Source organism: Phaseolus vulgaris, chromosome 11, assembly GCF_000499845.2.
Source record: "Phaseolus vulgaris cultivar G19833 chromosome 11, P. vulgaris v2.0, whole genome shotgun sequence".
Taxonomy (NCBI): domain Eukaryota; kingdom Viridiplantae; phylum Streptophyta; class Magnoliopsida; order Fabales; family Fabaceae; genus Phaseolus; species Phaseolus vulgaris.
In genome coordinates, this window is record NC_023749.2 from 52,361,342 (window position 1) to 52,432,769 (window position 71,428).

At 32.2% G+C, this 71,428-nt stretch overlaps 5 protein-coding genes across 11 annotated transcripts; 3 read left to right on the forward strand and 2 right to left on the reverse strand.

Annotated features, from left to right (window-relative positions):
- The first annotated feature begins 4,707 nt into the window (after positions 1-4,707).
- LOC137817395 (DNA-directed RNA polymerase V subunit 1) lies at positions 4,708-22,245 on the forward strand. 3 transcript variants are annotated; one of them, XM_068620751.1, is made up of 19 exons: positions 4,871-5,005; positions 5,140-5,205; positions 6,332-6,436; positions 6,932-7,058; positions 7,138-7,253; positions 9,622-9,675; positions 10,206-10,376; positions 10,879-11,037; positions 11,385-13,265; positions 13,368-13,543; positions 14,725-14,800; positions 15,396-15,520; positions 16,288-16,427; positions 17,142-17,416; positions 18,135-18,308; positions 18,391-18,531; positions 18,852-20,914; positions 21,278-21,392; positions 21,683-22,245. In XM_068620751.1, exons 3-19 carry the CDS (start codon positions 6,356-6,358, stop codon positions 21,965-21,967), a joined length of 6,159 nt encoding a protein of 2,052 aa, XP_068476852.1. In that variant the 5' UTR covers positions 4,871-5,005; positions 5,140-5,205; positions 6,332-6,355; the 3' UTR covers positions 21,968-22,245. The 3 variants fall into 3 exon arrangements, with proteins under 3 accessions (XP_068476808.1, XP_068476852.1, XP_068476906.1); XM_068620707.1 differs by lacking the exon at positions 5,140-5,205 and having other exon boundaries at positions 4,708-5,005; XM_068620805.1 differs by lacking the exon at positions 5,140-5,205 and having other exon boundaries at positions 4,901-5,030.
- A 2,823-nt stretch (positions 22,246-25,068) lies between these two features.
- LOC137818199 (uncharacterized) lies at positions 25,069-34,274 on the forward strand. The gene is made up of 17 exons (XM_068621477.1): positions 25,069-25,395; positions 26,001-26,240; positions 26,475-26,621; positions 26,892-26,970; positions 27,440-27,623; positions 28,258-28,323; positions 28,649-28,894; positions 29,336-29,542; positions 29,657-29,960; positions 30,091-30,250; positions 30,539-30,647; positions 30,740-30,875; positions 30,985-31,040; positions 31,121-31,420; positions 31,562-31,684; positions 31,887-32,576; positions 33,784-34,274. Exons 1-17 carry the CDS (start codon positions 25,254-25,256, stop codon positions 33,955-33,957), a joined length of 3,363 nt encoding a protein of 1,120 aa, XP_068477578.1. The 5' UTR covers positions 25,069-25,253; the 3' UTR covers positions 33,958-34,274.
- Positions 34,275-43,240: 8,966 nt separating this feature from the next.
- LOC137828734 (prefoldin subunit 1) lies at positions 43,241-45,830 on the reverse strand. Its single transcript, XM_068635424.1, has 6 exons — positions 45,658-45,830; positions 45,491-45,544; positions 44,117-44,222; positions 43,968-43,974; positions 43,766-43,850; positions 43,241-43,574 (listed from the first exon to the last, which is right to left on the reverse strand). The coding sequence occupies exons 1-6, from the start codon at positions 45,679-45,681 to the stop codon at positions 43,461-43,463; spliced, it is 390 nt and encodes a 129-aa protein (XP_068491525.1). The 5' UTR covers positions 45,682-45,830; the 3' UTR covers positions 43,241-43,460.
- Positions 45,831-47,091: 1,261 nt separating this feature from the next.
- Positions 47,092-49,611, reverse strand: LOC137830028 (uncharacterized). 2 transcript variants are annotated; one of them, XM_068637121.1, is made up of 4 exons: positions 49,486-49,611; positions 48,971-49,259; positions 48,773-48,815; positions 47,092-47,495 (listed from the first exon to the last, which is right to left on the reverse strand). In XM_068637121.1, exons 2-4 carry the CDS (start codon positions 49,238-49,240, stop codon positions 47,344-47,346), a joined length of 465 nt encoding a protein of 154 aa, XP_068493222.1. In that variant the 5' UTR covers positions 49,241-49,259; positions 49,486-49,611; the 3' UTR covers positions 47,092-47,343. The 2 variants fall into 2 exon arrangements, with proteins under 2 accessions (XP_068493222.1, XP_068493215.1); XM_068637114.1 differs by lacking the exon at positions 49,486-49,611 and adding an exon at positions 49,360-49,460.
- Positions 49,612-49,976: 365 nt separating this feature from the next.
- Positions 49,977-59,832, forward strand: LOC137838718 (protein LONG AFTER FAR-RED 3). Of its 4 annotated transcripts, none has more exons than XM_068647958.1 (15): positions 49,977-50,199; positions 50,676-50,833; positions 51,120-51,221; positions 51,742-51,814; positions 52,299-52,408; positions 52,490-52,613; positions 53,753-53,947; positions 54,600-54,685; positions 56,412-56,519; positions 56,719-56,814; positions 56,895-56,993; positions 57,127-57,201; positions 57,996-58,127; positions 58,235-58,350; positions 59,363-59,832. In XM_068647958.1, exons 1-15 carry the CDS (start codon positions 50,112-50,114, stop codon positions 59,535-59,537), a joined length of 1,737 nt encoding a protein of 578 aa, XP_068504059.1. In that variant the 5' UTR covers positions 49,977-50,111; the 3' UTR covers positions 59,538-59,832. The 4 variants fall into 4 exon arrangements, 2 of the variants coding, with proteins under 2 accessions (XP_068504059.1, XP_068504091.1); XM_068647990.1 differs by having other exon boundaries at positions 49,983-50,093; XR_011085559.1 differs by having other exon boundaries at positions 49,997-50,199; positions 57,939-58,127.
- The last annotated feature ends 11,596 nt before the right edge of the window (positions 59,833-71,428 follow it).

Genomic DNA, 71,428 nt, shown 5'->3' on the forward strand with positions numbered 1-71,428 from the left:
AAGAGATATTTTTCAACTTCTTTGAATCTACACAAAAATTATTCCTTCCAAAAAAAAATGATTAACACCTTTAAAAAATGTCATTATGTAATTCATTTTATCATTTTTGATGTTTAAAAGAGCTTTCAAGACTGAATTCTTTACTTATTTTTTTAAAATGATAAATGTTTTAAGTGATACTTTTATTAAGATATTAAATTCATTTCAAAATGGTATATTCAAAAGAGGTAAAATTATATTCATTATTATGGAATGAAATTTTGAAATTAAAATAAATTTGTTTTCAGAATGTTATTTTTAAAAAATGTTGAATTAATTTATAATGTATTTTGATAGAAAACTTTTAGAGAATAATTTACTTTTATAGAAAAGTTTTATAATGGTGTACACCATCTAAATTTTTTAGGTTAATTAGGATATTACTAGTTAAAGTTTGGAGAACTAATGTTGATGTTCATTAATTTTTTTATTAATGTTAATAGAAAGTATATTTTTTATTTATATTATTATAATTATTTATTGTTGCTGAAACCCTTGTTATTAGTGAGTGTTTTATTGACCACTATTCAGAGATTAATTTTTGAGAATACGAACTAGTTTTTTTTTTCCAATTAACATCTATTGCAGTAAATTTTTTTATAGATGTGTACAATTATTATTTATTTTATAAACAACACCAATGTTATTTTTTTTTCTAGTATTGATTTAGAAAACTTTTAGCCAATATTAACTATGATGGTTTGTTTGTCAATATTTATTGGGTTTTTGGCTATGATGAGATTATTTTTTTTCTTTTTACCGAAATGGGATCCGTTTAAGAAAAATTACAAATTTAGGTAAGTCGTGCCAATTCGGCACGACTTCATATGCACAAATCGTTCCAATTTGACACGACTCTGCCATGTCATACTGAAGTCATGTCAACTTGGCACGACTTCTGCCTTGTCATACTGAAGTCATGCCAACTTGGCACGACTTCTGCCACGTCATATATATATATATATATATATATATATATATATTAATTTTATTGTTTATATATTGGGTAGTAAATTATGTAATGTTAAAAATTAATTTGATAAATAACTTTCTAAGAGTGTTAGTTTTAAGGAACAAAAAATTGGATAATCGTGTATGGATCATGTCTGGCGCCATTAAATATCAAAATATCAAAAAATTTGCATACATGAGACATTAAATATCAAAATATACTTTTTGGCTAATGGAAAACCATGTCTGGCAACAATGTCCTCAGGAGTTAATGTGTAATTTTTTTTAACGGATCTCATTTTAGTAAAAAGCAAAAAAAAAAAACCCCATCATAGTCAAAATCCCATATTTGTTAGGTAAAATTTTTAATCAACATTAATCGAAGATTATTGTGGTGAAAAAAATCTCTAATAATAATGCTATAAATTGAGGTTAATCTTAATAATTATACTCAAACATTAAAAAAAAAATTTACTTGAAAAAATATTAAAATTATTTTGACAAAAAAATAACATAAATCAACATTAACTATAAAAATATAATCAATATTGATATTTTGAAAAACAATTTTAACTTGAAAAAAAATTAAAATAATTTCACAAAAATAGCATAAATCAACACTCACTACAAAAAAATTATCAATATTAATATTTTTAATTATTATTAATTTTTAATTATTTAAATAGTTATTTGCATGTTACTCAAATACTTTATTGGAGCAATCATTATTAATATTTATGTTGATGATATTATCTTTAGTGCTACTAGTGAATCTTTGTGCAAAGAATTCTTTAAGTTTAAAAAGGGAGAGTTCAAGATGAGTATGATGGGAAAACTCAAGTTCTTCCTTGGTCTTATTAGGCAAGGAGATAAAAATCTACAAGAAAATCATTAAATAGAAATCAATTTTAGAAGAAAAAAAATTAGTTGTTATATTTACTAAATTATCAACCATTTTAGAAACTAAGAAAAATGGTTTATAAATTAGTTGATATTATTGTTAAATAGTTTCTAAATTGGTATTAATTAGGGACCATCTAAATAATTGGTAGTTAAAACCTTTGTAGCTAATTAGATACCAATTTAGAAACTATTTAACAATAATAGAAACTAATTTAGAAACCAATTTTTTTTAGTCTCTAAAATTGTCTATGGATATGTTTGTCTCTCTTTATAAGAATGTGAATGATAATAAAGTATATCATATAATCTACATGGGTATGATAAATTCCTTTCTTTATCTTACTTTAATTAAGTCTGATATAATGCACATAGTTTATGTTTGTGTTATAAGAAAAATGTGAAAAATGTTAGTTTCAAGATGAAAGACATTTACGATGCATAAATCATGTTATAGAAAAAGAAAAAAACAAGTGAATGATGTTAGTTCATAGGACTATGTGTTTATCTCATGGTGAAACAAGAAACATAACTCTATTGTTTTATTTATAACAAATTAGGAATATATGTTAGCTACAAGTTGGTGATAAGAGGTTCTATATGTAACATATAAGGTAGAAGATTACTATAATTTTAAGAACAAATTTTGATAATACTAGTGCAATCAATTTATCTAAAAACCTTATTCAACATTTTAAGGTTAAACATATATGAATAAGATATTACTTCATTTCTTATTATATTTAGAAAAATATATTTGAATAAATCATTAATGAGTTGATATATCTATTAAGACTTTATCTGTAAAACCTTTTTATTTCATTAAATTAATTTGTTATTATATTTAGAAAAATATATTTGAATAAATCATTAATGAGTTGATATATCTATTAAGACTCTATCTGTAAAACGTTTTTATTTCATTAAATTAATTTTAAGTATTATTGATTATCCAAACACGCATTATTAATGAGACAATTATGAATAATTTGTGAAGTATTACCTTGTGTATTTGATTCACACATAATCAAGTTACGTTTTAAGTGTATTCATTAAAAAACAGTAAAACATTCAAATTATTTTATTTAAACAAGTGGATACAATAAACATTGATGATTTTTTTTTGTTTATATTTAAGTAATTGTTATATTATTAGTATAATTACCTTTTTGGTTCATACATAGGGGTCAATATTCAATTTAATACAGTGGTTTAAAAAAAATCAGTTTGGTCCTAAAGTTTTTAAAAAAAGTTCAATTTGGTCCCTTCAGTTAAGTTTTCACCAACGATGTCAACTATTAATGACGTGGTGCACACAATGACATTGGTTTGCACACGTGGACTAAATGAAAATTTAGGGTTTGGGCACAACGAAATTAGGAAAAGAAGATTGAGGAAGAGGGAGGCGGAGGCGGTGACAACGACGATGGTGGTGGTTGAGCCAAGGGAGAGGGCGATATCAAACCCTAATCCTTCTTCCTTCTTTGCCTCCGCCTCCGCTCCTTCTTCCTTCTTTGCCTCGCCTCCGCCTCCCTCTCCCTCAATTTTCTTTCTCCAATTTCGATTAACCCAAAACCTAAAATTTTGTTCAATCCACGTGTACGAATCAATGTCAGTGTGTGCACCACGTCATCAATAGTTAACACTTGGTGAAAACTTTGAGACCAAATTGATTTTTTAAAAACCATTGTATTAAATTGAATATTGATTCAAAATATAAAAATAAAAAAGTAATTATACCTACATTATTTTTACTTACTAATTTTATTTGGTATAAACATCATTATGTAATGTTATATATATATATATTATAATTCATAGAAAAAAAACCTATCAAATATTAAGAACAGTGTAATAATTAATTATCCTATAAAATTAAAATAAATAAAATTATGAATAAGATATCAATTATTCATTAAATTAATTTTAAATATAATTGATTATCAAAACACGCGTTATTAATGAGACAATTATGAATAACTATTGTCTTTGATTGCACATAATCAAATTACACTTTAAGTGTATTTATGGAAAGACAATAAAGCATTAAAAATTGTATATATTTTTTATATTTAGAAAATTAATTTTATTCACACAAGTTGATATAATAAATATTGATGAAATCTATTTTTTTATATATTTAAGTTACTATTACATTATTTTTCTTACTAATTTTATTTGGTATAAACATCAATTGTAATTTTATATATATATATATATTTTAAAAATCATAAAAATAACCTGTTAAATATCAAGAACAGTGTAGTAATTAATTATCCTATAAAATTGAAATAGATAAAGAATTAAGACCATAAAAGAATATATTACAATATACAAAATAAAATAAAACAAGATAGAAATGCTACGTGTTATTTTTATAATATATCTTATTAAAAATATTATTTTAATAATTATATATTAAAAAAATATCAATTAAAACTATAATGTAACACAGTATAATTATAAAATTACTCAGTTTTAATAAAAAAGTATTTCTCTATCAAATTTATCTAATTGTAATATAGTGTATGTTTATGAACATTTGGTCAAAATAGTGTTACTAACCATTTTAATTAACTCAGGTAAAATTTCTTTAACCACGGTTAATTTCATTCATTAAGGAAGTGACAGAGTTGCCGAAGCACAGCACGCGAATTTTGCGTGTGCCAGTTCACTTTAACCAACTGCAATGAAATCCCAATAATACCCCAATTCTACATTCAACTCAGAGCAGAAGGAACGAGTCAATATGGGTAAATTTGTCATTTTAAGTCAAAACCTCGCTCCTCAAAATCCAGTTTCCAACACTGTCTCTTCAGTAAAATAACACACTCCCTCTCTCTCTATGCACTTGCGCAAAACATAGTGAAATAAAATTAGTACTAAAATAAAATTAAACTATTTATTGAATACAAATGAAATTTAATAAACATAAAATAAATAAATTAAACTGAGAAAAATTAAAATTAGTTTCATGCTTATTTCATGTCACAGTCTCACTCTCACACTCACTCTCGCGGTTTTTCATTTCTCAGTTTTCTCTCTTCCTTTGTTCCTTATTTCTTTCTGCTTTGTGAAACCCTCTCTTCGTGAGAGATCGGTTTCACGAGACGAGGTACTTCGATTCCGTGTTTCCGCTGGTCTGCATTTTCGTTTCATGCAATGCGTTTCTTTCTCTTTGTTGTTTTCGGCTTCGATTGTGTTATTTGCTCGTGTTTTTAAGTTTGCAGTTTCCTGTGCATATTCTAGGGTTTAAGGTTTTGCGTTTAGCTGTGCGAAACGCTCGAATTGAACTGCTTTTGTTTTGTTTATGAGGTAAGAAACAGGTCGAAGAGGAAGGATCATGATTTTTGTTTATGTTTATGTTTTTTTGTTTGCTTTTATTTTGTATGTTTGTTTTTGTTGTGAGTGTGGTTGGGTTTTAGGTTGACATGCTCTGTTTCTTAGAAGGTCTTCATTTTTAGGGAGCATATTTTTTGTGTTTTATTTATTCATTGGTTTTTGGTTCTCTTGGAATTTGAATCTGTTATCAACCACTTTTTTTCTTTTGTTAAAATTTTTAGTCTATCTTACATGTTGAAATGGAAGCTAGTTAGAGTTTTTTTTGGTGAAACAAGTTTTGTGTAAGTATATAAGAATGAAGCGGTGGCCGGTGGGAGCTTTTTTAACCCGTTCAAGGAGTTGTGTTAGATATTTTAATTTTTTGAGTTGGAATGATTTTGGTTGGGTTAGATGATTTTAAGCTTGCATGGATTAGAGGGATTCTAGATGACTGTTTTCTTTAGTGAAGTGGAAGTGCATTAGTGAATTTATATGTATGAAAGCTATTTAATGATATCACACTAATACGTACTTTTTGGGCCATACTAATTATAATTACTGCTGTAGTTGTGGTTGTAAATTCTGATTGTAACTTATATCGTGTAAGTATTTAACACTTCCTAGTATAGGTGGTAGACAGTTAGACACACGATTCAGCGTGATCTCTCTGTTTTATTTACTAGTGCCTTGATGGGAATTGGTTGAGGATTGACTTTGACATAATTGGTTGTTTTTACATGGGAGTACTTCAAGGTCATAGAACTTCCAAGTAAGAATGGAAGCATCACTTATTTGATAGGTTGATTGACAAGTTGATATTTATAAATATCTAATTTTGCCAAGCAAATTGTGATATCTAGTAATCCCTTAGGACATTCATGGTGGTCAGTTGTTATTGACATGCCTGATATTTTTAATTCTGTGCGGACTACACAGACCTGTTTTACATGCTAGATTCAGGAGAGCGTGTGTAAAGGGAACACATGCTATAGTGTTTCTTTGAAGTTATGTTGTGTTATCTTTCTATTAATTTTCTATTTTGTTGATTGTTTAATTACTTTTCCTCTATAATTCTATGGTTTATAAGTAATGACTGCAACTTCAAGGTTTCTGTCATCAGGCACTGTAATTGACTGCAAAAGTAATGGAAGAGAATCCTCCCTCAAGTGTTTTAGATGGGATGGTTGTTGGAGTCAAATTTGGTATGGCTACACGCCAGGAAATTGTAAGCTCAAAACACATTCAATTTCTCAGTTGAGGTCTTTGTAACAGTCAGTCATCATCTCTTTATTAATTAATTCATATGAGATAATCCTGTATTAAGTTTGGACAATTTTGTTATGATCAATGGCAATACCAAGGATGAATGATGGCTAGCTTGGGATTTGGGAAATTCTTGCTAGATTTCTCTAGTGTTCTGTGATGGGTTCCTTTAAGGACCTTGTTTGGACAATTATTTTTGTTATTGATATTTCTTGAAATTTATTCATGTTGTTACAGATGTATGGTCTGCTTTTATTTAAGTATAAGACGTTAGCTGACCTACATACACACACACACACACACACATATATATATATATATATACTGTTTTAAATAAATAGTTCTATTCGGAAAATTTAATCATTTTTTTTCAATATAAAAGTGTGTTATGGCCTATTTAGTATTTGATTAGCTTTGATCTCTTTGTTGGTAAATTGTCTTCTTTTGCCTTCTTTAGTGTACGGCATCGATTAGTGACTCTTCAATTAGTCATGCTAGTCAGCTGTCAAATCCCTTCCTTGGGCTACCCCTTGAATTTGGCAGATGTGAATCCTGTGGTACTTCTGAAGCAGGAAAATGTGAAGGTTTGTTCTTTTCTTGTACTTCCTTTTTTATTGGTAAAAGGATGAATTTCAAATAAGGAAATTTGATATTACTTTTCAGGTCACTTTGGATATATTGAGCTACCAGTTCCAATATATCATCCTAGTCATATCAGTGAGTTGAAACGGTTGCTGAGCCTCGTCTGTTTAAACTGCTTGAAAATGCGGAAAACCAAGGTATTGCCAAAGAGAATAAGAGTCGCATTCTTCATCTTTTGTATGTTTGTCTAGCTTGTATGAATTAACTAGTAATACAAGGTCTAGTAGCGATTTTAATGATATGATTGGGTTTTAACATTTTTTACCCATATGTTTGATTTAAAATAACTATAAATAGGTCATTTGCCTTTCAGAGTTTATTTTTTTATTTTCCACCTCTCTTTATGACTTTAGAAAAATAGAAAGAGAGGAGAAAATATTTTGGAGAGCTTTTACTAGTCTCTCTTAGATTCTTATTTATATAGAAACTATAGATTAATATAAGATATAGTGAAAGAGAGAAAAAAGTAGAAAAAAGTAAATGCACCTCTAGGACCCTAGGTACAAATAAGTACAACTCAAAACAACTTTTTAATAAAACTTATTCTAAGTTTGTTTTTAGCCTATTCTAACACTCCTCTTCAAGTTGGAGCATACAAATTATATGTACCGAGCTTGGAATAAATAAATTAAATCTGAGGCGCCCTCAAGGATTTTGTTCACACATTTGCAAGTTGATATTTGGACCCAACAAACTTAGTACGCATTTCCTTGGGAAACTACTTTTCTTCAATAAAATGATAGTTAATTTCCATGCATTTGGTCCTCTCATTGAACACAAGATTAGAAACAATATGGAGAGTTGTTTGATTATCATAATACAACTTCATTTGCTGAATCTCATAGTTTTAGTTATTGGAGGAACTGTTTTACCCACACAAGTTCACAAGTGAGAGGTGCCATTGTCTTATGTTCAACTTTTGTAGTTGATTGGGCATTTTGTTTCTTGCTCTTAAGAAAGTGGTATTTAAGCTTAACTGAATCTAAGAAAACTAACTTAGGAAGGTGAGGTTTGCTCCAACGTATATAGATATTAATTTTTCCATATCTCATTGATGTGGGATCTCTAACAACCCTTCACGCTGATGACTAGACATGTTGAGCGTGACACTGGGGGGGAACCTGAAAGCCGATGGCATGATAAGCCCAACAAACTTGACTAGGATAGGTTTTGAAAGACTCAGATAACACTTGCTTTTCTAGGAAATAATATTTCCTCAAATGAAAACACAATATCATGTAGTTGAGTGTTGGTCCATATGAGATCCTACCTAATTAACAACATAATACTGAGATTTGTGTATTCTCTTTATCTTCATATGAAAGACTTTGTCCTTTGGAGTCTTTTTGAGGTATCTTAGAATACAAATGAATGACATAGATAGGACTTTGGACTAAATGAACATCCTGTGTAGAAATGGGAAGAAAGGAGTCTATTAAAAAAGGTGACAATGGCATACATGTAGGACCTCTAAGTATTAGGAGTGTATTATTCATATCCTTTTTGAAGGTGTGAATATCCCAAGAAGACGCATTTGATGGCTCTGGCTGAGAGCATAAACTTTGAGATATAATGAATGAAACAAACATGGGATGTACAAAAGTTAGGGAACCGTGGTATCGCGACGTCACTCTAGTGGCTAGAACACAGTGCAACATTCGGTGGTTGAAAGTTGACGCGTGGGTGACACATTTGAGATGCATGATAAAGGAGCAACAAACGCTTGAGACACGTGAGGTAGTTTCTACCTTTGGGACTGGTGGGGTTTGCTATCACTCGAAGAGACGCTCTAGATCTAGCTATCACCAGAGGAAACTGTGATGGGAAACTGTCGCTGACTTGGGCAGACAATGTTTTCTTCACAGAAAGTAAAACCAGTGCTAGTAGCACATTGCTTTCACCCATTGTTAGTAAGTCCTACAATGCCATTGCAATCTGTCTTCCTCTCCGATTGGAACTGGTGGGTTTTGTGCGTGGAAGCTTGATCTATATCTACTTTTCTGGTTGCAATGATCTATCTGTGCCTTTCTCTTAGTTGGAGTGATCGATTACTTCTCTCTCATCATCAACTAGCCGGAACTATTCTTGTTTGATGAGATTGAATCACTGTTCGTAGCTCAAGAAGTTCAGATCAAGAAATTTAAGCAATCCAGTTAAACTGTTTCAATCTGCTGCAACTCAGGCTGGCCCTAGTACTACTGCTTAATTTACTCAAATGCTGTCCAATTCTTCTCAGAACTAAACATGTAATAGGGGTAATTATTTTGCTTTTGGTATCCCAGATAAGTAAAGAGTTAAATTAGTTAAACATATTTGTTGTTTTTCTTATTCTTGTTCTTTTATTTTGAAGATAAGTGCTCCTGAGTGAGATTTGTTAATTTTATTGTCTTGATGTTTTTTGTAATCTAGACATCACACATTTTATTTGCTAGATTTAATACAAGGATACAAACTTTGTCTAATGCCATTTTGTGTGCTTGATCTTACTGGTTCACAATCTTTCAGCTTTCAGCGTCAGGCAGTGGTTTGGCACAGAGATTAGTATCTCCTTGTTGTGAGGTTAGTATGAACAAAGCACACAATTTCATTTCACAATAAGTATATGGATATACAGCTCTGAAATAGTTTCTAGTATTGTTTCTTATTGATTTTTTCATATATGTGTTTGTATATATATTATTCTAATTTTAACGTGTTTGTATATATTTTTTGTTGTTGGTAGAATTTTATGATTTTTGTCATGAACTCCTCCTGATACTTGTGGAACCTCACATGTTTTGCTAACTCTATGTTCTCATCTGAAGAACGTTTAAGGAGACTGGATTCTTTTTCTTTTTGATTTCTGATGTGCATTGTTTTGTTTTTCATTTTCCCCGCTCTTTTCCATGGTTTACATATATGTGCATTATGCTCTGATTTGGTTTGCTGTGTAATCATCTTAGCTCACAATTAATGCTTCAATTAGTTGTTTCTTATCCGATTTGGCTAAATTTGGTTTTACTATTGTTGCTAATTTGTTGTGGATTGGAATCTGCTGTCTTTGTAAAAATTCATTTCCAAGGTTCATGGTATTTATTTTTAACCTTTAGGAGATTAATGCTGCTCAAATTTCTATAAGGGAGGTTAAAACAAGTGACGGGGCTTGTTATCTGGCACTCAAGGTATCCAAATCCAAGATGCATCCTGATTTTTGGGGTTTTTTAGAAAAATATGGCTATCGCTATGAGGGTGATCACACTCGAGCCTTACTTCCTTGCGAGGTTGGTTTCTACTTTTGTTACTTTACTGTTCAAATGGCTTCTTTTACTTGTTTGCAGATATGTTGACACTTGTCAATCAATGATTTGTTTTTCAATGCACCTATTTTATGTACTTCCTCATTGTATGAGGCCTTTGTATGTTTTCTCTCAATGTTTTGGTACGTGATGATTTGTCTTTAAAATATCATGCAGCGGTATAGAAATAGTCATCCTCCAAAAGTGAGAAATTGTTGGATTTGGCATTATCCATTGCCTCAAAGATCATATTTTGATATTAAAGGATTTTCTTCTTTACACCACAAAATTTGGTATTTGCATATTCTAAATGTTTGAATTTGCCTCCAAAAATGTTTTTGATTTGCTTTTACAATGGTCTATAATTGAGGGTTCTGGGCTAATTGGTGTGTGCTATTTTTTCTTTAAATATTTTAATTCATTAGCTCTTTCTACTGAAATTGGTTATTTGCCTTTTGGTTAACATTTTGATTTTAAAATGTTTCAGGCAATGGAAATTATTAAGAGAATTCCAATAGAAACCAAAAAAAAGCTTGCTGGAAAAGGGTATTTTCCTCAAGATGGATATGTTTTCAAGCATCTTCCGGTGCCACCTAATTGCTTGTCTGTGCCAGAAGTTTCAGACGGCATCAGTGTCATGTCTTCGGTGAGAAAATGAACATATTTTTGTGTCAGTAGACGTCTCTCTAGTTATGTGATTTAGTATGCTCAATTCTATTTTCTGTAATAGTTAAATTTGTTATCATAATTTGCCAGAGCAGATAAACTGCCTTAGGATTTTAAACCACACTTGATAATTGCTCTACGCTAAAATTCTGAACCATGATTACATGTATAGTTACTAAAGTCCATTCAGAGTTTATTATTAATTAAATTGCACATATTTTTGGATCTTGCTTTGTTTTCTAACCTGAGTATTCATATCTTGGTTTTTGAGTTCGATTTTGTCTTTAGTATAGTGCATTTGTAAGTGATGCTTTTGTTGCTTTGTAGGATCCTTCCATGACAATTCTCAGAAAATTGCTCAGGAAGGTTGAAATCATTAAAAGTTCTAGATCTGGAGAACCAAATTTTGAGTCTCATCATGTGGAAGCAAATGATCTGCAGTCAGTGGTTGAGCAGTATTTTCAAATTAGGGGCACTTCTAAGGCAGCACGTGATACAGAAACACGTTTTGGGGTCAATAAAGAGCTTAATGCATCATCAACTAAAGCATGGCTAGAGAAAATGCGGACTTTATTTATAAGAAAAGGTTCCGGTTTTTCCTCCCGGAATGTGATAACCGGAGATTGTTATAAAAGAATAAATGAAGTAGGAATTCCGGTTGAAGTTGCCCAACGAATAACATTTGAGGAGAGAGTTAACATCCATAACATAAGTTATTTGCAGAAATTAGTTGATGAAAATCTGTGCCTGACCTACAAGGAAGGTGTATCAACTTTTTCGCTTAGAGAGGGTTCAAAGGGTCACATATATCTGAAGCCTGGTCAGATAGTGCATCGGAGGATTATGGATGGGGATATCGTCTTCATTAATAGACCCCCTACAACACACAAACACTCTTTACAGGCACTTTTTGTTTATATCCATGACGACCACACTGTGAAAATAAATCCTTTAATTTGTGGACCACTTGGAGCTGATTTTGATGGTGACTGTGTCCATCTGTTTTATCCACAGTCACTTGCTGCCAAAGCAGAAGTTGTGGAGCTATTTTCTGTGGAGAATCAACTGCTCAGTTCTCACAGTGGTAATTTGAATCTACAGTTAAGCACAGATTCGTTGTTGTCACTGAAGATGTTGGTGAAGAGATGTTTTTTTGATAGAGCGGCAGCTAATCAATTGGCGATGTTTCTTTTACCTTTGGGTCGACCTGGTTTGATCAAGGCCAGTTCTGGTGATTCTTATTGGACTTCCATCCAAATGTTACAGTGTGCTCTACCTTTGTGTTTTGATTGCTCTGGGGGACGGTATTTGATTAGGCAGAGTGAAATCTTAGAATTTGATTTCAATAGGGACGTTTTGCCTGCAACAATAAATGAAATAGCAGCCTCAATTTTCTTTAGTAAGGGTCCGAAGGAGGCACTAAAGTTCTTTGATGTATTGCAGCCTTTTTTGACGGAAAGTATATTTGCTGATGGGTTTAGTGTTAGCCTGCAAGATTTTTCAATATCTAGGGCAACCAAAAGAATTATAAGCAGAAGCATAGGAAAAGTGTCTTCTCTGTTGCATCAGCTGAGGTCCATTTACAACGAGCTGGTGGCGCAACAATTGGAGAAGCTTATTCGTGATATTGAGCATCCTGTTATTAATTTTGCTCTAAAGTCAACTAAACTAGGAGATTTAATTGATTCAAAGAGTAAATCTGCAATTGATAAGGTTGTTCAGCAGATTGGTTTCTTAGGGCAGCAACTATTTGACAGGGGAAGATTCTATTCAAAAGGATTGGTAGAAGATGTAGCATCTCATTTTCATGTGAAGTGTTGTTATGACGGGGATGGTTATCCCTCTGCTGAGTATGGATTGCTCAAAGGGTCTTTTTTTAATGGTTTGGATCCATATGAAGAGATGGTGCATTCAATTTCAACAAGGGAAGTAATGGTGCGTTCTTCAAGGGGATTATCTGAACCAGGAACACTCTTCAAGAATTTGATGGCCATTCTGCGAGATGTTGTTATCTGTTATGATGGAACTGTCAGAAATATTTGCAGTAATTCCATTATCCAGTTTGAATATGGATTAGAAAAAACTGAGCACCTATTCCCTGCTGGTGAGCCTGTAGGTGTCTTAGCTGCAACTGCTATGTCAAATCCTGCTTACAAGGCTGTCCTTGATGCTAGTCCCAATAGCAATTCCTCATGGGAGTTGATGAAGGTAAACATTTCCTTGTAGTGAATGAAGGAAATATGCTTTTAAGTTTTAATATCTCAATAAATGATTTTCCCTGAACTTTTTATTGACCCATTTTATCTGCAGGAAATATTACTATGCAAGGTCAATTTTAGGAATGAACCTGTTGATCGGCGTGTTATTTTGTACTTGAATGACTGTGATTGTGGAGGGAATTATTGCCGGGAAAATGCGGCATATAAAGTTAAAGATCAATTGAGAAAAGTCAATCTTAAGGATGCAGCAGTGGAGTTTGTTATTGAGTAAGTTTCTCTTTTAATACTGCACCTTTTAATCTTAGTCTACATATGCTTTGGTTAAATAGTATCAAGTATACAGTTTGTATTTATCTACTGTTAATCTTGTACTGATTTTGTTTGGGGTAAACCGTAGTCTTTGTGTTATTTGGCTAAGTTGTGATATTTTATAGGCTTAAATATATTGTTTTTCCTTCCAAAATGAGTGAGTTTTGATTTCGGTCCCTGTAAAATTTTTCTTTGTTTTTGGTCTCTCTAAAATTGAAAATCAATAGTTTTGATCCCTAGTATTTTATGACACTAGTTAATTGTGTTGAACAAAAGCTCATGTGACCTTCTGAGTGATGCATATATTATGATATGATATTGTTAGAATAGGTATTTAATATAGGTAGTAGGGAGTTGTATTGGAAAACTGCTATATGCTGTACCTATGAGCTGTATCTTGGTCTTTAGTTCTGACTCTTGATGTTTTGCTCTTCCCTCTACTCATTGTATCAGAATTCAATCATAAGGGAGGTGTTTTCAAGCCCTCAAAATATATTGTCTCTTTTATTTATCTTAAGTTGGTATTAGAACCTCTCAGTCTTCTTTGATTGAATTTATTTGTTCTAATCTTGGTACATATAATTTGTATGCTCCAGCTGGAGGGGGAGTGTAAAGTAGGTATTTAGTATAGGTTGTAAGTAGTTGTATAAGAAAACTGCTATATGTTGTACCTATGAGCTGAATCATTGTCTCTAGTTGATCTTTGCCCTTCCCTCTACTCATTGTATCAGAATTCTATAAATATGAGATCATAAGAGGTGTTTTCGAGCCTTAAAAGTATATTGTCACTTTTATTTATCTCAAGTAATGTGAGCATTTGGCATCTCAAAAAAACTCTTAAGATCCATAAAATAAATTATTTATCTAAAATGAATATTAAGTACTAATAATTGTGGTTTTAAATTTTTGAGGGATGAACATCAAAGAAAAGTATTTTACAGGAACTAAAGCCAAAATTCACACATTTGTATGGACTAATTCTTTCAAATTTTATATGGATGAAGAACAGAAATTTTTTTATAGGGACCAAAAGAAAAACTCACAATTTTACAGAGACTAAAAACTTATTTAAGCCTATTTTATATTATTGAAAAAATTATTTTAGTTTAACTTTTTGGGGTCTTGTTTCCTGTATGCAGATATCAAGAACAGCGAATTCAAAAGGGAAATTCTGAAACTGATGCTGGACTTGTTGGTCATATTTATCTGGACGAGGTTATTCTATTTCCTTTCCATTCAATTTGATTATAGTTACACATTACTACCTACTTTCATGACAAAAATGCCAAAAATGTTCCCTTTAACATATGAAACTTGTTAGAATATATGAAAATGTCCAATAAGTATTGATCATATCTTAGAGTGTCTTCGAACTCTCTAGAGTATCCAATTATATATATATATATATATATATATTGTATCTTATAACACTTTTGTTCATCACAAATTATCTCTTAGAATTATCTGCTTACTTTCCATCCAAATATATGATTTATTCCTTGGTCAGGATTGTGATTAGTATATGCAATGCAAGGCTTGTGCTTTAGGGTTAATGAACACATCATCATTGTACTGTAACAAATCACATCATATTCTACTTTCTGTCTGTTCTTGACTCTATCCTCTCCCTATACCCTCCTGTAATTTTAACAAAACTTAATAAATAAATGTGATTGAACATTTTTTCATACCTCTGGAGTTTTAATCATACAAGAATACTTTGTAAGTTGAGTTAATCATATATTGGTAATGATAATTACTATTGTTGTTTTATTATGTTTTAAATAACTAACGATATCCTTTTGAACAGATGATGTTAGAGGAGCTGAAGATCAGCATGGCCCACGTTTTTCAGAAATGCTTGGAAAGACTAAAATCCTTTAGTCCAAGAAAGAAAGCTAATCAATTTTTGAAGAGGACTGAATTATCGTATAGGTTTATCCTCAGTTCTTTCCTTTTGCATTTGATATTCGGTCTTCCAATTTTAAATATTTATCCTTTCCAGAAGTAATCTGTTGCTTGCAATATGAGTGGTAGCTCGAGGTTCACTTTTATTTTCTTTCAAAAGAACAGAATTACATTCTCCTTTAAAATGTGGTATAAATGGTATCTTGAAAATATATTGATGTGAAATGCTGTGGTGCTTTTGTATTTTTTTAATATATTATTCTCATTTTAATAACCTGTTAGACCCAAAATTAATAAAGAGGGGTGGTATTAGAGAGGCCAAATTCTTGTCTAGTCTAGTTACCGAGGTTTGATGAGGAAATCAATATGGAGGATTTGATTTAAAATGGGTGTTATGGAGTGTTGTGGAGTGACAGGGCTTTTAAATTCCCTGAGGTTGTAGCAATCAATGTTTTTTTACAGTTAAGTACTATTTCCAAAAGAGGGAACAGTCAATAAATTTCTACCTTGATGGTATCTTGCATGTTTCTTCTTTTCTTATAGGTTTTTATTAAAGTCCATTTCGGAATGTTGAAAATTTCCTTAATTTTGAATATACATTCGATAGTGTTATATTTTTCTCATGCACATTTCAACAAGGTTGATGATCTAAATAAAGAACCGAAAAAAGGAAGATAGAAGCTTTTTTATGTCACTTCCTTTATACATCATTGCAATCAAGTACTCTGTTTTCTGACTGTTGAAGTTTATTTGTTAATCTATTTCGCTTTCTGATCTGTGTTCCATCTTGGCAGTGAGTCTTGCTCCTCTTCACATCCTGCTGCTCCGTGTTTAACATTCGTTTGGGTTGAGGATCGTAATAATGAATTTGATTACACTGTAAAGATCCTATCTGAAAAAATCTGTCCTGTTCTGTTAGAAACAATAATCCAAGGTATTTTCCTTACAATCATTTCTTTGATCATTAAATCTAGGGTTTTGTAGGGAGGGTGGAAAAGAAAAAAGGATACCTAGAAATAGGATAAAATGTGCCACAATTCGCTAACTTAATGGTCCTGTAGTCTTATTCTAGTTATTTGGTAAATTATTGATACAATACTAAATTCTGTACAATTCAAATCCACAACTTCATGAAGACTCCAAGGTTCAATACATTAATATTGTTGTTCATGAAACAGAATATCAAACACCAAAGTTTTATATCCATTGGCCCATTTCAAATAAGTAACTTATGCACTAGACAATTTCCTTGAATCATGAAACCATAGTGGTGTTCTTGGAAGATAGATTTTGTAAGTTCTTAACCATTATCTTCAAGCACTAAAATTACTACAGGCTAGTTTCTCTCATATCCCCATTGGCTTTTGCAGAAAGGACAAATTATTTTGTAGAGGACTTGCCCTGCATTCAAATTCATTGGCCATATCTATCCTTTCCACATGCTAATGTTTCACAATCTAAAGACTAAATTTTTTCAGATGTGATTTTCTCTCAAATGTTTATTTCTTGTTTAAATATGTTGGCCGTCAATTTTTATCTGTGGTCTGTCGTAAGTTGTGTTGCATTCATAATTTTGACTGCATATATTACTTGGATCACATATTTCTATCTTAGTAATGTTTCTGACTTACCTTTTACTAATAAATAGGAGACCCACGCATTAGCTCTGCAAGTATAATTTGGGTTACTCCGGATACAAACACATGGGTCCGAAACCCTTATAAATCTTCCACTGGTGAACTGGCACTGGATATTATTCTTGAGAAGGAAGTAGTCAAACAGAGTGGTGATGCTTGGAGGATTGTACTTGATTCCTGCCTTCCTGTTCTTCATTTGATTGATACCAGGCGTTCAATCCCTTATGCTATTAAGCAAACTCAAGAATTATTGGGGATATCATGCACTTTTGATCAAGCGATTCAGGTGAGTTGTATTGAATTATGTTTAATTATTTTCTCTATGATTGTCTTGAGGATATTTCCTCACTTTTTGTTACACTCTCTCTAGGTATTTTTGTGGGGCAGGGTGGGTGTTGTGTGATTCACAATGTTTGTAATTTCTTAGACTTTTGGCAGTGTTCCTTTTGCCACTATCTCTTTGGTGTCCAAATCTTGAGGTATTTTCTTTGGTCAGGTCAGATGTGAACACACTCAGAAGAGATATTTTTTTTAGTTTGAGAATTTGGTGCCTAGACATGTTGCTTTAGCACTGAAATCCTATATCAGATTCAGTAGAATTTTTCTTTAGTAACTAAAAGCCCATATCCAGAAAATAAAAGTTATAAATGATAAATTATTGTAATGAATGGGATCATCTACATATAGATGTCTGAGCTAGCTGACGGCATCAAATGGGCTGCACCTTAAACTAAAGACCCAATTCACAGAGCAAACTGAATTTATTTCTATCTTATTTAATTATAGTATTAGGAAAACAATCAGTTGGAAATCAAACTACATTGTTAGATTTTTTGGTGATATGCAATTTTTGGCCTTCTGTATGTATTGGAGTCTGATGTTCATATCTTTAGGGTGTTTTATTGTGAACTTGTTTGATGAAAGATTTTATCATTATCTAATGTTTAGTGGCCCCCATTAGTTAATCTTTTTTACCCATCTTATCAATCTATTCCTTCCTGCAGCGTGTTGCAGCATCTGTGAAAATGGTGGCAAAAGGTGTTCTTAGAGAGCATCTAATTTTGTTAGCTAGTAGTATGACATGTGGCGGGAACATGGTTGGGTTTAATACAGGTGGATATAAAGCCCTGTCTCGACAACTAAATATTCAAGTACCATTCACAGATGCGACACTCTTTGTAAGCTGCTACCTTGTTAATTGTTGTAATCAGGAGATATATCAGGTTATTATTATTCTTACTTGTGAATGTTACTATGCAGACACCTAAAAAGTGTTTTGAGCGAGCTGCTGAGAAATGTCATACTGACTCTCTGTCAAGCATTGTTGCATCCTGTTCCTGGGGTAAACCTGTGGCTGTTGGCACAGGATCAAAATTTGATATTGTTTGGGATGCAAATAAGGTATTCTGATCATACTCAGATTTAATATTTGTGAGTGTATAACTCCTTTTATCAATTAGTTGGTTAGTTAGTTACAACCATAATTATGTATTGCAGTCTCTTAGAGTTGTTTGTTTCAGCTGTCACTGTCAGGTTGTTATAACTGATCCAATAAAGTTAGATGAGCTTCTGTAATTTATATATAGTTGCTGTAAACAGAAGCTTATAACTTGTACAAATCTCAGAATAATAAATGCAAGTTTCTTTTCTCTTAAGTTTGTTTTTAATAATTGGAGTTCTGGACAAGCATTTTATGAATATTGACATTTGTTTTTTTGCAGATACGATCAAGTGAAATTGAAGGGATGGATGTTTACAGTTTTCTTCACATGGTTAAAGGCCGCACTGACAGGGAAGAAGAAACTGATGCTTGTTTGGGTGAAGATATTGATGATTTGCTGGAAGAAGAAAATTTGGATTTGGAAATGTCCCCACCACGTAACTCTGGTTTTGAGGCTGTCTTTGAAGAGAATCCTGAGGTACTAAATAATTCAACATCCAATGGTTGGGATGTAAATTCAAGTCAGACCGAATCAAAAACCAATGGTTGGTCTGGTTGGGTAAGTAACAAAGCTGAAACAAATGAAGGAAGATCCGACCGTGCCCAGGAGAGTTCTTGGGGGAAAACTGTCACACAAGAAGACTCTTCTAAGTCTAGTGCTTGGAATACAAATACAACTGGTCATACAAATACTAAATCTAATGAATGGTCTGCCTGGGGAAGTAAAAAGTCTGAAATTCAAGCTGGTGGATCTGAGAAGGTTGAAGGTTCATGGGGCTCGGGTAAAACCAAAGATGTTACCCAAAAAGATAATTTTGGGTCTGGTGCTTGGGGTGCAAACAAAACAGATCAGGCAAAAACAAAATCTAATGAATGGTCTAGCTGGGGAAACAATAATTCTGAAATATTAGCTGGTGGATCTGAAAATATGCAAGACTCTTGGGGCTCTGGTGGGAGGAAAGATGTTACCCAAGAAGGCAATGTGACATCTGGTGCTTGGGGTGCAAACGTAGATCAGACAAAAACACAATCTAATGAATGGTCTGGCTGGGGAAAGAATAAGTCTGAAATACCAGCTGGTGGATCTGAAAATGTGCAGGGTTCTTGGGGATCTGATAAGTGGAAAGATGGTGTTACCCAAGTAGACAACTCTGCATCTGGTTGGGGTGGAAATAGAAGAGATCAGACAAAAGCAAAATCTAATGAATGGTCTGGCCGGGGAAGCAATAAAGCCGAAATACCAGCTGGTGCATCTGAAAATGTGCAAGAAGATTCTTGGGGCTCAGGTAAATTGGGAGATGATGTTACTGAAAAAGACAATTCTGGGTCTGGTGCTTGGGGTGGAAACAGAAGAGATCAGACAAAGACAAAATCTAATGAATGGTCTGGCTGGGGAAGGAATAAATTGGAAATACCTGCTGGTGGTTCTGAAAATGTACAAGAAGATTCTTGGGGCTCAGGTAAATTGAAAGATGATGTTACCCAAAATGATAATTCTGGGTCTGATGCCTGGGGTGCAAACAGCACAGGTCAGACAAAATCAAAATCTAATGAATGGTCTGGCCGGGGGAAGAATAAGTCTGAAATACCAGCTGGTGGATCTGAAAATGTGCAGGATTCTTGGGGCTCTGGTACGAGGAAAGATGTTACCCAAGTAGACACCTCTGTGTCTGGTTCTTGGGGTGGAAGTAGAAAAGATCAAACTAACACAACATCTAATGAATGGGCTGGCTGGGGAAGGAATAAATCGGAAATACCAGCTGGTGGATGTGAAACTGTTCAGGAAGATTCTTGGGGCTCAGGTAAGTTGAAAGATGATGTTACCCAGAAAGACAATTCTGGGTCAGGTGCTTGGGGTGCAAACAAAACAGGTTTGACAAAAACTGAAGTAGATGAGTGGGCAAGAAATAAAGTTGAAACAGCAGACGGTGGGTCGGAAAAGCTCCAAGAGGATTCTTGGAACTCAGGTAATTTGAAATCTGAATCAAAAGTTGGCAATGCCTCTTGGGGAAAACCCAACTCCTCTGGAAGTCAATCATGGGATTCCCATAATCAGTCAAATCAAAATTCAAGTTCTCGGGGATGGGAATCACATATTGCTTCAGCTAATTCAGACAGTGAGAAAGGTTTTCAGTGGGGTAAGCAAGGCAGAGAATCTTTTAAGAAAAATCGCTTTGAAGGTTCACAAGGTCGGGGCTCAAATAGTGGTGACTGGAAAAATAGGAATCGCCCACCTAGAACACCCGGACAGAGATTGGACTTATACTCTTCTGAGGAACAGGATGTGCTGAAGGAGATCGAACCTATTATGCAGTCTATCAGACGAATCATGCAACAACAGGGGTAAGTTACTTGTTGCAGTAAATACTAACTCCCCAATATAATGACTTGGCGAGCTAGAACAAATCATGATATTATCTGCCTTTCCTGTAATAATACAACCCCTCCCTACACTGAATTGCAAGTTGCAATTTGAACCTTTGCATCTGCTCTACCGTTTTTATCCTTCCATCACAAATTTTCTGGTAGTTATTTTTGGTATGAACAAGACACCATTATTATTACTTTGTTTTTTGCTCCTTATTAAACTAGTGTTAGCTGTACTCTCTACCCTACCCTTGGGTGCTTTCCTGATGTTTTCCCTCCGTTATGGGTTTTGTATCATACGCTGGAGCATTGATTTTTATTAATAAATTCCTCTTGAAGGTACAACGATGGGGACCCACTGGCTGCTGATGATCAACTTTTCGTACTTGAGAATGTCTTCGAGCACCACCCAGATAAAGACACCAAAATGGGTGCTGGAATTGACTATGTCATGGTATCATCTAACTCTGTTTACATTGACTCTTTCATTCACGTTTATAAGATTATGATCAATATCAACTTAGATAAGTTAGTTACTTTCCAAAACTTCCTGGGTTCTGGTACTGAAAGATGGTAATTTGGTTTCTCTATTTCCTTGCGTATGTATCAGTTTTCATACATGCAATACGTGATCTATGTATCCATTCTTGGATTACTGGTTGCGATGGAAGTTGAAACTTCAAATTATTATTGTCTACCTTTATCTATTCTTGTGTCTAATGTGGGGAGTATTTCTTGCAACAGGTTAACAAACACAGCAGTTTTCAGGATAGCAGATGCTTCTATGTTGTTTTGAAAGATGGTCGAAGAGAAGATTTTTCCTACCGGAAATGCTTGGATAACTGGATAAGAAAGAAGTATCCAGAACTTGCCGAATCCTTCTTCGGCAAATATTTTCGGAAACCCCGTAATAGGGCGGAGCAAACTGCAACCCCAAGGGGGGACCAGACTGCAATGCCACCGCGAGACGAAGCGGCTACACCGGCTGACCAGACCTCAACACCCGGCCCTGTGGAAACCAATGAGTAGATTAGACTTTTTGTCCATAATATTGTACAGAAGCGGCGTAGTTAAGGCCACTGAATAGTTTCCCATAGGTGGCCAATTTTCCTGACGTTTTTGGTGGCAGTTAGATGGTAATTTTTTTAGCCCGTGAATCATGATAGCTCCCATCTTTGTGCAGATGTTAATATTTTGTTTTAATGATTACAGCACATGATGTGATGATTTTTTGAAACGAGGCTTTCTGCCATTGTCTGAAACACCGATATGAAAATGGCATGCTTGTTATAGTTTCATGATTCAAATTCTGGCTGGTGTACTCTTTTTAGCATTCCAGTTATTTGGTATCTGTTTTTAGAGGTCTTGCTAGAAGGTGGGAATTACTTTTTCACTGCTCATTCCTGTCAACCGCACTGTCATATTTTCTTGGAAATTTAATTATCTAAATATTCCACTTGCAATACACGTATGGATAATATCGATATTCGTAAGATACTTGCAATACATGTATCTGTAATTAAAAAAATATTGCAATACATGTATCTATTATTAAAAAAATATTTGTTAGATTTATGATAATTTTTTATAATTCTAGTACGGTTCTAATATAATTTAAAAAAAATATATATTAATATTTTAAAAATTCAAAAATTTATTATATAAAATTTTATTATGATTATAAAAATAAGAAATAATTTTTTTAAACACGTTTTCTTATTAGTAAAAAATTAAAACATGTATATAAATTTTTATTATTAATTTATATAATTCAAAATTATATAATATATAGATTCATGTTACCGTATTTTAATTTTAAAAATTATACGGATTTTCATATTAATCGACAGCATTCTAATTCTAATTTTATATACATATTTTTATATTAGTATTTCTAATTTTAAAAATTATACGTCATATCAGTTTACACTATCGGTGGCCGTATCAATGTACATAGTTTGTTAGTTTAAGACAAAGCTCTTCCATTTTTTTTCTTACCCTGATGATGTGTACACCAGTATCGAGTCTCATGGCATCCCTTACAATTTTCACACATCTGAAAACAGTGAAAAACTTGTGTTCAATTTCTTTGTTCGCAAATGTTGCCCAAAATTGTCATTTGAAAGAACGAGTTTTTGGTTAGGAATTTGAATTTCAGAATAGTGTACAAAGGTTTCGGATTATGTTTCGGAAGTATTTTGATGTCATTTCGGGTTGCTTTATAACTTAAAAATTGCAAGCCACACTAACACACTCTTTCTGAGATTCCTTCTTATTAAGTGAAATTGATACAAGTCAAATTTGAGGCAGTGATGTTAGTATTTGTCTACGTAATTGCAGAAAAGGCATAGCCGTAAAAGCTGGACTGTGGTTTGGAATGATTTTCTTTCTTTTCTTCATTCTTCTTCAAAACAAAAAAAGCAAACAATTTCTGAATTGACGATGCCTCATCAAAGGGTCAACAATAATGTTCTGGTTCAATAAATTCTTTTCCTGTTATTTTTCACAAGTTTCCTCTCTAGATGAGTATGTTGGAAACACTTTTGAATATTAAATGTGATTATCATAGCAATGATTCAAGCCTTATTTCAGTATGCTTCTGAAGACTAGCTCCTATTACACTTTTTTTTTTCTTTTAACATGATCCAATAAATTCCATCCACTAATATAACATCAAAATCCCCATGTGTACGGTAGAATCAAAATCCCCATGTGTACGGTAGAGTCTGCACGACTGAGATTCTGACTCGGTACCTGATTCAACTCCGGTCCGACCAACATCATGACAACGAAAGTGATTAATGACCAAACTCTTGTTAATCTTTTTTTATTAGGTCCATTAACGACAATGGACCCACAATAATTATATAAATAAACACGGATCCCAAAGGATCAAGAACACAATAATCTAATCCTAAATACTGAGTGTTGAGAATCAAAGTTTAACTTGAGCGTCGGAATACCTTTTGTAGGTACCATCCGAATTCGGAACTAGCGAGAAGGAGAAGTGAGAGAGCGAGAGTAGTAGAAGTCTCTTAGAGAGAAATGAGTAAAGTGTAGACCGAGCGAGCGAGGAGTGTCCGAATATTTTTCTTAATTACAACCCCATTCGAAAACAAAATAAATGTACTAGATGAATCTTAAAAAAAAGCACAATTTTGAAAACTAATCTCTAGTGCTTTAGAGTTTTAGATTGCTCTCCATGTCTTCATTCCTCCCTCATTTCCATCTCCATCTCAATGTACCAGCTGCCACCAATACCAAAACCTTGTATGGTGTGGTCAACCTGCAACAATCATGGTGCCTCCACTATCAACATGTGGGATCCATATCCACTTGTTTCCTCAATAAATCCACGTGCCATTTTTCCCTTCCAATTTTAATTCCTCAATTGTAAAGCTATTACTTCTCCTATTTTTATTTTTACATTTATTTGATTCTTAGAAATTTAATAAATTTAATGGTTATGAACAGACAATATTAAACACTTTTAATCGATTAACGAATAAAAAATCATTCTTGATGTAAAAGGCAATAAACTTGTCATACACTATGATTTGTCATGAGGTGTGAGCATAAAATTTACGTTGTCAAGACACCTATTTCCCCATTTTTGTTTATGGGTTTGCAAAGTTTTCACCAAAATATGTATTTATGAGTCATAATCATTCACGAGTCACTTAAAAAAGAGAATTTGCATTTAAAAAAATGATTAAATTTGCTTCTTGTCATCATATAAATATCTGAAACTATAGAAAACTTAAATAACTTTTGAAATTTTAATAGGAGTTTCGTTTAAGCTCCTAAAATCAACTTCTTTTAAGTCCCGAATTAAAGACTTAAGTGATAATAATAACCTACGCTACACCGTTATATATTATATTTATATTGTTAGTGCTATTTTCCTTACAAACAAAAAAGTTCAATTTTTAAACTTATCAATTAAATTAGTACAAAACTTAAAATCTATTTTTAAGTATATAATCTTTTTCCTATTTTTATTTAATGTGAATTATCATTTAACATGACATCATTATGTTATTGAATTTTGCAAAAAAAAAATGTCTTGAAGTTTATAATTATATCACTAGTCTTTTTTATTAACCAAAAATATAAGAAACTATTACATTATTGAAAGTGCATATATATTGAACATTTACAAATGTCTTTTTTTTGAAATAAATTCATGGAAATAATCCACACAAATTCCGAGTTTCCACTCCAATAAGAATCACTCCTCAGATCATCATCACTTGCCACCATAACTCCATTGGCTTTGGCCACAATAGTTCAAAGAAATTTGTGAATTGTGTTGATGGCTTCTTCTTCTTTGGTTGTTGTTGGACCTCTTAGCCTCACTCAACAAAATGGTTACAAAGTGTGGGAAGATCCTTCTTTCATCAAGTGGAGGAAAAGGGACCCTCATGTCACCTTGCACTGCCATGACTCTCTAGAAGGTCTCGCTCTCATCAACAAATTTTTTCCATTTCGTTTACTGGGATGGATTCTACGCGAAAATGGATTCATTTCATGTTTTGGGTTTGTTAGATAGATGGAAAAACATTGGTTGTATTCTGAAAGTTCGTATTTTTTAGTTGCCCTTTTGAAGATGTTATTCCATTCATGAGAGTTTTCTATTCTAATTTCCATTGGGGGGTTGATAAATGGCTGTAACGTTCAGCTGAATGAAATGATTTGGGAAAATGAGGCGAGGATTGTATATTCTAAAAGTTCATTTTTTAGGCTATTTGAGAGAAAATTGCCATTTTTTTTAATTTGTTCTATTATTGTGTTCATAAAGAGTTTATCTATTATATTTTTTATTGGATGAAATGTTTTAAGTAAATTATGTACGGGTATATAATGCTGGCTTCTCATATTAAGTGTTGTGATTTAATCAATAGTTCATTGCACACGAAAGAAGTTCAAATCAGTCACTGTAGTTTTTCAGTAGATGCTTACCGCCAAAAAATTGTAAAGGTTTTGTATGAGTTTACGTTGTTATGGATTTCCTTCTATTTTGGTTTTGTTATGGGAATCTGGAATTTTGTGATGTGTGTAGGATCTCTCAAATATTGGTATCAACGGAACAAAGTGGATTTTTTGGTTTCCCAGTCTGCTGTTTGGAATGATGATGCTGTTCAGGGGTCTCTTGATTGTGCTGCATTTTGGGTCAAAGATTTGCCTTTTGTTAAGTCCTTGTCTGGATATTGGAAATTCTTCATCGCTGACAGGCCCAGCAATGTCCCTACTAATTTTTATGAAACTGAGTTCCATGATTCAGAGTGGAAAAATTTGCCTGGTAAGTGCTTATGTTATTTGTGAAACGCCTTTGCATTCACTGTGTATTATTTCCTCACTATGTATGCTTAATTTCTTCACCATGTTCTCTAAATTTTGCTTTACAATAGAGTTTGTTGTAGTGGTGAATGCTGTTATTTTGCTTTGATGATGAATTGGTTTTTGTCATTTTCTGTTCTTAGTCAGTGCTGATATCTTAATCAATGTTTAATTATGTTTTGTCAAAATTGGACAGTTCCTTCGAATTGGCAGTTACACGGATTTGACATTCCTATATATACAAACGTGGTGTATCCATTTCCTGTAGATCCTCCTTTCATTCCAATGGAAAATCCTACTGGCTGTTACAGAACATACTTCCAAATTCCTAAAGAATGGGAGGGTATGACTTGCTGAATTTCCTTATGCTGTTTTTTCTTTTGTTTTGTGGATTGACATACACTATTGAGGAATTTGGTGTTGCCATTCCCTTGTTTTCATTCAGTTTATGTCGCTGCATTGTACTTCAAATGTAATTACGAAAGCATTATATAATACTGTTTTTGTGAAGTATATAGTGCTTTCCCATTGGTTTTAGATCTCCACCAGTACATGCTATTTTTTTTAGTTTAGAATGCTTATTTCTTTGGAACATTGATTGGTTTTTTTGTAGGTAGAAGAATTTTGTTGCATTTTGAAGCAGTTGATTCTGCCTTTTGTGCTTGGATAAATGGGCATCCTGTTGGATATAGGTATCTCTCTCTCTCTCTGATATTCGGATCATACACTCTTGAACATGATTACGTACTTGCTGGTTAGTATTTTTCTTTTGTATTTTTAACTCTAGCATATATGATGTGAGGAGGGAGAGGGGGTGGGGGTAAAAAGGTATAGATGATCAAATGTTCAAAGCAATGCAAGCCAGGGAGAAGGTATGCTATGAAATAGATAATACATTGGTAACCGTGGTCTTTGGCTATGAATAAAACACTTGTCATCTAATGATTAGATATTCATTTACTATCTTGTCTTTTCTATTGCAAATCCATAGCTGGACATCTGAAATTTAGTAGTGTGTTCATGCTAAAATGAAAAGGCTTAGGCCTGTTTTTTAATGGATATGGAGTGGAGTGTCTTATTACATAATATTTAAGAATACCAAAGGTAATATAAATGAAGCTTTGGCATTACTCAACTCTTGTTTCTATTTTGCAAGGACAGCCAAGACAGCAGACTACCTGCAGAGTTCGAAATCACTGATTTTTGTCATCCATGTGGTTCAGATCTTAAGAATGTTCTAGCTGTTCAAGTGTATAGATGGAGTGATGGCTCTTACCTTGAGGACCAGGACCAATGGCGGTTATCCGGCATCCACCGTGATGTTCTTCTTATGTCAAAGCCAGAGGTTTGTTTTCACTAAATTTCTCCTCACCTACTAGTGTTTGATATCATTTATGATGTGTTCTTATTATAATTAAGTTAGTGTATATAGGTTAAAAAGGAAGTCAGTAATGTTTATTTTTTACATATGATAGTCAAAGTGTGATGCTGTTAGGAAGGATACAAGGAAAAGAGAAATTAGTTAAGATAGTTAGAATGTTAATGAGTTATTTACTTGAGGTGTTAGTCATATATAAATAGGGGAAGAAGGATGTTAATTTTGTAGTTTGAGCAATTGCTCTTTGTGAAGGGGAAACCCTAGGAGGATAGAGTGCTCTCCTATTTCTTGTTCTTTTCATTCTATTGAATGAAAGTCATTCTTTTCTTTCTGTTTTCAGTTCTTGGTTCCTAACAGATGCTGTCATTTTTTATTAGCGTTAGGTTATATAATCTCTAGTAGAATAAATTAATAGTTAGATTATATCATAAATGCACCTAATTTATCATTTAAATAACCTAGAGAATTCAACTTTGAGAATTATATACATGTATATTTATATCTAGTTTTTTTTATTGAATATAGCTTGTCCAAATTTTCAGCCATTTGACTATTTTTTTCATGCTTGATGCTAATGTCTTTCAAAATATTTTGTGTGTAGGTCTTTGTTACTGACTATTTTTTCAAATCAAATCTCGCTGAAGATTTTTCTTATGCAGATATACTGGTAAGTGTAAATACATTGTTAAATTATTGTTATTTTTCATGTCATAATTCTATTATGCATCCGTAACCGGTCTTGTGGAGGATTTTACCAAAATCTGATTATATTGAAGTCTCTATTATTTTGTTGTTGAGTTTGTAAAAGTGAAATGCAGTTTCTAAATTTATAAATGAATTGATGTTCTGTATTTCTTCACAGTAAATTTTACCATTGTTTTCTTTATTCTACCATCATTGCCCCATTGTATCACTGATATTACAACAGCACTTTTTATTTTATTTGTGTTATTGTTATTTGGGATATAATATCAACTTCATGCATAATCCAGGTTGAAGTAAAAATAGATAGATTAAAAGAGACATCCAAGGATAATGTTCTCACAGACTACTCTATAGAAGCTACATTGTTTGATTCTGGAAGCTGGTACACCTCTGAGGGCATTGCTGATCTCCTTTCATCTAATGTGGCAGACATAAAGCTCCAACCATCAAGTACACCATCACCGACATTAGGGTTTCATGGCTACGTGCTTACGGGGAAACTGCAATCACCAAAGCTTTGGTCTGCAGAGAAAGTAAGAAATTTCAATCATATTTTTTCATGTGTTTGGGTGGATTTTATTCATTGATTAGCAAACTAATGGTTACATAACATTACTATTGAAAAATAATGTTGAAGTAGTTATTAAGATTTTTTGTCAAGTGATTACCCACAACTGTAATACTGCAAATGCCTCCTGAGTTTCTTGTCTCGTTACCTTCTCTCATTCACTTTTTTATCTACGGCATATTTTTGTTTTCATAGCCATTGAGTGATAGACAGATAAAGTTTTTGAATGGAGTTTCTTAAACTCCTATGAAAAGGTTTTATGATGATTTATCAAGACAAGACCTGTCTTTGTGATTGAAAGCTTTTGACATATTTTGATTCTCTTAAAGCTTCAAATGATATTTTTTTGTTATTGATCTTCTACCTATGTCGTTTTCATGTATAATTTTTCTTTGCCTTTTCACAGCCATACCTCTATACTCTAGTTGTTGTCTTGAAAGACCAATCTGGTCGTGTTGTTGACTGTGAATCATGTCCAGTAGGATTTAGAAAAGTATCTAAAGCCCACAAACAACTGCTTGTTAATGGACATGCTGTTGTAATTAGAGGTGTGAACAGGCATGAGCATCATCCTCAAGTGGGGAAGGCAAACATAGAATCCTGCATGATCAAGGTACTGCTAATCTTTTTTTGCCCTTCAATAAAATTGTCAGTACCGTTCATTTATTTGACGGCCAAATGCCGTATTTTTTCAGACACTAATTAGTAATAATTGCTGTGCTTACAGGATTTGGTATTGATGAAGCAAAATAATATTAACGCTGTGAGGAACAGCCATTATCCCCAACATCCACGTTGGTATGAGCTATGTGATCTGTTTGGCATGTACATGATAGATGAAGCCAATATCGAGACGCATGGTTTTGACTATTCTAAACATCTCAAGCATCCTACTTTGGAACCAATGTGGGCATCTGCAATGCTGGATCGTGTGATTGGCATGGTTGAGAGAGATAAAAATCACACATGCATTATCTCGTGGTCATTAGGGAATGAATCTGGATTCGGAACAAATCATTTCGCTTTAGCTGGTATATAGTGCACTTGGGTTCACTTACAGTTAGCATATACATATTTGAAGTAACTTTTTTTTTATTCTGCTGTTACATTTTATTTGAAAGATTGCTGGCTAATTCTTTTTTCTTTTTGTCAATGCACCAGGTTGGATTCGTGGACGAGATTCATCGCGGGTATTACATTATGAAGGAGGTGGATCTAGGACTCCATGCACTGATATTGTGTGTCCTATGTATATGCGTGTTTGGGATATGGTGAAAATAGCCAATGATCCAACTGAAACACGTCCTCTGATACTATGCGAGTATGATTTCATATTTTTGCATCAACAACATAGTATGACTTTGTTTTCAGTTATAGATAATTATATCGATTTTTATTTGTTATGTCCAAAAGAAATGGCCTACTAGGTAGTAGGGTCTTTTTCTTGCACATAACTTTCTCACCCGGTTATGTAATATCTATATCTCTTAGTGATATAAATCTAAGATAACATTGGTGCATTTCCTCTCTGTATCTTTGTTACTGCTGGTACCATTTGTTTTTCACATATTTAAAATCTTCCTTTTGTTGCTGACCGAAAAAATGACAGATATTCACATGCAATGGGAAACAGTAATGGAAATCTTCATACATATTGGGAAGCAATTGACAACACATTTGGACTCCAAGGAGGCTTTATTTGGGATTGGGTTGATCAGGTGAGTGGTTCTTCAATATAGTAACCAAGTTGATGAAGGATCAACTTTATTTTACATGGTCTTAATTCTCTCAATTTTGTGCTTTGCTTTAGGCGCTGGTTAAAGTTTATGAAGATGGTACAAAACATTGGGCATATGGAGGTGAATTCGGGGATGTTCCCAATGATTTGAATTTCTGTTTGAATGGGCTCACATTTCCTGATCGAACTCCTCATCCGGTTTTACATGGTAAACTGACAGATTGTCTCATTATTGCACACACAACCTTGTAGGAGTAACAATTCGTTCTTCTGTTTACATCATTAGTCATGCTTCATGAATATGCCTTTTGTTTCAGAGGTTAAGTACTTGTACCAGCCAATCAAGGTGGCTTTAAATGAAGGGAAATTGGAGGTACTCATAGTTTATCTGTATTTTATGTTTCTCTAGTCAAATTTGTCTTGATAATTTTTGTTTTGTTTTTTATTTTGCAGATAAAAAATACTCATTTTTTTCAAACAACTGAAGGATTGGAGTCCAGCTGGTATATTTCTGCAAATGGATATAACCTTGGATCTGGTACTTTGGACCTTGCCCCTATAAAGCCCCAGAGTAGTTATGCTGTTGATTGGGAATCAGGTCCATGGTATTCTCTATGGGCTTCATCATCAGAAGAAGAACTATTCCTAACTTTAACGTTTAAACTTTTGGACTCCACACGTTGGGTTGAAGCTGGTCATATTGTTTCATCTGCTCAAGTTCAATTGCCAGCCAGGAGAAGCATTCTTCCGCATGTAATTTTATGACGTTTCGATTTATTTTAGAACCAAGTCATACCTCTTGTTAGGGCCAAGTAATGAGGTTTAGTAGTTATACTATATGTTGTTATTGCTTAAATTGAATCTTTCTCTTTCATGAATGGTTGTTGTATTCAGGCTATTGATATTAGTAGTGGCACTCTGGTTGCTGAAACACTAGGAGATACAATCATAGTCAAACAGCAAGATGTTTGGGATTTGACATTGAATACTAAAACAGGTTTAGTTGAAAGCTGGAAGGTAAATCTGAATTTTGAATTTATCATTGTTTCATTGAATGCCTGATTAAATTGGAACTTGTTTTGAAATGTTTGAAGAGTAAAACATGTCATAGTTTTTGGAACATTTATGATTTAAGTTTCCTAGTCAATAGAAGTTTTATGATGCCTCTTCAAATTTTTGTATGACTTTACAGCTATTATTATGATGATGATAATGCTAGGTCAAAGGAGTACATATTTTGAAAAAGGGCATCCTCCCATGTTTCTGGCGAGCTCCTATAGATAATGATAAAGGAGGAGAGGAAGCCAGTTATTTGACCAGGTGGAAAGCTGCCGGAATGGACTGCCTCCACTTTATTGCTGAGAGCTGTTCTGTGCAAAATATTACCGAAAACTCGGTTAGAATATTGGTGGTTTTTCTTGGTGTTACAAAGGGTGCAGAGGGTTCTCTCTCTAACCAAGACAAGTCAAAGGTTCTATATACTACAGAAGTGACATATACAATTTATGCTTCTGGGGATATTATTATAGAATGCCAAGTGAAGCCAAATCCTGATCTCCCTCCTTTACCACGCGTGGGAGTTGAGTTAAATTTGGAAAAATCATTGGATCTAGTCACTTGGTATGGAAGAGGACCATTTGAGTGTTATCCGGATCGAAAAGCTGCAGCCCAAGTTGCAGTCTATGAACATAATGTTGGTGAGTTGCATGTTCCTTATATTTTTCCTGGGGAATCTTCTGGCAGGGCAGATGTTAGGTGGGCAACATTCAGAAACAAAAATGGTTTTGGAATATATGCTTCTAGGTATGGTAGCTCTCCACCCATGCAAATGAGTGCAAGCTACTATAGCACCTCAGAACTTGCCCGTGCCACACACAATGAAGAGCTCATTGAAGGAGATAGCATTGAGGTATTTATATCTTGCATCAATATTTCTGTACATTTTTCTTCCACTGTTTTTGAAATGGTAAAATGCGCTTGAATCCATCAATATATGGTGATGACTGTTCAGGGAGCAAATTAGAATAAGGCTATAGTTTATGGTGTAAATGTGGTGTGTTAATGTTTAGATGTCAAGCAGAAAACTGGGGTTCAATGTTTTCCGAAATTTGTGTTAGTGGTGACACTTTTGCAACTATACGAAATGTAATATTTATTTGTGCTGCATGTGAGTGCATTGTGGTTGTGTCTGTTCTTTGTGACCTGAATTTCTTCATGTACAATTAGTTGTTTTGACTGTTACCGGCTATGGTGACATGTAGTATTCTACTGAGATGGAAATATGACCATTTTTTATATATTATCCCAACTTTCATAGAAACTATTATTAGGGTGAACACTTCTTAACATGGTATCAAAACCATTTTGAGTCTATCCTACCGATTGTTTGTTGAGCTTATTAGGTCATCTGCTATCGAGCCGTAATCGGACCAGCCATAATATATAGTCTCACGCACAAGTTGGTAGCCTCGGCGTGAGGGGTGTGTTGGAGATCCCACATCGACTATAGATTAAGACATTTTATAGTATATAAGTGGTACAAACCTCACCTTATAAGCCGGTTTTATCATGTTATTAAGTTAGGTTTAAAGTTCACTTATTAACCAGGGTAAAATGTTTTGTCGGTGAACATTTGGTAAAATTTATATTGGTCCTTAAATCTCTAAAATGTGGTGGATTCCTTCTCTGGTCCAGGCAAAATGACGTATAAGGCAATCTCTGAGATTTTGGCACATCTTGTGCACAGGTCTCTTTTTTCACAGTAACATATAAGTTTTCCTTTTTCAGAAAAAAAAAAGAAATAGAACCAAAACCACTGATTTTAAGCTGTAGGGACTAAAATAAACTTCCACCAAATCTTGAAGGACCTAAAACATTTGAATCGAGATACAAGTAGTGTATCAGAGAGCTGATATTCTGAAGTAGTGTATCAGAGAGCTGATATTCTGAATTGTGAATCGTTTCCTATCATAAATCGTAAGATTCATAAACGTTAAAAAATAACATATACTTAAATATATAAGATATGTATACATGCAAGATACAATAAATTATATATATTTTACCCTTGATATTACTATTGAATTTCTCATCTTGGATGTTTTATGGTATTTCAGGTTCATCTGGATCACAAGCATATGGGATTAGGTGGAGATGATAGTTGGTCGCCATGTGTCCACAATCATTATTTGATTCCTCCTGTGTCATATTCATTCTCTGTTAGATTGTGTCCTGTAACTCCAGACACTTCTGGGTATGACATCTACAAATCCCAGTTTCAAAACTCTTGAATTCTTGGATCACATGACTCTATTCTATCCAAGAATAAAATGTAGAATAAGACAGAAGACTGGTATGTTTACAAAGAACTACTCCAAAGAAACTTCAAAGCTGTTGATATAAAGAAACACTCTCATGCAATCATTTTAGTTGGAAGCTTGATTTAATAATGTGGAAGGTGAATATAATCTTGTATTACAAAATTGGTCCATCGGAACAAAGTGGTAAATTCCCAAAGTTGTTTAATTAATGTGCTGTAACTGATTTGTTGTTCTTATTTGATGATGAGTAACACTGAAATGAATGAAAATAATCTCCACACTCTGAATTTTATTTTTATGTATTTTTATGAGATCACAAGGGCCCGAGAGGAAAAAAAAATAATCTACAATTTTGTTTTGGGTTCCAAGTTTTCCTTTTAAAGAATTTGGGTAATTCGTCAAATCCTTTTTCGTTCATGAGATCGACCAAAGAAACGTTTTTTTAATGGATAAATCGTACAATCAAAATGAGACAAAAGTCCAAAGTAAAATTGTTAAAAATTATAATTTTAGCCCCATAATTTTTTTATCCATAATTTGGGTTCCTCTAGTTTTAATTTCTCCAGCGCAATAAGAACCCAGAAAAAAATTACATAAAATAGGACGGAATTTTATAAGTTTTGGTAGAGGATAACTTAGTTTTTCACAAAATTTCTAAAAAATTCACCCAAAATAGTTTTTTTCTGATCTTCCACGTACGAAACTCGATTAAATTTGGGACAAAACGCGACAAATTTTAGGTCAAATGGAAGAGTATTAACCTAGGAAAAAAATCAAAGAAGTTCACACACAAACGAACATTCCTTTCAGTCTTGATAGTGATAAATAAAAAATTGATTGCGAATATTGTGGGACGAATCTGGGGCTCAGATCTAAGCCAAAACTCAATAGATACAATGACCAATGTCTGGTAAAAATTTCAGACCAAAATACTCAAGGAGTAAGGTGTAGTAAGTCCCACACCGAGAGTGAACACAACTGGTCTTCCAAAACCAAAACGCCCTGACTTTCCTACCCCGTATTTTTTTGTGTGATTTGTTTATGGACGTGCCTCCTTACCTGGGTGCAAACAACATATGAAAGTACTTGTGAGAATTTTTCCAATACGGACCCAAATTTTTTTTTGCAGAAAGTTGGGCGAAATTTTACAAGTTTTCGTAGAGGATAGCCTTGCTTTGCATAAAATTTCTGAAAAAATTCTCTTGAAGTAGTTTTTTCCTGAAATTCCACGAAAGAATCTCTACTGAATTTGGGACAAAATGTGACAAATTTCATGTCAAACGAATAAGTATTCACCTAGAAAAAAAATAAAAAAGTTTCACACACAAACAAATCTTACTTTCAGCCCTGGTAGTGATAAATAAAAAACTTATTGCGAATCTTGTGGGATGAATTTGGGGCTCATATCTCAGCGAAAACTCAATAGACAGAATAACCAATGTCAGGTAAAAATTTCAGACCAAAATACCCAAGGAGTAAGGCTTAGTAAGTCCCACACCGAGAGTGAACAAAACTGGTTTTCCGAAAACAAAACATCCTGAATTTTCTATCCCGTATCTTTATTTTTTGTGATTTGTTAATGGACCTGCCTCCTTACCTGGGTGCATACAACATATGAAAGTACTTGTGTGAATTTTTCCAGCGCAATACGGACCCAGAAAAAAAATGAAAAAAGTAGGGCGAAATTTTACAAGTTTATCGCCTTTGTTTTCAATAATATTTATGAAAAATTCTCCCGAAATAGTTTTTTCCTGCAATTCCATGAAAGAATCTTGACTGAATTTGGGACAAAATGCGAGAAATTTTAGGTCAAACGGATGAGTATTCACCCACGAAAAAAAATCAAACAGTTTCACACACAAACTAACGTTCCTTTCGACCCTGGCAGTGATGAATAAAATATTTATTGCAAATCCTGTGGGATGAATTTGGGACTCAAATCTCAGCAAAAACTCAGTAGACACAACGAAGAATGTCCGGTAAAGATTTCAGACCAAAATAGCCAAGGAGTAAGGTGTAGTAAGTCCCATACCGAGAGTGAACAAAACTGGTTTACCGAAAACAAAACGTCCTGGTTTTTCTTTCCCGCATCTTCTTTTTGTGATCTTTTTATGGACGTGCCTCCTTACCTGGGTGCAAACAACATATGAAAGTACTTGTGTGAATTTTTTTCAACGCAATACGAACCCAAAATAAAATTGCCGAAAGTAGGGCGAATTTTACAAGTTTCGGTAGAGGATAGCCTTTGTTTTCAATAAAATTTAAGAAAAATTCTTTCGAAATAATTTTTTTCCTGAATTTCCACGTAAGAATCTCGACTAAATTTGGGACAAAACGCGACAAATTTCAGGTCAAACGGATGAGTATTCACCAAAGAAAAAAAATCAAACAGTTTCACACACAAACGAACCTTCCTTTCGACCCTGACAGTGATGAATAAAAAATTTATTGGAAATCTTGTGGGACGAATTTGGGGCTCAAATCTCAGAAAAAACTCAATAGACACAACGACGAATGTCCGGTAAAGATTTTAGACCAAAATACCCAAGGAGTAAGGCGTAGTAAGTTCTAGACCGAGAGTGAACAAAACTAGTTTTCCAAAAACAAAACGTTCTGGATTTTCTTCCCCGTATCTTCTTTTTGTGATTTGTTTATGGACGTGCCTCCTTACCTGGGTGCAAACAATATATGAAAGTACTTGGGTGGATTTTTTTCAATGCAATACGAATCCAGAATAAAATTGCCGAAAGTAGGGCGAAATTTCACAAGTTTCGGTAGAGGATAGCCTTGGTTTTCAATAAAATTGATGAAAATTATACGGAAATAGTTTTATGCTGAAATTTCACGTAAGAATCTCGATTGAATTTGGGACAATACGCGACAAATTTCAGGTCAAACGGATGAGTATTCACCCTCGAAAAATAATCGAACAGTTTCACACACAAACGAACCTTCTTTTCGACTCTGACAGTGATGAATAAAAAATTTATTGCAAATCTTGTGGGACGAATTTGGGGCTCAAATCTTAGCCAAAACTCAGTAGACACAACGACGAATGTCCGGTAAAGATTTCAGACCAAAATACCCAAGGAGTAAGGCGTAGTAAGTCTCAGACTGAGAGTGAACAAAACTGATTTTCCGAGAACAAAACGTCCTGGCTTTTCTTCCCCGTATCTTCTTTTTGTGATCTGTTTATGGACGTGCTTCCTTACCTGGGTGTAAACAATATATGAAAGTACTTATTTGAATTTTTTTCAACGTCATACGGAACCAGATTAAAATTGCCGAAAGTAGGGCGAAATATCACAAGTTTTGGTAGAGGATAGCCTTATTTTCAATAAAATTTATGAAAAATTCACCCGAAATAGTTTTTTCCTGAGATTTCACGAAAGAATGTCGACTGAATTTGGGACAAAACGCGACAAATTTGATGTGAAACAGATGAGTATTTACCCACTAAAAATAATCAAACAGGTTCACACAAAAACGAAACTTCCTTTCGGCGCTGGCAGTGATGAATAAAAAATTTATTGCATATTTTATGGGACGAATTTGGGCCTCAAATCTCAGCCAAAACTCAGTATACACAACGATCAATTTCCGGTAAAGATTTCAGACCAAAACAGCCAAGGAGTAAGGCGTAGTAAGTCCCAGAACGAGAGTGAACAAAACTGGTGTTCCGAAAACAAAACGTCCTGGCTTTTCTTCCCCGGATCTTCTTTTTGTGATCTGTTTATGGACGTGCCTCCTTACCTGGGTGCAAACAACATATGAAAGTACTTGCGTGAATTTTTCTCAACGCAATACGGGCCCAGAATAAAATTGCCGAAAGTAGGGCGAAATTTCACAAGTTTCGGTAGCCTTGGTTTTCAATAAAATATATGAAAAATTCTCCTGAAATTGTTTTTTCCTTAAATTCCACGTAAGAATCTCGACTGAATTTGGGACAAAACGCGACAAATTTCAGTAAAAAACGGATGAGTATTCACTCACGAAAAAAATCAAACAGTTTCACACACAAACGAACCTTCCTTTCGGCCCTGGCAGTGGTGAATAAAAAATTTATTGTAAATCCCGTGGGACGAATTTGGTGCTCAAATCTCAACCAAAGCTCAGTAGACACAACGACGAATGTCCGGTAAAGATTTCAGACCAAAATACCCAAGGAGTAAGGCGTAGTAAGTCCCAGACTGAGAGTGAACAAAACTGGTTTTCCGAAAACAAAACGTCCTGGCTTTTCTTCCCCGTATCTTCTTTTTTAGATCTGTTTATGGACGTGCCTCCTTACCTGGGTGCAAACAACATATGAAAGTACTTGCGTGAATTTTTCTCACCGCAATACGGATCCAGAATAAAATTGCCGAAAGTATGGCAAAATTTCACAAGTTTCGGTAGAGGATAGCCTTGGTTTTCAATAAAATTTATGAAAAATTCTCCCGAAATTGTTTTTTCCTGTAATTCCACGTAAGAATCTCGACTAAATTTGGGACAAAACGCGAAAAATTTCAGGTCAAACGGATGAGTATTCACAAATGAAAAAAATCAAACAGTTTCACACACAAACGAACCTTCCTTTCGGCCCTAGCAGTGATGAATAAAAAATTTATTGCAAATCCTGTGGGACGAATTTGGGGCTGAAATCTCAGCCAAAGCTCAGTAGACACAACGACGAATGTCCGGTAAATATTTCAGACCAAAATACCCAAGGAGTAAGGCGTAGTAAGTCCCAAACCGAGAGTGAACAAAACTTGTTTTCCGAAAACAAAACGTCCTGGCTTTTCTTTCCCACATCTTCTTTTTGTGATCTGTTTATGGACGTGCCTCCTTACCTGGGTGCAAACAACATATGAAAGTACTTGCGTGAATTTTTCTCAACGCAATACGGACCCAGAATAAAATTGCCGAAAGTAGGGAGAAATTTCAAAAGTTTCGGTAGAGGATAGCCTTGGTTTTCAGTAAAATTTATGAAAAATTCCCCCGAAATAGTTTTTTCCTGAAATTCCACGTAAGAATCTCGATTAAATTTGGAACAAAACGCGACAAATTTCAGGTCAAATGGATGAGTATTCACAAATGAAAAAAATCAAACAGTTTCACACACAAACAAACCTTCCTTTCGGCCCTGGCAGTGATGAATAAAAAATTTATAGCAAATTGTGGGACGAATTTGAGGCTCAAATCTCAGCCAAAGCTCAGTAGACACAACGACGAATGTCCCGTAAAGATTTCAAACCAAAATACCCAAGGAGTAAGGCGTAGTAGGTCTCTAACCGAGAGTGAATAAAACTGGTTTTCCGAAAACAAAACGTCCTGGCTTTTCTTCCCCGTATCTTCTTTTTGTGATATGTTTATGGACGTGCCTCCTTACCTGGGTGCAAACAACATATGAAAGTACTTGCGTGAATTTTTCTCAACGCAACACGAACCCAGAATAAAATTGCCGAAAGTAGGGCGAAATTTCACAAGTTTCGGTAGAGGATACCCTTGGTTTTCAATAAAATTTATGAAAAATTCTCCCGAAATAGTTTTTTCTATATATTTCACGAAAGAATCTCGACTGAATAGGGGACAAAACGCGAAAAATTTCAGGTGAAACGGAAGAGTATTCACCCACGAAAAATAATCAAACAGTTTCACACACAAACGAAACTTTCTTTCGGCGCTGGCAATGTTGAATACAAAATTTATTCCAAATTTTGTTGGACGAATTTGGGTTCAAATCTCAGCCAAAACTCAGTAGACACAACGACGAATGTCCGGTAAAGATTTCAGACCAAAATACCCAAGGAGTAAGGCGTAGTATGTCCCAGACCGAGAGTGACCAAATCTGGTTTTCCAAAAACAAAACGTCCTGGCTTTTCTTCCCCGTATCTTCTTTTTGTGATCTGTTTATGGACGTGCCTCCTTACCTGGGTGCAAACAACATATGAAAGTACTTGCGTGAACTTTTTTCAACGCAATACGGACCCAGAATAAAATTGCCGAAAGTATGGCGAAATTTCACAAGTTTCGGTAGAGGATAGCCTTGGTTTTCAATAAAATTTATGAAAAATTCTCCCGAAATAGTTTTTTCCTGAAATTCCACGTAAGAATCTCGACTAAATTCGGAACAAAACGCGACAAATTTCAGGTCAAACGGATGAGTATTCACAAATGAAAAATATCAAACAGTTTCACACACAAACGAACCTTCCTTTCGGTCCTGGCAGTGATGAATAAAAAATTTATAGCAAATTGTGGGACGAATTTGAGGCTCAAATCTCAGCCAAAGCTCAGTAGACACAACGAAGAATGTCCGGTAAAGATTTCATACCAAAATACCCAAGGAGTAAGGCGTAGTAAGTCCCAGACCGAGAGTGAACAAAACTGGTTTTTCGAAAACAAAACGTCCTGGCTTTTCTTCCCCGTAACTTCTTTTTGTGATCTGTTTATGGACGTGCCTCATTACCTGGGTGCAAACCACATATGAAAGTACTTGCGTGAATTTTTCTCAACCTAACACGGAACCAGAATAAAATTGCCGAAAGTAGGGAGAAATTTCACAAGTTTCGGTAGAGGATAGCCTTGGTTTTCAATAAAATTTATGAAAAATTCTCTCGAAATAGTTTTTTCTTGAAATTCCACGTAAGAATCTCGACTGAATTTGGGACAAAACGCGACAAATTTCAGGTCAAACGGATGAGTATTCACCCACGAAAAAAATCAAACAGTTTCACACACAAACGAACCTTCCTTTCGGCCCTGACAGTGATGAATAAAAAATTTATTGCAAATCTTGTGGGACGAATTTGGGGCTCAAATGTCAACCAAAACTCAGTAGACACAACGACGAATGTCCGGTAAAGATTTCAGACCAAAATACCCAAGGAGTAAGGTGTAGTAAGTCCCACACCGAGAGTGAACAAAACTGGTTTTCTGAAAACAGAACGTCCTGGCTTTTCTTCGCCGTATCTTCCTTTTGTGATCTGTTTATGGACATGCGTCCTTACCTGGGTGCAAACTACTTATGTTAGTACTTGTGTGAATTTTTTTCAATGCGATACGAACCCAGAATAAAATTTCCAAAATTAGGGCGAAATTTCACAAGTTTCAGTAGAGGATAGCCTTGGTTTGCACTAAATTTATGAAAAATTCTCCCGAAATAGTTTTTTCCTGAAATTCCACGTAAGAATCTCGACTGAATTTGGGACAAAACGCAACAAATTTCAGGTCAAACGGATGAGTATTCTCCGACGAAAAAAATCAAACAGTTTCACACACAAACGAACCTTCGTTTCAGTTCTGGCAGTGATAAATAAAAAATTTATTACGAATTTTTTGGTACGAATCACGGGCTCAGATCTCATTCAAAACTCAATAGACACAATGACCAATGTCTGGTTGAAATATCAAACCAAAATATTCATGGAGTAAGGCGTCGTAAGTCCCACACCGAGAGTGAACAAAACTGGTTTTCTGAAAACAAAACGTCCTTGCTTTTCTACCTAGTATCTTTTTTTGTGATTTGTTTATGGACGTGCCTCCTTACCTGGGTGCAAACAACATATGAAAGTACTTGTGTGCTTTTTTCCAACGCAATACGGACTCAGAAAAAAATTGCAAAAAGTATGGTGGGATTTTACAAGTTTTGGTAGTAGATAGCCTTGGTTGGCACAAAATTTTTGAAAAATTCTCCCAACAATGTTTGGACAAAACACAACAAAATTCAGGTCAAACAGATGAGTATTCACCTAGGAAAAAAATAAAACAGTTTCACACACAAACGAACTTTCCTTTCCGCCCTGACAGTGATAATTAAAACAAATTTGGCAAATCTTGTGGGACGAATCAGAGGCTAAGATCTCAACCAAAACTCATTAGACACAATGACCACTGTCTGTTAAAAATTTTGAGACCAAAATACCCAAGGAGTAAAGGGTAGTAAGTCCCACGCCGAGAGTGTACAAAATTGGTTTTCCGAAAATAAAACGCCCTGACTTTTCTACCCCGTAACTTTTTTTTGTGATTTGTTTATGGACGTGCCTCCTTACCTGGGTGCAAACAACATATGAAAGTAATTTCGTGATTTTAATCCTCTTATTGTATAAGATTTGTAATTTTGATGTAATTACAACTTTTACATGTTTTTTATTGTTATTTCACCAATTTAACTCTAAATCTAATATATTCATTGATTATCAAGAAATTTACAGATTTCCAAAATATGAAGACAAAAATTGCAAGCAAATGGAGGGACCAAAATTGTGGATCAGAAATCTGAGTGAAATCAAAATTATAATTTAACCAAAAATGAAATTGCTATGAAAAATAATCAATGCAAGTTCAAAACGATCAACGTTAACTTTTCTTACAGCTTTAATCAACAGTATTCACTTCTTAAGGTATTATAATTTTTAATAGTATTTTACATTTGAAACAGAATGCGCAAAATATATTTAATTCTCCACATTTACTTTGAATTATTTTTAATACTACCTCTTGTATGGTTGAAATATTTTTTTTTCTTGGCTTACCTATCATTTTTTCTCTTCAGCATAATATTTTAACTTATCATTCAAATATGTTTTGGTTTCGTACCTAATTTAAATCATGTAATCAGTACAAACCTGACTATTGATGAAGGAAAGAATAAATGAAAAGTAAAAAAAGAGTTAAAAAAAATGGAAGAATTTTTAAGTTGGGTTGTTGTCTATGTAACATAGACACTAACTAACTGACATTAATACGACGCGGAGATACTAATACAACACTTACAGATATAATTTCTAAAATATAGAATACGAAAACACTTTTATATATTATATAATTATGAATTATATAAAGTTACAATAAATATAAAAATTTATATGTACAAATATATTTTAATTTTTTTTAACAGAAAAATATTTCTTATGACTGGTTCAAAAGAATTTATTCTTTATTTTTAGAATTATAATAAATATTTATACAATAAATTTAATTAAATTAATGTATTTCTCTTTTATAAAATTGTGTTAGAACCGTACTAAAATTATCATAAATCCAATAAATATTTTTTGAATTAGACATCTCACCGATACATGTCCTATGGATATCGTATGAGTATGGATATAGTATGAGTGTCAGTATCCGACACGTATGTCTGAACCTCAGGTTGTTATAGTGTCCTCAATGAGCACACTGCTATATCATCCAAGTGCAGCATTCACACACAAAAGAGATAGCAGACACAATCTAGAAGAAATTGTCTGTATCAATAACCAAATAACCAAACTGCAGACATCACAACTAAAAAGGATTCCCATTCATGTACTAAAAACATAATCAGAGAGTTAAGATAAGCTACAAAATCAACATTTTGAGAAGCATAGAAGATCATCCATGATGCAGGGGCAATAACTATCCTCGCACCCCTCACCAAGTCCTGAATTTTTCTATTTGCTCAAATGCACCAATAAACCCACAACTGTAAGATAATTTCACTAATGGAAAGTTTACACTACATTCATAGACATGATTTGCCTAGCAAGACCAGGATCTTGCTGTAACAGTTCTCTCAAATTGCTTTCCACCTCTGTCATCTGCTTTTCCAAGTATTCTTTCGAGCTCTGTTCAAAGACATAAATAGAATAAGAACTGAATTTCATTCAAAGGTTATGGAAACTCGTATTTACAGCTTTAGAAATTTAGCTAAAATAGTTGTATTTATGAGATTTAACTTTAGAAAATTCAAAATAAAATAAGGATAAAAATTATGGAAGCCAATAAGTTTTTGTGCAAATGAATGAAGGACATCTACCTGTAGTGTAGTAATTGTAGCTTCACCATCTTTAAACTTTTTCTCCTGTTCATTCATTAATGTTGCCTTGGTCTCCAATACAAACCTGGTGATCATGTTAAGCGCATGTTAAAGTATGCCATTAATATTTTCTAAAGCAGCCCATAAAACAAGCTTGTGTACTCTATTTAGTAGCATGTTGAAAGAGGTAACCACAACTCACATTCTCCCTGCAAAACAAAATAACTGGACACATCATATGTCTGTAGAAAACCAGGGCATTACTAATTACCAATAGAGATACTTTCAAATTTGTAGGGTTGTTCTAAAGAACAGAAGCAGTAAGAGAAGCTCGTGATTTTCTTCACATACCAATAGATTTGTAAACATTAGTATCATCGGGAACTTGCTTTAGCTCCTCCATGGTCAAGAAAGCACGCTTTTTTTCAGCTTCTTTGGAACGCATCTGGTTTTGCACCTGCATGTGCCAAGGCATAATATGAACTACTAGAGTCTCAGGCAACCCTAACAATAACAATCATATCATTCCCATACGCAAAATACAAATGTCAAGGTTTTCATTTCTTTCATATCCCACTTCTAGCAACAATTTACACTAGGTGCGGTTGACCCTTTTCTTTTTATCCCACTTCTTAATAAATAAAATTATGTATTCTCTTTCAGAACTCAGATGTAAGTATTCTGAGTCAGAGTTGATAGTAGTGCAAAGCCTGCACATCCCAGCACACACACAACCCGTAACACTTAAAACAGGGTAATCTATTGGTCATAACAATATACAGTGCACAAAATCACAAATTGACATAGCAATAGTCTGCATCAAATCATTCTTCTTCAACATAACAGCTTCTTCACAGTCATTCTAAGGACATTAATACAATCCTACAAAACATTAAGAATACACCCAGGAAACACATGTCTGAAAAACACCATCAATTTAAGAAACTAAAGAGGACCCTCATTCCATTAGAATCCATTAAGTTTAAGAAAAAAAAAATCTCTACAGGAAACAACCCTACTTGAGCTGCGAAATACTTGTGAAAAAAAAATGTTATTTGAAATATTTCATATGGTTTCATACTCAAGGCCCAACCTTGAAATGACTGATAAAGCTGAAACAACTTCACACCAGTTGAGACATACACTCAGGAAATTAGAAACCAATACTTAGCTCCCTCCATGTGAATCTAAAGGAGTACAAAAACAACTTCATATTATCCAGTAATTGCTTAAGGTGTAGGTCTCTTTTAATAAAATTCAATTATTCAGCCAGGTTCAATCAAATTCAGACAAAAATAACTTGGAGAGTGTAGTTATAGAAGTTTAAGAAAGTTATAGGGACAAAAATGTGTATACCAAAAACCTTACATCCCCTTTATAGATAGTTAGAAACTATACATATACATAAAGGAGATATGAAGCTTGGTGTCCACATTTGTGTTGTACTTTGTGGCTATGACTTTCTTCACTAATCTCCATTCTATACTTTTTTTTCATTATAAAAACTCTTATGGTATCACTATGAAACAGCTACGCTGATACCTAATCTCCATTCTATCTTTATAACTGTACACTTTACATGATTCATATCTCTAACTAGACTGTGCAAATCACCCATTTCTATAATTTAATTTGCACTATTTTTTAAAAATAAAAAATGCACAAAAAGTCTCTTTTTCCACTAATAACAACAATAATAAGAGATTAAGATAGGTTATGACGAACCTGTTTTAATTTTCCAGTAGTTTCGATCATGCGACCTTGAATTTCAAGGAAAGCCTGCATTTTTGGATCGAAAAATGAAAAAAAAAATGGTTATAGCGATTAGAAGAAGAACACTACATTGAAATTTTGAATAAGGAGACAGAACGAAAGAGATAGAGTGTTATTACAGTTCTGTTAGCTTCGTCCGCCATTTCAATCGATCAATGACAAGAGACGATGCTACAAATTTGTAACTCTCAAAAACCCTAACGCAATTGGATCCGAGAACGGGAAGAAGAAGACGAAGTAGAGGTTCTAATAAACGCACCGTTTTATGTTTTTTTATTTATTTCAAATTTTGTGATCAAAATTGGCAGAGTTTATATATATATATATACACATATACATATATATACATACATATATATACACATATACATATATATACATACATATATATATATATATATATAGTTTTTCTAGGTTTTGTTTTTCATAATTTGATGAGCTGTGTAATTTTAGTTTTATAAAATTTGAATTTAATTATATATTTACTAGTGTAAAATATTTATGTATTTGCAAGTCATAATAAATGTTAAATCTTATTTTTAATCCTATTATTAATTATTAATTTTTAAGTACATAAATAACTGATACTATAATGCGTTATTAACTTTGGCTGATAATTAGATAATATTATTTTTAATTAAAACTGTTTGATTTTAAAAGTTGAAAATCTAAATGTTAAAAATTAAATTTACATAGGACAAAAAAATACATATTTAGGAAACAAATAAGAAGAAAAGTTGATTTAAACATTTTTGTATACATTTTAAAAATCTTCTTAATCTTTTTTCAAAATAAACTAAATTTATTTCCTCTTTCTTTATGGAACAAATTAATTTTGATTTTATTGAATTGTGATTCATTTTTTTTCTAAAACCAAATAATGACATAACTCTTTAAATTTTAAAAATATTGAGGAATTTTGTTCTTTTTTCTAATAATATTTTACTTCTCAATATTTCCTTTAATACACTTTAATACATGTAAACTCACTCACTCCTTACATTATATTTATTTTTCAATAACTTTTAAGTTCCCTGATTCCCTTTTTTTTCTCCAACTAATAATTTTAATTTTATTTGATCTTAAACTTAAAATGCTTAAATAATATCTTAAACTTTAAACAAAACATCAAAATAAAAATTATATAAATAAATACATATTAAATTTAAAATTAATATGCGCATTAATATATAAAGTCATAAAAACTAAATTTTAATTCAATAAAATGAAATAACATAATAAAAATAAGAACATACTGGCACATTAAATCCTATGTATTCGCTAGTATAAAAAAGTTTATTTATTAAATAAATTATTTAATCTAAATACATCATCAGTAATATTATAATAACATGTAAAATTTAAATGTTAAACATTAAATTTAAATCATTAACAAACAGACACTAATAAATTTGAATATATTAATAATAGTATATTTTAATCACTCTTTCTTTTATCTTTATTTATACACATAATTTATAATCACTTATTTTATTTTTTTTATTTCTAAATTAAGTTTTAATAATCTTAAAGAAATCAACAACATATAAAAATAAGATACTAACCTGAATGGATATAGAATAGCTCAAAGACACAAATATAGTAACCACCAAATCCAGCAAGGTCCTTAGTAGAAAAAGTTCATTTGATTACAAACATAAAAGAAACTTAATTAAGCACCTTGCATGAATGCTTAAGGAACATTGCAAGATTGACTAAAAAATCTAGCATGGTCGAAAAACAACTAGGCCAATTGAAAAGACATGGGCTAATGTTGATGACCTAAACAAAGTCACTAGAAAGTATCAACTTGCTTCAGTTTCTACTTTCAAGTCAATATCTGTAGGACTTGTTGAGTTTGTTGAACTTTCTGATGCTTTTACTACATTCGGTAGGTACTTCCAACAGCGTTTGTGAACTCCACTAATTTTTTTTGGAGCATCTGCTATTGGCAAGCCTGCAATAAGTTCTTCCTTATCAAATCAAGCCAGAAAACAAGTACTAGAAAGGCTTAATGCTTCATACAATCTACACTTTAAAGTATTCACTGAGATCTTATCAAATAAAGCTGACAAGTTCTAACAAGCAACAAAAACTACACTGTCAAATAAGAAAAAAAATATGTGATTTATAACTGAGACCATAATTAATTTGATATGGAACATGAATGAAACAAAGAAAGTTAACACCAAGACAAGCAAATGTAATGGAGTGCCGCATGTGGCATCATTCATCTGAACTTATGCACACAAGTTCAATCCTCTCAAGCAAATTGCATTTTCAATAGAAGAGGAGATAACTGAATTTTGGCACAAGAAAGAAGAAACTGAATAAAAAACAACAAGTTGGTACTGTAACAGCAGCCCCCAAGTCTAGAAGTGGTGCCACAGAAGCAAGGTTCACAGGAACAAAGGAACAGGCTCAGTCTGCACATGAGGAGTCAGAGGAATGGAAGAGGAAGTACGATACTGTCACTAGAGAAGCAAAATCTCTTTAGAGAAAGTTGAAAAGATTGAGCATGATGAGAAGGGTATAAAAACTATGAACTTAAAGTTTAAGGCTACTGAGAGAAAGATAAGAAGTTATGATGCAAAAATGTTTTCACTAAGGATTGACATTAAAGAGTTGACTGAGAAGTTAAAAGTTGAAAAAGCAAAGACCCAATTATACCACAAGGGAAGCAATGATATTTTAATAGAAGACTGATCTTGAACAGAATATCACATTGTTGATGTCTTGGAATTTAAAATTAAGGTTAATTTTTTGAGAAAGAAGCTAGGAGTTTGCATCCTTCAAGGCAAGGAATGTTGGAAACATACCTTGGATTTAATTTGAATTTTGCATGAGTCAATTATTAAATTGACAAGAACATGTTATACTCTTTCTAGTTGTTAGTGGATTAGTTATTTTCAGATTTGATTATTTATTAGTAGTAACATCATCTAAAATTATGGAGCAAGATTTCTATTTAGTTATTTCAGTATACTAAGTTAGATTCAATAAAAGTTGCAAGCTTCTGCAATTTCAAAATGTTTTCTATTGTTTCCTTGCACAAAAACCAACACTTACTAAGAATTCAGAAAGACATTCTTAGCCTAGCTAACACTATCATTGAAGAATAGAAGTGCAGCATTATTATCAGCACCTTCAACAAGCAGACTCTGCTGCACATAGAATTGAAGAACAGAGTATCCAAAATTCAGAAGCACTTCTAATACAACTTATGACACTAACCATTTTTATAAGCAAGCCCCCATGCTTTTCCATGCCTTCCATCCTGCAAAATACATACATAAAATAAATTAATAGAGACTCATGAGAACTGAGAAAAGCAGAGGAATAAATCATGGTGAAATACAAATTTAAATAGTTGAAATCCAATAACAATAGAAGAACAAGAAAAAAAAAAGTTGAGAATTAAAAGAGAAGCACCTTGTAGAGATTGAGTTTAGTGATTTCATAAGAAACTTCATTCCAGTGACACTTGGCCATGTGGTAGCCAATTCCCCAATTAGGTAAGAACTGAGCCACCTCAAACAAATTCTTCTTTTTTCGCTTTGATTTTTTAGGTTTCTGAGCAGAAGAAACAGCAGAAGAAGTAGAAGAGGAAGAAGAGCAAAAAGGTCTCATGAAGTTGAGAGAAGACCTTAGTAAAAGAGAGTTTCGAACAGATTCAACTCTGCTACCAATTGCACTTGCCATTGTTTTTCTTTTAAAATCCCTATGGAGAAGCAAATCCAAAATGTCAAAAATCATGCACCTAATGATCCCAATGCCTTTAACATCACAGAAATAGTAGAGAAAAATTTCTCCAAACATACCCTAATTGACCTACATAAAACAAATTCCGCATTGCCACAAACATAAAATTTCCATATCATATGAAAACAGTAAGATAAACAACATTTGATGAAATTCAACAATGAACGTTAAAAACATAGACTCACTTGTTGGTTAACGCGGATTGCGATTTGCGATTAGTGATGTGTCACTAATAATATTAGGGTTCTTTCTCTTTATTTTTCTATACAATACTGAAAACACATCATGCCCAAGATGTGTCCTCTTTTTTTTTTATTATTATTATTATAATAACACAAAATAAAATATTTTTTTATATATAATTTTATAAAAATATGTTTGTAAAAAATAATTATAAATATACTTCTTTTAAATTTAAATGACTATTTATAATAAAAAATCATATACACAATAAAAAAATTTATTTAATCATAAAATTATTTATTTAAAAAAAATATCTATAATTCAATGATATATTTTTTCCAATAATTATTATAACAATAATATCCTTTTGTCAAAAGGAAAAAAATGGACACACTATCTCTAAATATGCATGTTTCCACTTGTATTTATAATTAATAACTCAATAGTAATGTATATAAATTAATATAAATATTGAGACCATAAATAAATAAATAAAATTTGACAGAAGAAACTCTTGATTTATGTGAAATTTGGAGGTTGGTAGTGAGGGCAGAGCAAAAGAGGAAGAGAAGGGTGAAAGGAGTGACAGAGAGAAACAGAGGAAGAGAAAGTGTGGTTTTTGTTTCCAATGAACTTTCTTCTCATCCACTTCTTTCTCTTTGTTCCAATCCTTTTCTTTTCTACTTTTCTGTCTCTACCTTTTCCCTTCCAAACCTGTAACTAACTATCTCTCCTTACTTCTACTTTTTCTCTTCTCTTTCACACACAACACAACACAACTGTGAGACAACCTCGTACACAAGTTGCACATTTTGAATTTTCATTCAATTTTTGCACCTTATTCTTCTTGTTTTTGTGTCAATACAGATAGACAAGTTTCATAATTGTTACTCAGACCAACAACTGTCGATTTTTAGTACTTATGTTAATTTGTATTGTTAGTATTGTGTGTAGGATTATGATAACTGCATCACATACTTTGAAAAATGAGTAATTTAGTGTTAACCAGTTACAATTTGTAATGTATGGTGAAAGTTATAATTACATGATTTCTTATTGATTGATAGTGTAAAGATTTTGGTAGACATTCGCATTAGAAATTAAACCTTTATATTGTGTTGTTGTGTAGAGTTACATGGTTTTGTGAATGAAGTATGTGACATTTTTGTCATAATTTCTTTTACATTTTCAGATTTTTGGGCTTGGAAGTCACACTTGTCTCACCCGGTGGCTGATTTGGTTTTGAGGAATGGGGTGATATATACCAGTGATGATTCTCTCCCATTTGCAGAGTCCATGGCAGTGGCCAATGGAAGGGTTCTTCGTGTTGGCAACCATTCATTTGTCAAGGTTATAATCTTCTTCATGCTAACCTCACTTCCCCATTTACTGAAAAAAAGAAAGAAAGATCAATTTCATTGTAGTTTAATTTTTAGGCATGTCAGTGTGAATTTTTTTACATTATCAATCATCCTAGATATGGATTTGGAAGACATTATAAAATACTTTTTACAGTGTCAATACATTCTAATTTAATTCATTTTATTCAACCCTGTTGTTGTTGCTGCTACTCATATATGTGGCCTTCAATTGCAAACTGGGTCTGACCCAGATGTGTTTTTCAACATTTATGTAGGAGTTGGAGGGATATGGAACTCAAATTTTGGACCTTGGTGGGAAGGTTGTAGTTCCTGGGTTCATTGATTCCCATGTGCATTTCATTGCTGGTGGATTACAGGTTAAGTTCATGTCCCAGTTTTCTGAATGTTTCTTTTACCTCATTTCTTATGTACTTCGGTCTGTTTTTTTGTTTTTTATAAAACTCAGGTTAGACATCACTATGAACTTTGTCATCTCAGTCAGGCTAACATTCCAAAGATCACCAATCATATGTAGTCACTTGAAACATATTATTAAAAAGGGAAAGATAAACAAAAACATGGGGTGCCACTTCAGTTTGCTTACCTAGTTTTTTGAAATGATCATATGTTACTGCCAAGACAATAAGATTCTTGTAATCTCTAACGTTTGATTCTTGAATACATTTTGAAAAACTTCTAGTCTATCAATCAAGTGCAGTTCAGAAGTGTAGTCATCAGAAAGTCGAATTGTTTAGGATGGATTCTGGTTGTCTCTAGGCTAGGATGCTTGAATCATTTGCATATCACCTAATTTTGATTTTTCTATCCGAGAGAAGTCCTTTATTTTTGTAAACCTACACTGTGTTCCCTGTTTTATAATTCCACCTGTAGTAACAGATGAAGCAGGTGGAGCTGAGAGGTGTTAGTAAAAAGGAAGAATTTATCAGAAGGATCAAAGATGCAGCACAAAGTAAGCCCTTGAGCTTTTGCATGCTTTTTCCTAGTTACGATGGAGGATAATTTAACACCTAACCAGTAGTTTCCTTGAAGATGATCATATATGTCAAACTGTCCATTCATATTTGTTTAAGTGCCTGCTCAAATGCGAGCTGTATGTATTTCAAACTTGATTTAGGTTCCATAGTTAAAATTATCTTCTAAATATTTGATTCCATCAGATATATTTGTCTCATTTTGCCTTTTCATCTGGCAGTAGATTCATTGGAGTTTTTAGTTTTACCTCTTGACTACATAATGAACTATTAGATAAGATTGGCATTCTTTATGAGTAAGCAGGAATAGAAGGACTAAAGGCTTGTGGTTAAATCTGCACCACTATGTTCATCAAATGGGAAATATCGCATAGAACAATTTTCAAACTGAATGCTTCTGAGTTCTGAATTATATTAGTTACGTTACGATGTTTACTCATTTTGTACACTTTTTGAATTTAGGCTCAAAACAAGGTTCCTGGATTTTGGGTGGTGGATGGAACAATGATCTATGGGAAGGAGGAGATCTGCCTGCTGCCTCTTGGATTGATGATATTACTCCTAATAATCCTGTGAGCCCTTTACATAAGTTCTTTCCTTTTTGGAAATCTTCATTCACTGCAAAACTAATCTTATTTAAAGTATATGAGCAGGTTTGGCTTTCAAGAGTAGATGGCCACATGGGCTTGGCTAACTCAGTGGCACTAAAGTTGGTTGGGATTACAAGTTTAACAGATGATCCAATGGGGGGGATTATAGTGAGAGCTGCTAATGGAGGTAATACTTTATTTTCTTTGTATGAAAAGGAATTTTGATTATCCCACAACATGGGATAGTCCTTTTTTGCGTATCCTACTCTTTAATCAACCATTTTTCTTTTGGAACTTGTGATTTCAAAATTCAATAACCTGAGCTTCAAAATTTTAGTGTCTGCATTTTTATGATGATTTTCTGGATGCTATAATGTGAGTTTTGTGTCTAAGATTTTAGGGTGAATAAGCATTGTTAGATATAAAGCCATCTATCAGTCTCATCCAATCCAACTGCTTAAGCTTTTTATAAGAGTTATGTTAGCAAATTCAATTCTTGCCATCCCCAATAATTTAAAGTAAGTTGAATTTCAACTATGGGTAAAATGGTCTTGTACATTGTTCATTCTTCAAACTCATAGGCTCTTGCATGAGGGAGCATGTTTGAGAGAGTGACGGTCTCTGCAGTATTAATTGTATACTTGAAGAAGAAAACACCATTACATCTTTTGATTCCATAAATCAATATAGCATAATAAAGTATCAAATATATGTGATATGATATGCTCTGAAACAGAAAATAGGGAACTGATGATGATGAAGGGAATTAAAAAAGATATTCAGCAATATTCAACAAAATAAAACCATTCGTGAGCCTCTACCTTATAACCTACACTTTTAGATGCGTCCTTAGCAAGCATATTAGGTGTCTTATTGTCATTCCATGTTCAACCTTTATTGAAATTTCCTGTAGCATTTCCCTCACCACTATCATGTTATACTACTCACATGTTTGTCGGTCTGCTTCATGTGTTTTCTAATGTGGATTACATGTTATAGTCTTTTCGTTGAATATAGCTTATTGAAGTTTATTAGACTTATCGTGTCACTCATCATCAGACCACCCATATGTATCTAATCTTATGTTCAGTTCTTGATGTGAGGGGGGATTTTAGATATCTTACATCAACTAGAGATATGATCAAATTACAATATATAAGTGAGTGAAAACTTCACCTTACAAATTAATTTTATAAGGTTGAGTTGGGTTTAAACTACTTAGTAAGATGGTCAATAACTGAATTTATTCCAATATTGGAAAATGATATTGCTAATTTCGTTTCAAGAATCTTTATTGTTCTGTAACTACTTGTTGTTAACATGCAGAACCTACTGGTGTACTAATTGATTCTGCTAGGGCACTTATCACCTCCCTGATTCCAGAGGATTCAGTAGATGATAGGAGGGAGGCGTTGCTTAGAGCAAGCAGTCTTGCCTTAACAAGGGGGGTGACCACGGTTGTTGATATGGGAAGATATTATCCTGGGTTTTCAGCTGAACTATCTTGGGATGATTTTTCAGGTTTTATCTAAACGTTTTAGTTGATTTATATTTAAGATTCTTTTTTTCTGTATTTTCTAACTGTGTTTCTGTTGGAGAACTCACACTAACTAGAGATTAGGACATTTCATAGTATATAAATGAGTGCAAACCTCACCTTATAAGCCAGTTTATGAGGTTGAGTTTGGCCTATAATCCACTTCTTAAATTTTTGTCATTTTGTTTCCTTTTATTTTGAATATCAACGCAATGGCAATGTAGTCATAAGGCAAAGATTTATAGCAAGCAGTTCCTGCTGTACTGAATGCTGAAACTATACTTAAAGAAAACCACTTGATCCATTCAAATGCAATATAAAGTAATGGATTTATAGCAATGAGACCATAGAAGACTTAGTTACCTTATTCCATTGCGTAGCTTCATCTGTGTAATATCTTGAATGATCTAGATTATATTTTTAATACTTAAATTAAATAAGGAAAAAAGGAGTAGGAAAACATAGATGATGTAAAATTGCTCTGACTGACATAATCCTTAAGCCAAGTTTGAAGGATAATGCCTTTTTGAAATTTGAAATATGATTGACTTTTCCTCTTATTTTATGTCATATGTAAAAAGCCTTATTGTTGAGCCTAACTGATTATTCATTTTATTGTTATTTTGAATTTCACAGAGGTTTATCAATGGGCAAATTCTATGTCAAAAATGAAAATTAGAGTATGTTTATTTTTTTCAATGGATACACGGTTTCGTTTAGTGGTATGATTCCTTCCTAACTTATGATTTATTGAAAGTTTAGTATATTCTTCACTGCCTTTTATAGAGCATATTTCTATGTTCCTTCTTTTCTATCTTTCTTCTTTTTGAAAGTTAAACCATTCACTTATCAAAGAAATTGAAAGTTTAGTATATTCTTCACTGCCTTTTATAGAGCATATTTTTATGTTCCTTCTTTTCTATCTTTCTTCTTTTTGAAAGTTAAACCATTCACTTATCAAAGAAATTTTTGAAGAGGAAAGTGTCTAGTTTGGAGTTGTAACTTGAGCTGTCAGCCTAACTGAGATGTCAAATTGCATAGTGATGTCTACCATGAAAGCTTTTATAAAAAAAGTGTCTAGTTTGGGATGAATTGATACATTATAATATTCATATCGTAAACATGTTCTCTTGCATTTCTTAATGTATTGGAATTTGTTCACTGGATTTTTTCTTCTAGTGAGAACGCTTAGATGTGGCCCTCACAATTAAGATAACTTCTGTTGGAGCTTGATAGAATGGAAGGGAAAGTTAGTTACTAGCAATTACAGTAGTTAATTAGTCAGTTAGAGGAATTAGGTAGATATAAATAGGGGGATTTAAGAGGAAATGATCCACTTTAATTTTGTATCATTTGAGAATTGATTTTTGCTCTTTCTTAGAGGAGAGTTATCTCCCCTATTTTCTGCTGTAATCTGTTCAAATGCAGCATAAAGTACTGGATTTATAGCAATATGTTAGAGGAGTTATCTCTCCTATTTTATGTTCTTTCTTTTTTTCTAATTTGGGTTCTAGCAAATTCCTCCCCACTAATTAGCTTACAAGTTCTTCCCCATGAACACTTAGGATTTAGTCTAGTGAATGGTTGCTTAATTTCCTTCATTTGGAGCATTTGGATTGAGAGGAACTCTTGAGTTATAGTAATCAAAACACCAATATGGCTTTATCATGGAACAAGTTGTACATGTTTGGTTTTTGAGGAATCCTAACATATTCATTGAGACCAGGAAGGGTCACTAAAATAATTTCCCTGGTAATCTACTAATAATATGAGGAATGCTAACAACACTTCTCCTAACACTCTCTTTCAAAAACTCTCTATGGTTGAAATTGATTGAAAAGCACCAATTTTGATGGGTCTCACTTGTCATTTAATGACTCTCCTGATTTTACCAATGTAAGATCTTGCAGACATATTTTTAATTCCAGCAAACTGATAGCTAAAATGTCTTAACTTGTACTATTATATGTAATAGGTAAACTCTTTTTTTTTGTCTTTTTGAATCGGTTTAGCTTTTATTGCCTCTGGTAATTAAAAATTCAACTAGTGTTCTTATTGGAATTGAGAACAAATTAGACCTAACTAAAATATGGGATCTTATCAAATCTACTCACACCCAGATTGGACATTTGGGCTAAAGTTTGTAGGATTGCATATTTGTGGTTGTCTCAACATCAAGTTTGTGAAGGCTTTGATAATTGATACCATATTAAAATTGAGAGTGGACTAGCCTAAATCAACTTAAAAATCTAGTTCTAAGGGGGAGGATTTCCTAATTCATTACTAGGAGTAGTAGTTTCACCATACACCAACTCAATGTAGGGGATCTTAATAAGTGTCAGATTTCTCTGTGTATTGGTATTACACTAATAATTGTTGTAAACTATATTTTTATTTTGTGATGTCAATTTTAACTTTTGTCTCCTAAAGACACATTTTTCTCCTTAGGATTTGATTAGCAAAGTTGGCCACACCTTAAGCGAATGGATTTATATTGGTGGTGTAAAAGCTTTTGCTGATGGATCTTTGGGTTCCAATAGTGCATTGCTTTATGAGGTGAGGCCATTCACTTTTTTGGTATAAATTATCTGTTAATAAATTTTCGAAAAATCCATTTATTTGTCTGTTTTCTGTCATTTTTTTTATTTTTTATTTTTGAATGGATATGGGTTGGGAGTGACAAGGAGCACCTAAGTTTATAGGGACTGAAATTTAGCATAGTCCTAGGTTAACTATGCACATTCAAATTTTGTAGCCGTATGTTGATGAGCCAGACAACTATGGTCTACAAGTGTCTGAACCTGAAGCACTTCTCAACATGACCTTGGAATCTGATTTAAATGGTCTGCAGGTGATTATTCTTTTGTTGTTAGTTACCAAATTCGTGTGTGTATATGAGATTTCAGTTAACAAATTGTTGATTCATTACAGGTTGCTATTCATGCTATAGGGGACAAAGCAAATGACCTTATCTTGGACCTATATAGTACTGTAGCTTCTACAAATGGAATGAGAGATCGAAGATTCAGGGTAACATTTTTGCTTAAACATAGCAAGCTTTAATAGTTTTCTACTGATAATGGGGAAATTTTTCTTCGGTGATGTTTGTTCTAATATAATCATTGTGAGACAAGTTAACAATGAACATAAACACTACTTTCAGATTGAGCATGCCCAGCAATTGGCAGCCGGAACCCCTGGCCGATTTGGTAGACAAAGGGTTCTTGCTTCCATGCAGGTTTTTCATTATCATTATCTTGTGTTTTTTCATTACTATTAATATTATGTATATGCCTGAGACATATATAGAAAAGGGCTTGAAATGTTTTATTAATTGAGAACAGTACATTGCTGAATAAGTTCTACAATAAGCAATTCTCCCACAAAGGTTCACAATATTATTGTCCACAACAAAAAAAGTAGAAATTATCTTTTCCTCTCCCATACCAAATTCATATTCTACCCCTTCCTATTTCTCTTGCTATATGAACTAGTACTAGAACAATCACACTAGAATAACCGTAGTGTGTAATTAGAATGAGAGGGTTGAGTTGAGGACTAGACATCTTGAATGTGCTAGACATCTTGAATGTGGAATTATATTTATGCAGATGGTATGATAGTAATCCAATAGTGATTACACATAAACTCACTAAACTTGATTAGTGTTAGAGATCCCACATCAACTAGAGATTTAGAACATTACATAGTATATAAGTGGGTGCAAACCTCACCTTATAAGCAGGTTTTATGAGGTTAATTTAGGTTTAAAGTCCACTTCTTAATATGGTATCAGAGTCATTTAGAATTTATCCTAACGACTGTTTGGTAGTTTTGGCATTTATAAGTCGGTTTTATGAGATTGATTTAGGCTTAAAGTTCACTTCTTAATAATTAGGATAGATTTTATTTTAGTTATGTCTGTAGTCGATGTAAAATCTCCAATTCGCTTCCCTATTATATATGTTTTGACAGTATAAACAATGGCTCTTACAAGAATTGTAGTATTTTCTAAGTACCAATATTCAACAGCCAGATCAATTGTTGGATGATGCTGACTCTACTGGCAAAAAGCTTGGCAAGGATAGGGCAGACACAGAGTCATATTTGTTTCAATCACTCTTAAATAACAATGCATTAGTGGCATTTGGTTCTGACTGGCCAGTAAGTATGTTGTATTTATTAGTACTCATCACCTTGCACAGCTTCATATTCCTTAACACTAGTTAAGAAGTACTTTACATACACAACATCATGTCTCTCTTTCACAGGTGGTAGACATCAATCCCTTAAGTGGCATTAAGACAGCAATGAAGAGGACACCTCCCACTTGGGAAAGTGCATGGATTCCATCGGAATGCATTTCACTAGATGATGCAATAAAGGCGTAACCAGCATTAGAGCTTTCATGTTATTCTGATGTTATGTGACTTGTTGATTTCTTGTCTGTTTGTGATGTGATGAGAACCACTTTATGTGGACTGGTAGTGAGTGAGTGGCAAATTTTTACATATAAAAACGATAACCTTTCGAAGCTCTTATTGGTTTGTCAACTCAGGAAATTGGTCAAAATATTATACAACATTAATATCATGTTGTAGTAGTGATGGCCTTCTCTATATGTTCATCTGTACAAAAGAAAAAATGGAACTGAGAGACACATGAGCAAAAGCTTTTGAGGAATATAACAATAACACAAGTTAGAATTTTGGGTTTGCAACAATACGTAACTGAACCTCACAAAACCAGTTTATAAGGTTATGATTGTCCCTTGTATTCTTCAAATTGATCCTATCATGTAAAATCTCTAACACACCCTATTCAAACATAAAATTAGTCATGTGTAACAAGTTACTAGGAAAAACTCTAGTATAATCTTAAAATCTAGATTAGAATCTAATTCAATGCAACAAAGTGGTTTGTAAACTAAGAGTTGTTCCTCACTTGTATAGTTTAGTTTAACCATATTCGTAATCAAGGTATGATTTCCAATTGGATCTATAGATATGATTTGTGGGATTACCTATTAACTCTATAATCATTTGCATCTCAGAGGACAAGTTACTTAGCACTCATGCCTATCTAAATTTGGTATGCTAGACAGTTATTGTGTATGGCTCTTAAATGGTGGAGACACCACTTCTTCAGTGCTTTGTACTTTACAGAAATTTTCACCACAATGCTGTGTTGTTCTTTTTGTTTTTTCTTCTGATAGTGATTACACAGTACATGCCCCACTTCTTCATAGTACATTTTTAGCAAGTTTAATCTTATAACTTCTTGAGTGGTGCACTAGTGCTCTTTCCTTATATGATCATATTTCATTTTCCAGTTCATCGTATACATGGTTTTCATTTACTATTCTTGCATGATACTGAAACTCTCTCTGACCTTCACAGTTACACCATTTCTGCTGCTCGTGCAAGCTTCCTTGACAAAGATCTTGGATCCTTATCTCCAGCAAAACTGGCAGATTTTGTCGTATTGTCCACTGATTCCTGGCAAGACTTTGCTGAAGAAGCATCTGCATCTATTGAGCAAACATATGTTTCTGGTGTGAGAGCATATCCTTGAAGCCTTTCCATTTCCATTCAGTTAGATGATAAATTTTTGGTTAAATTAAGAAAACCACTGTTAAATGTTCTTACAATCTGTGACCAAATATCCCCTGTCAATTGTTCTTCTGTCCAATCTTCCTCCGTTATCCGTCAATTGTGTTCGAGGGTGGGTACCTGCAAAGACATTCAAATGCTCAAGTCAGTAGTTGGATTGTTGAAATGTTTATAAGTTCAAAACTAGAAGAGTCTTTACCTTTTTTCTATGAGAATCATGTTCTATTTATAACTTTCTATTGGGCCTTCTTTCTTAATGACGTTGACCCAGGTCCAATAACTCCCTAATTTCGTTTAGCTGCTTATTAATCTCAAATTAATCTAATTGACCAACCAGGTTGTTTAGAGGCCATGTGGCTGTTTACCTTGCCCTTGCCGGCTACTCGGTCATCTGAAACCAGATAGGACAACCACTATTTTCATTTCAGTCCTATATGAAAAAACTCTAAATTTTAGTTTATATGGTAAAAAATGCTGAATAACTAGTTTGTCATGAAAACAGTAAAATCTCTGCATTTTTTGGTTTATATCTGACCTGACACCACTTTTTGGTCTCAAAAATCTCAACACTCCTAATATTTTGATAAATTGTAGAGACTGATTTGGAGACTTTTTTTATTTCTAGGGAAAAAATAATGGTTTTTTAATTCTAAATACTCTTGCATAAAAGAAAGTTATAGTGGCAGTTTTCAGTGAGAATTAACTCAGTTACTATTCTCTGACCCTTATGATAACAATGTAATGGGGTGACACTCAAGTACAAAACATTTTGACATACTCAAGTTCATGTAATCAAAACACTTTTTTGCCTTTTGGTTAAAAATGGAATAGTTTTTACTTTTCTTAGGAAAGTGGTGTAGGTGATGCACTAAATCTTTTGTTTATCATATATATATATATATATATATATATATATATATATATATATATATATATATATTTGTTTCAACCTTAAGTCCGTTGAGATAGCATCGCTAAATCAATCACCGCATCCAAAGTATTGTCGAGTTTTTGAGCTCCGTGACAATTTTGTCCTTAAAAAACACCTAGGTAGGTTAAGAGAGGGAGAAATGTGTATTTAAATTGTCATTAAAATCGACTCTTAGATGATGTGAAACTATATATTGATCGTATCGGAACACACGATGTTCAAAAGTTGAGACACAAACTTGTGATCATAGATTCGTCTTTTATTTTTTATTTTATTTGTATGATATTTGAGACACTTTATGTACAACATGGACCAATCTTTTGTACCTTACTGGAAAAAATTATTTTGCTTTAAAAAGAAGATACAATAGGAAAGAAATGAAGAAAAAAATGGAAGGGTTATTACCTTATATGGTATTATCCATTGAAAAAGAATAGTGGGAAACTTTCATTCTTTAATAATTTTGCTTTATAAAAAGGAACAATAATAGGTAGGAATCACTTGCTTTCTTCTCCCCTAACAGGCCTTTAAAAAGAAGATAAATTACACTGATAAAAAAGTTGAATTCAATTAGCCAATGACTTTATTTATTTATTTATTTATATATAAAGAGAGGAATTAGATTATTAAAAAAAGTTTTAGAATAGAAAAAAATTGCTTTCAATGAATGCTTAATAAAATGTTTTTGTTTTCTTTAAAAGGTAATAAATTTTATTCAAAAATAGTATTTTAGATAAATCTTTACAAAATAGATTATTAATATTTAAACTTTTGGTATTATATAATATATTATATAGTGATGAAAAAGAGATAACGGAATCCACAAATATTTATTAAATTTAAAATTTATCATGGGAAGGTAGTCATAAATTATTTTCATTTTTTCCCTCTGCATGTTACTTATTATTCAGCATGAACATTCACAAATTTTGATTAATTTAAAAACACAAAATTAACCCTAAACTAATTTGATGTTGTAAAATAGTGGTTGATTTAATTTTAAATATAACTTTAATCTGACTTCAATCCAATTTTTTTCAACTTATATAGTCCAAAATCTCATTTTCATTATACTACAAAATTATCAAATACAAAATAAAAGTAATTTGTCAAATATATTAATGTAGTTGAAATTTTCATTAAAAGTACACACAATCTTCAACTAATTAATAATCCTACAATATATCTCAAAATTGATGTGAAAGTATAATAAAAAATGCTCTTAAGTAAACATGGACACTAGTGAAATCTTTTAGATAAAATATTATTTGGAATAAATTTAAAAACTCAAAAATAAAGTAATTATTATTTTTTATTTTATCTTTAAATTTATTTTATTTCTTAACTTTTTTTTTTAATTTTGTGGTGTAAATTTAAATTTGTATCTATTTGAAACATTAAGACATTATGAGCAGAAAATGCCAAAGTTTGCTATATTGCAGAATCCTTGTAATTCAATTGATCTATAGTAGTCTAGGCTATGCCCTAGAGCTAGCCCTAGCTAAGGGCTAAGTTAGCCTAAAGATTTTAGTTTTTACCTACTTTTGTCAAGTACTTTCCTAGACTAGGGCTAATTAAGGCACACCACTACCCTACTTTTCTTTCTTATAAATAACCTAAAATTCTAAATTCTAATATCACTAATTTATTTAACCTTTTTTTAAAATATATAATTTTAATTATAGTTAAAATGTAGTAAAGTAACTAACTAGAGTAATTCTTTACTTAATTAACCTTTAGTTATGCTTCTTTTAATAAAATTAATCAATAATAAAGTGTTCTAGAAAAGGAATCATAGTTTGACCAACAGTAACTACCTTAAAAGAATAATGGTATATTTATTTTTAATATGTTGTGGGATTCCTTAATCTATTATATTTTATTTTATTTTGCTTTTTTATTATAATAATAATAAATAAAAATAATTTTACTTTTTACTTATTTTCATTTTCTTAATTCATTTAAACAATTTCAATTTCACCTTTTATTTCTTTATTTGTATAACCCTCAATAAAGTGTTACGACACTGACATGGATACGGAGATACGTAAAATCTCTAAAATGTAGGACACGGGGACACGGATCTATATATTATATAATTATGAATTATATAAATTGACAATAAAGATTTATGTGTACAAGTATGTTCCAGATTATTTTTTGAAGTAGAAAAATGTTTTTCATGACTGATTCACAAGGATTTGTTTCTTATTTTTATAATCATAATAACAATTTATACAATAAAGTTTGAATTTTGAGAAAATTAAATTATTTTTTCTTTTTAAAATTGTGTTAGAACCGTATTAGAATTGTCAGAAATCTAACAAATACTTTTTGAATTGGACACTTCACGGATACGTGTCCTACAAGTGTCATACGAGTGTCGGTGTCTGATACCATGTCATTTAAGAAGAATGTCCGAGTTTCATAGGTTAGAATACAAATAGAAAAAAAAGCATAATTGGAACTTCACAAGATAGATGATGACAATTTTAAATTCATTTCAGTTTATGATAGACAAAAATAATTAAAATTTTGAATATCTTTATTTGAGAAATAAATGAATTTTTAATTTTAGGTCTCAGACAATTTTTTTATATATTACTTGTTTCAGATTTTGAATAGATAATATATAAAAAATTATGAAGAAACAATATGAAGGTCGAAAATGGTAAGGAAAAAAAAATTAAAGTTTTACTGAAAAGTACTTTGAAACATAAAACTATCCTTTTAATTTAAATTATTTTTTAAAAATTGTTATCTTCTCAAAGTTTTAATCGCAACCAGAATGAAATCTGAAAAAAAAAAACTAATGAAACTATTATCACTCGTATCTTGGTTGATACTGTTATCATCATCAACAATATTACATAACTCTCTTATTAAGTAGGATCATATAAAAATGAACTAATATTTCAAATATTTATAATTTTAAAAACAATAATATAATATTTATTCAATTCAATTATAACTAATCAACACTCAAAATGAATCCAATCCAACATAAGGAAAGTAATTCTTATCAATACACACACTACAAATACCAAATTAAATTCCAAATTATTCTAACACAATTTCCAAATCATTTTAATCAAATTAATTGAGTAGATGTAGATTATTAGCTCTCCTAAAATTAGTTTTCCTTCCAAGAAAAGAAACTTCAATATCCAAAACTTCCAAATATGTTCTTAGAAATTCTAAAGCCTTAACTTATAACCAACATCTCCACTTATTCATATTATCACTTTTGCTTGGTTTATTAAAACAATTAGAGTATATAACTTCTACAATCACAAAGAAAAAAATAAAAGGAATAAAATCAACTATAGCAAAAATAACAACTTACCATGGTTGATCTACTTTGATCTAGTCAGTCTTGACTTTTCAGTTATGTAATCTAAAAGAATAAATAATAAGCTCTTAGCGAAAAATTCAACAACTTATGCTTTGATTAAGTGTTGATAAACACAAAGTATAAAACATTATCATATTTTGTTTGCTGATCTAAATTTTTTTTATCAAACATCGTATCTAAGGCGAAATGTTTTTGTTCACAATAGATCATGTAAGTCGCAAGTGTTTCATCTATTAGACAATATAACACTCTTCAGTCTCTTTTACATTCGATAAACATTGTTGTGCTCACACTGTTTTAAGCTAATATTATATTTCTTAAAAAATTATTTGTGCTTATTCAATGCTTTAGAGAATTTTTGTTTCCTTTGTCTACCAAGAAGATTCATAAAAGCATATCTCACATAAAAGAATCTTGCAACATATAAAAAATTGTAGTGCTTCAACAACTCAGTGACGCTTGCTTTATCAACACTGGAATAGACTACCAAGTAAAGACACTTTGTACAGTCCTGCGCTTTACATAACTTCAAGTAAAGACACTCTGGCCAATAACTGATAAGTTCTTATAGTTATTGAGATGTTGCTTCAAGATGAAAAGAACATTTAATACATGCATGCAAAACATTTAATGCATCTTTTATGTTTAAGTTATTCAAACGCAAGTAAGACACTCTTACGACTTGAAGCTACTCAAAGACCAAAAAATGATGTGAAACGAATATTTTCTTTAACGTCTATATAAAGTTATATTTCAATAAGAAGAACAACCAATTTGATTTGCAAAAAGTATCAAAATGCTCTTAAAATATGATTGTGTCCTAAAAGCTTTGTAAAAAACACTTTTGTGTTCATTAACAAACTAGAAAAAAGAGTTTAAACCTTGCAAACATCAAAAGATGTTCCCCTATCTAGTGAATAAACTCCGTGATTTTTTTTATCACACTCTAGACAAATCTTGTCTAGGAGTGAGTGTTTGTTAAACAATACTCAAGTTTTTTTAGTTATAAGTGACTAAGTGTTTAAAAAATACTTGACATATTAACAAGGAATGACTACAAGTCGAAACAATACTCATAAAAAAAACACAATTTAAACTATTTCTTCTTGTGTTTTCTCAGTTTTTCACATCGATCATAAATCTTAAAAATAGTAGAATGTTTAGAAATGTCAAGAAATAAAATTTAAAACAAATAAGTAATAATCTTTCCCTTGAGGTATAATAGGCTAAAAAAATAAGTTTTACTAGTTTATGACTTGAATGTGATTCTGCATTGGTATCTGATGCATTTACTGTTAGGGTTAATGTTCCTTGTATTCTTCGTAGTGAAACACTTGAGAAAATCAAGTTTAGATGTTACTATAAACTTTTATTGGAATTAAGCTAAATTAGAGAAGTTGAAAGTAAGTTCCATCATGGAAAATACGTTTGGTTTCCTTCCATACATTTTAGAAAATAACCACATATAATTTTATAACATTTTTTAAAATAAGGATTTTAATTATTTTTAAAATTTTATAACGTTTATTACAGTGTTATGCATAGGGTGCAGCATAGGTAGTAGTAGCCATCACAGATTTGCACAACGTATGGTAGTAGAGTTTCACATGTGTCATATATATATGGATGTGTGTCATGTGCATATACGGACTTACCTAAACCTATATGCATGCTATATATATGTTACTGCCTAACCCTACAAATACTATGAGACTGTAAAAAAAAGTTAGATGCCTGAGATTTGGATCATAATGGCTACTAAGAAATTAAAAAAAAAAAAGAGAAATGGGACTCATGCAATTCAATTAAAATATATTCATATGGTAAAAAAAATTATGTTATCATCTAGTCATTAATTGCTGATTGATATAAGTAGAACTAACTCATGTATCGTCATGATATATATATGTATGATTTTGATTATTTTTAAAAGAACAAAATGTTATTAGGAAAAGGAGATTTGATAAAAAAAAATTATTGGTTAGATTCTTTTTACGGAAATTAGTCATAAGCACAACTTAAATAAGTAATTTATTTAATGAATTAACTAAATTTATATTTTTATGTGTTTCTTTTAAGATAAGCAATTTTCTATTTATTTTTGGAAGAAAAAATTATGTATTTCTTGAATAAGTTATTGATTGACAAAGTTTAAGCTTAACTCAATCTTACAATACTGATTCATAAGATAAGTTTTGCATTCACTTATATACTATGAATTAGCCTTACACTCTCTCACGTCAAGATCTAACAATTCGTACATATAAGACTATATATTTATGGGTGACCCGATAGCGGATGATCTAATAAATCAAACAACAAATTCTTGCTAGATATATGTTTTAAAGGACTCTGACACTATTGTAACAGTGGTACCTGCACGGAAGAAAAGATATGCACCCACCCTCTTGTATCTAGCAGAAAAATATGAAAATAACAAAAAGAATTTATACCCCGAGAAGGACGTATCTATTTCCTCAAAACAGAGCAACCGAAAAATATCCAGAACATGTAAGGTTCAGAAGATTGAACAAAAGGAGAAACAGTACAATCTTTCCCCATTTTCTCTCTCTCCATTATCTACCTTGGACCACTCAAAATTTGCCAGCTTAGAATTAGTTATTTTGGCCCGAGCACTCCACCTCTTTCTTTCGTTGCTTCCCACGTGTCCTTTTTTCTTATTTCCACTATTCTCCACAATTTCCTTTGTTGTAGCTATGTTTGTTACATTACCTTCCTCTTTAAAAGAAACCTTATCCTCAAGGTTGAATTCTGGAAAAGCTTGCTTCAAAGTCATGTTATCCTTCCACGTGAGTTGGCAGTCTTCCCACTTAAATAAGTGTTGTTTTTCACTTGTTGTTGATTCCATATGATGGGCTTCCAGTTGTAGCATTAAACATGTATGTGAATTTGAAATGGGTAACGGAACATATGGCTAAGCATGATCACCTTTACACAATTTTAGCTGAGAACAATGAAAGATAGGATGTATTTTTGCGAAAGGAGGCAAAAGGAGTTTATAAGCTACTTCCCCAATCTTCTTAATTATAGAAAATGGTCTGAAATATCGAAGGCTAAAATTTGTATTCTTTCTTAGCAATACAGAATGATGTCTATAGGGTTGAAGTTTGACATACCATATCACCAATTTCAAGTTGCATTGGTTTTCTTCTTTTATCTGCCTCTTTTTCATGTATAGTTGTGCCTTTTTGTAAATTTGTCTTGAGTTAGCTAAGTGTGGCATCCCTCTGAACGAGTAGGTCCTACACATTAGTGGGATCTTGGTTGTTGATGGTATATTTAATTAGTTGTGGAGGTTCTCTACCGTATACGGCTTTGAAGGGTGTTATGCTCGTGCTGTGATGGAAGGAAAAGTTGTACCAAAATTCTGTAAATGGTAACAGTTTAGACCATTTCTTAGGATTTTCATAGGTAAAGCACCTTAGATACATCTCAAAGCATTTGTTTAATGCCTTTAATTGACCATTTATTTATGGGTGGTATGCAATGCTTAATTTCAAAGTGATATCACTCAACTTAAACAAATGTTGCCAAAATTGACTCGTGAACACTTTATCACGATCAGAAATTATGGACTTTGGGAAACCATGTAACTTGACTATGTTTTTCACAAACAACTCAGACACTTGCTTGCTATCGAATTCAGTTTTCAAACTAGCCAAGTGTGCATATTTGGAAAGTCTATCAATGACCACCATAATAATCGTATGCCCGTTAGAAGAGGGAAGACTGGTAATAAAATCCATGGCCACATCCTCCCATATTTGCTTCGGAATTGGCAAGGGATGTAGTAACCCGGATGGAAGAGTTGTATCATGTTTTGTTTGTTGATAGATTAAACAATTTTGCACATACTCCTTTACATTAACATGCATACATTGGCAATAGGACTGTGCCGCAAGTCTCTTTAAGGTTCTTGTGAATCTTAAATGTCCACCCAACAATGTACTATGGAATTCTGGAGAATTTTTCTTATTAATTTGTGTCTTTTAGGTAAAACCAGTCTACCTTTCCAATATAGTAACTGATCTCGAACTAAATAATGAGGATTGGGAGGCGTTTTTGCAGACACAATTGTATAATTGCACTTAACTGTGGAATTAGTTGTAGTTTGGACTGATATATTACCATCATAAAAGAGTAAGAAAGAGAATCAATTGTCACGTTGTCTTTTCTAGGTTTATACTCAATAATAAAATCATAACTTTTCAACTTGGGTAACTATTTTTGCTATTTTGGTGTTTAGACAACTTGATTGGTGTGTCTTTATAATGAACTTGTGGCCAAGAAGATTAAACTCTAATAATAATAATAATGTGGTGGTTGATATTAACTAATCATAAGTTTAATTTTAGGTATGAAATTATTCATTTGTGAAAAGGATCCAATTAATTGGTTTATTCCATAGTTTTTCACTCTAATTAACCCAATTATATGTTGGTTCAATCATAGCATAACCAATCAAATAATTAAATTGGACAGATTTGAGTTTAGTTTTATAATTATTGATTTGGATTCATAATCATAAAGCAAGTATTTCCAAAAAAAAAAGCATCTCCCATATTGAAATTGAAAAAAGAGGATGATCGATAACATCTTTTATTGTTGATTAAAATTTATTTAAAATTATAAAATTTTGAGTGAAGTTCATTAAATAAAAAATGAGGTTGACATCATTTTAAAATTATTAAATTTTAACTATAATAGAAAGTATATTTAAAAGGGTATGTTAAGTAATATATTACTAATATTCCTCATTCAAATTACTAAATTTTTTAAACTTTGAATTTTCTTAGTATTCTTGTACGGATTGAATTGAAATTTTTTTTTTCGGTTGGTCGGTCACCTTCCTCTCTTTTTCACTTCACTAGCCTTCACTCATTCACAAATATTCGATCAGAATGGTACTTATAATTCTGATACTCAAATAAGATTTCAGTATTCATGTTTGATACTATTAATGTGTGGTGATAATGTATATCTTTTTCAGAACTTGTGACTATTTATATAACTATCATGAATCTATATTGTTGTTAGGTCGAATTAAGATTTAAATCATAACTAAAAACACATTACTTAATGTTTAGTCACTGTTTTTTCACTTAGTAACATTCTACTCGAGCTTAATAATTTTGACCGTATTCATCCATACAAATCGAATACTAACTTATCTAACACCGATAAGTAAATATAGTAAAAATAAATATAATTAGAATGTGAATTGCAAATAACTACCACCACTACTTTTTTGTTTTATTCATGAAATGAAAAAAAAAAAAGTAATGTCGATTGACCCAGCCACTTACTTATATAAGACAAAACTGCATCAATATTTCCTAAATTTAATTATAATTTTATTTCAACAAAATTCACCTTTATTGGTCTATTCATAAGATGTTTAAGTAGTATTCACAATCCAGAAATTCTAAATTCATTGCCAATATTAAAAATATTCTTATTTATTATTATTAATATTTTTCATTGTCAATATTACTCACACAGATATTTCTTATCTCAATTTACATATAATAAAAATGTATTTAAATTATTATTTTTATAATCATAGTTTAAACTTTAAACCTGCTAAAATATTATTGTTGAAGTAATTAATTGCATCTTACTAGGACACATTAGTAGAGAGAAAAATATATATTAGTTATTCTTAAAGAATGATTTTAGATAGATTAAGAATATTGAATCCTAACTAAAATGAAATTTTTAGATAATCAATTATATTATTAATATAAAATAATATCTATCATAAAATGTAATTAGTTATTTTCAATCAAATTTCTTTTCTCAATCGCATCCTTCATGTACAAACTCAAGTTATAATTAAAAGTTGAGTTTAATATAATTTATATTTGATTTTGTTAAATTTCTTTTCTGAATCACATTTTTTTGCGCACAATCTCAAATTGCACATTTTATTTAAAAAAATAAGTTTAAAAATTTGTATTTGATTTAGTGAAAACAAACACAAACTAATAGAAAAAAAAAACTTAAACAAAATTTCTTATTTATACTTTTCTCATCTAAATGCAAGAATAATATTGATGAAAAATAATAAAAAATAAAAACTTTAAATCTAACTTAAATCTATAAAATTCATTTATAAAACATATTTTACATTTATTTATATATTATACACTACTAAAATATCACTAAATATAAATTATTTTAAAAACAAAAATAATTAATTACTACCTAACTAAATTAAATATTATTTTATATATTAAAAAATTATTAATATCTAAAATATATTTTAAATTTTAAATTAATATTTAATTAGTTAATCGTATCTAATTAACTCTCAATATTTTAGTTATCAATTTTATAATTCAAAATAGTTGGTATACAAAAGTTAATTAGATAACAATTTAAAAATTAATTTAAATTTTTATTAATAGTAAAAATTATTTTAAATATTAATAATTTTTTAATTTTAAAATAATATTTAATTTGGATAATATAATGATTAATTATTTTTATTTTTAAAATTAATTTTTATTTATTAATTTTTTAATGATAATAATAAATAATTAAAGATGGTTTCATTATCGTACATAATTATGACCCTAGTTGGGCAAACAAAGTGGCAAAGATGCATATGAAAGAGGTAAAGGGGGCCCCCCAAGTTTGATCCTGTAAAAGTGGGGTACCCTACACATGTAAGGTGGCTTATAGGTGATAGTGGATAGGGGCTATTGGTTTCCAATGAGGCCAATCTATAAGGGCACTTAGCTAGTGTTAGGCTATGACCATGACCTACATGGACAGACTCTTTAGGTCTATGACCCCATTATAGGTATAGGTGCTATACCCTTTGGGACCCCCCTTTCCCCTTTCCCTACCCTAATTTTTGTTCTTTCACTATTATCAATCATCTTACTTCTTTTCTTACACATCATGCTAAGCATGTCCCCAAATTTAATAACATGCAATTAAAACTCTTTCTTTCACTGTAGAATAGTTGAATTCTACATTTTTCAACATCCAATTTCTTAATCTTCATTAAGAGAATTTCTTAATTTTAATTTTAGTATAGATTTGTAGTTTTTTCTAAGTCTAATTTTACGAAGTATAATTTTATGAAGTAAACTTTAAGCTTAACTCAACTCCATAAAACTAACTCATGAGAATGAGGTTTGCACTCACTTATATACAATGAATTATCCGATGTGGGATCTCCAACAATTTATTTTTATAATATTTTTTTTTATAGCTTAGTCTATGTACTGTTTTTGATAATATATAAATTTTGATCTAATTTTTCATATATATATATATTAATAATACTTTTTTATGTGCTGTTAAATGATTGTTGTTACTTGAGGCGTCAGTGTAATTGAGATGTCAAGTTTTATAATTATTCCTAACATAAAATTTGTTATAAAAAAAACAATAAAAAAATTCACACACATTTGTTTCTCACCATTATAACTCGTCAAAAACAATTTTTATTATTATTAAAACTAATACTTATATTATCTCTTTCTATATATATATTAATGAAATGATAAATGTTAGCATTATTTATATTCTT

What these genes read in the sequence shown, in the direction of transcription:
- LOC137830028 (XM_068637114.1), bottom strand. Translation starts at nt 49,403, where the DNA reads ATGTTTGTGGCAATGCGGAATTTGTTTTATGTAGGTCAATTAGG. An exon ending in CTAAACTCAATCTCTACAAG is followed by an intron (nt 48,816 to 48,970) that starts GTGCTTCTCTTT and finishes TGTATTTTGCAG; the next exon opens with GATGGAAGGCATGGAAAAGC. An exon ending in GGGGCTTGCTTATAAAAATG is followed by an intron (nt 47,496 to 48,772) that starts GTTAGTGTCATA and finishes AACTTATTGCAG; the next exon opens with GCTTGCCAATAGCAGATGCT.
- LOC137828734 (XM_068635424.1), bottom strand. Translation starts at nt 45,681, where the DNA reads ATGGCGGACGAAGCTAACAGAACT. An exon ending in CGGACGAAGCTAACAGAACT is followed by an intron (nt 45,545 to 45,657) that starts GTAATAACACTC and finishes CCAAAAATGCAG; the next exon opens with GCTTTCCTTGAAATTCAAGG. An exon ending in CTACAATTACTACACTACAG is followed by an intron (nt 43,575 to 43,765) that starts GTAGATGTCCTT and finishes GTCTTTGAACAG; the next exon opens with AGCTCGAAAGAATACTTGGA.
- LOC137818199 (XM_068621477.1), top strand. Translation starts at nt 25,254, where the DNA reads ATGGCTTCTTCTTCTTTGGTTGTTGTTGGACCTCTTAGCCTCACTCAA. An exon ending in AAATCATTTCGCTTTAGCTG is followed by an intron (nt 29,961 to 30,090) that starts GTATATAGTGCA and finishes TCAATGCACCAG; the next exon opens with GTTGGATTCGTGGACGAGAT. An exon ending in GGAGAAGCATTCTTCCGCAT is followed by an intron (nt 31,421 to 31,561) that starts GTAATTTTATGA and finishes TGTTGTATTCAG; the next exon opens with GCTATTGATATTAGTAGTGG.
- LOC137817395 (XM_068620707.1), top strand. Translation starts at nt 6,356, where the DNA reads ATGGAAGAGAATCCTCCCTCAAGTGTTTTAGATGGGATGGTTGTTGGA. An exon ending in TGGCTACACGCCAGGAAATT is followed by an intron (nt 6,437 to 6,931) that starts GTAAGCTCAAAA and finishes TGCCTTCTTTAG; the next exon opens with TGTACGGCATCGATTAGTGA. An exon ending in GCATCAGTGTCATGTCTTCG is followed by an intron (nt 11,038 to 11,384) that starts GTGAGAAAATGA and finishes GTTGCTTTGTAG; the next exon opens with GATCCTTCCATGACAATTCT.
- LOC137838718 (XM_068647958.1), top strand. Translation starts at nt 50,112, where the DNA reads ATGAACTTTCTTCTCATCCACTTCTTTCTCTTTGTTCCAATCCTTTTC. An exon ending in ATATTACTCCTAATAATCCT is followed by an intron (nt 52,409 to 52,489) that starts GTGAGCCCTTTA and finishes GTATATGAGCAG; the next exon opens with GTTTGGCTTTCAAGAGTAGA. An exon ending in ATACACGGTTTCGTTTAGTG is followed by an intron (nt 54,686 to 56,411) that starts GTATGATTCCTT and finishes TTTTCTCCTTAG; the next exon opens with GATTTGATTAGCAAAGTTGG.